General features: G+C 43.3%; 2 protein-coding genes across 2 annotated transcripts in view; one reads left to right on the top strand and one right to left on the bottom strand.

Moving 5' to 3' along the window:
• LOC130488405 (granulocyte-macrophage colony-stimulating factor receptor subunit alpha-like) overlaps positions 1-7,481 on the bottom strand; it is a 16,395-nt gene extending 8,914 nt beyond the window's left edge. Inside the window, exons 1-4 of the mRNA XM_056862067.1 lie at positions 7,397-7,481; positions 6,212-6,271; positions 5,496-5,632; positions 4,157-4,274 (exon numbers count right to left, since the gene is read on the bottom strand). Of these exons, the coding sequence (XP_056718045.1) occupies positions 4,157-4,274; positions 5,496-5,632; positions 6,212-6,271; positions 7,397-7,481 (400 nt within the window). The remainder of the gene's footprint in view (positions 1-4,156; positions 4,275-5,495; positions 5,633-6,211; positions 6,272-7,396) is intronic.
• A 25,334-nt stretch (positions 7,482-32,815) lies between these two features.
• Positions 32,816-50,356, top strand: CRLF2 (cytokine receptor like factor 2). The gene is made up of 8 exons (XM_056862176.1): positions 32,816-32,891; positions 34,742-34,868; positions 37,036-37,199; positions 40,282-40,418; positions 43,175-43,334; positions 44,676-44,784; positions 48,214-48,298; positions 50,207-50,356. Exons 1-8 carry the CDS (start codon positions 32,816-32,818, stop codon positions 50,354-50,356), a joined length of 1,008 nt encoding a protein of 335 aa, XP_056718154.1.
• Positions 50,357-72,089: the final 21,733 nt, after the last annotated feature.

Raw genomic sequence — 72,089 nt, 5'->3', positions numbered from 1 at the left:
AGCTGGAGATCTCCTGCTATTACAACTGATCTCCAGCCGATAGAGATCAGTTCACCTGGAGAAAATGGCTGCTTTTGCAATTGGACTCTATGGCATTGAAGTCCCTCCCCAAACCCCGCCCTCCTCAGGCTCAACCCCAAAAATCTCCCACCAGTGGCAAAGAGGGATCTGGCAACCCTAATGCCTATGTTGATACAAGTTTCCCAAGTGAGGGACAAAATCACCCAGCAAACTTCAGGAACATCTGTTGAGACTGAACATTAAATTGCTACCAAAACAACCTTTTCCAAAGCATGCTTTCCAAATGAGATTTTGAAATCCTGATTGAAATTTTAACAATCCTTTGAGACAAATTGGGAGAAGAAGCAGATGTAAGGAGAAATATCAAATCTGGAAAGCACTGTAATGTAATTTACAAAGCCCCTTTTTCCCTGCCATATACAATCTTTCTCTGTGCTGAATTAATCAGGTTTTAAACTGCAGGAATTGCTGGCACTTAAGCTTGTTAGAAAAAAAAAACATGCCCTTGTTTGGAAGCCTTTCTTCAGTCCTTGATATGTGAAGATTTCTCTTGCAGTTGTTCAGTGCTGGTAAAAATGCACACTGCCCTGCTTTGGGGAGCTTTGATCTTATGTGTTCAAGAGGTTGAGCAGAGCTGGATCTAGGGGAGGGTAAGGGGGCAGGTGCCCCAGATGATGGACAAAGAGTGGGTGGTGGCAGGAGGTGGGAGAGGCTCAGTTGCCCAACAGAGATGGCTCATTCTGCAGCGCACATACCCCTTCCCTCAATTAGGCGGCTGCTGGAAGGGGGGGACAATGGCCTGGAAGAGATGGCTCTTTCTGCAGCATGCACCCCATTCCTTCAATTAGGCAGCCGCTAGGAGGTGGGTGAGGCTTAATTGCCCAGCAGAGATGGCTCATTGTGCAGTGTGCATGCCCCGTTCCCCCGATTAGGCTGCTGCAAGGAGATTGGGGGGGGGGCTCAGAGGGGAGTTGCAGCCCTTGGTAAGGCAGAAGCTGTGGCTGTTAGTCGGGCAAGACTATGGCGAGGCAAAGAGGAGGGAGAGCTAAAGGTTCCGGTGGAGATGTTCAAAGATGTCAAGTTCTATGCAGTGGGAGGCATAGACCTAGGCTTGCCAGGTCCCTCCTCTGCTCCGGTGGGAGGCTATGGGGCTGTAAGTGCAATTGTGCACTTGTGCGCGCGCCAACACGCATGCGCTGCACTTTTGGTTTACAACCGGAAGTGCCGCCTCGCAAAGGGCCTTTTTCTTTTCGTTTGAGTAGTAAAGCGGTCCTTTACCACTCAAACTAAGAGGAAAAGGCCCCTCACGAGGTGGCACTTCCGGTTGTAAACCTAAAGTGCCGAGCGTGCGCATTGGCGCATGCATGCACATTTGCCCACCGACCCTCAGGTGGTTGGTGGGCAGAGGGGCGAATTGCCGGGGGTTTGCCCGCCACCACCAGGCACCTGGCAGCCCTACATAGACCCCTAGGTAATCTTCCTTGGCCTAGCTAATCTCCCTCCTTTCCCCTATGCAAGGCACCCTCCACTCTTCCATCTGCAGGAATTTCCAATTCCTTGTCTTCCAACACCCCCTTTCATGTTAACAGTGCTGTAGTATGCTTTGGGCATGCAAAATTTCTGGGGGTGGGGGTAAGGGTGCGTTCTAAACAGTTACAGGTGGAGAAAGGTTTGGGGGACTAGTGACTGTTAATGGTTTAAAAAGCCTCATGGCTGCTTTGACAATTCAATTCTATGGCATTGAAGTCCCTCCCCTTTCCAAACCCCTCCCTCCTCAGGCTCCTCCCCTAAAATCTCCAGGTATTTCCCAACCTGGAGCTGGCAACCCTATCTTCCTCTCTTTTTTAATTTTTATTGCAAAATTTAAGGGTACAGAAAGAAGAGGAGGGATAGGGGAAAAGGCAAAATAAAACAAATTATATCTTCCGAGCCTTAATAAAACTATACTGGAATTAAAAATTAAAAAATTGTCAAAATTTCAATTCATATTCTATGGCCTAGAATATCTTTAAAATCTTTCTAGTAACTTAAACATACCATATTCTTAATATTTCAGTTAATTTTCTCGTTATAACTACCTTGTAAATTCTGAAATATTTATAAAGTATTTGAATAGCAATTGCTAAAATATGTAGCCGTTCGAAATTCAATTCTTATTTTTTTTTTTATCATGAAACACCTTAAAACTCTTTCAGGTAACTTAAACATAGCATACTCTTAAGACTTCATTACTTATTCTTACTACAAATACCCTCTGCTATCAAAAAGTATTTATGTGTTGTTTGAGTAATAATCCTAGCTTCCTCTTTTTTTTCTTTTTGTTACTGTCTTCAGTGTTTCCTAGAATTACTGTATTTTCCAGTGAGTCAAGCTGCAAAGGAGCTTGAGGTGTATTTGGTATTTCCCATGTAAAAATTATGTCTGCTGTATTTTAAAAAAATGTCCAGGAAAAGGCTAGGCTGAAAAACATTCTCCTTGGGTTGGGTTTTTATGTGTGCAGAGGAGTTGAGGGAGTATTCAACCATTATTGATACATAAAATAATATAAAAGTATAATTATTAATTAGGTCAACATTAGAGGTCAACATAATTTATTCATAGAGGTCAACATAGTTTATTCTATCATTTAAAAGAGTAGTTGATTATATATGTTGGTTATATATGTATACATAAAGAAAAATGTGTATATAATATATGGAGGGTGTCATTTTGTACTTTTGCCCCCCTTCAAAATAAATGGAGATTAGGCCCTAGGCTTGAGGCCTTGCTTTGAAGAGTTATATCAGGACTGAACCATAGTATTAATGAAACCCTTCCAATAAGAAAACTCCTGTTCAGTTACTCTAATTTACTCATCTTGACCAAATAGCTGAGAACGAAATTACTATGTAGTCGTGCAACCATGCTATTGATTTATAATATGTCTGCTCCTCATAGGACCGGGAGGGATGATGGAATTGGGGGTGGGTCACAGAGTGAACATGTAGCTTCTGAGGGGACAGCCTGGGCTAAAACTGGGTCATTTGCTTCTTCCAACCAGATGTCTTTGAATTAAACTAGGTCTTTCTTCCCTTGCATAATTAATGTTGCAACCCTAAACAAATTTCCCAGGGAATATGTCCCACTGAACTCAGTGGGATTTACTTCTGAGTATACATGTTTAGGATGGCACTTACAAGGATGTAACCCTATTTAGGATGGCAGTGTAAATCATGAATCACAGGTGTTTTATACTTTATAGATCTAGCAATAATCAATAGTGGTGAATGGGGATTCCTTGGAGTTGTTGCACCCCCATTTCTTTGTATATGACTGAGTTTTGTTGAGATAAGCATATATCATCTTCTTTTATCAGTACTTTATACTCCACCCACTGCCATTACTTGCCTGTCCAAGAACCCCCTGAATAGCAGTGTCCCAAGCATTAGCAAAGAACATTGTAGGCTCTCCGTTAAGACATTATCACGGAACTCGGTTGTCTATCTAATCTGTCATTAGGAAGAACTACCAGATATATTGAAGTATGTAACCACATCATTATAAATAAGCAAATGGTGTTACTGTTAAAGTTCCCATAGCTATACAGTTTCCTAGTGCTCTATTGTTTGATGTGTGGCAGGCCCTTATGGGAATGTATGAAATATAGGTCTACCCCACATGTGCAAGTTCCTCTGCAAAAAGTATCAGCCACAGACCAAAAATCCAGTCAAGCATGGGGCCCTAAGTTGTAACATGGGACTACCAAAAGTTCCCATTCCCTTCCACGCTCCAAGGAAGGATGCCAGCAAATGAAGACCAGAGGTTCACTCTGCCATTCCTCAAAATCCAAATTAACTGTAGAGTATTCTTTAACCAGTTTAAATATTCCTCTCAACCACTTCACCAACTTTATAAATATAAGACTGGTCCATTAATTCCAGATCCCCAGAACCTTATTTTAACCCAAAATCATTAAACAGAACAACATAATCTGTCATTATCACCCTTTTCAAACTGGCTTTAAAGTGAGGATTAGGACCCCCATGATTTATTGGACTGACCTGAAGGGAAATGTACTCAGTTTTCTCCTTCTTGTGACTATTCGCTATATGGGTTCCTGGAAAATGAATTGTGTGGGGGATATTAACTGAATTACCTTCAGGGGGAAAATAGGTGGTATTTGAAAGAGTCTGATTCAGATACTTTATTTTGGCTATGAATGTTGCCCCCTGATGAAGCTGCACATTGTCAAAAGAGCACATTGTTCCTTTTATCTGCAAAAGAAAGAATTGAATTTAATACTTTTTGTTTGGGTTTTAGAGACATCAGCACATTTCAGTTATGTTCCTTAAGGAGACAATGCTGCAGCTGCTCCATACTCAGTGCTTTCCTTCTGGGGCATTCCAACCCTTAGGTTTTCAGATGTGTATTTCTCTTACAGGGAGCCAGTGTGGTGTAGTGGTTAAGGTGTTGGACTAGGATCTGGGAAACCCAGGTTTGAATCCCCACTCTGCCATGGAAACTTGCTGGGTGACCTTGGGCCAGTCACACACTCTCAGCCTCGACCCAGGATGTATTTGGATGGGAGACCTCCAATTAATACCAGGGGTGTGATGCAGAGGCAGGCAATGGCAACCCACCTTTGAACATCTCTTGCCTTGAAACCCTATGAGATAGCCGTTAATCAGCTGTGCCTTGACAGCAAAAAAATAAATAAAATTATCTTACAAGATTCAGGAACCCTAGGTACCTACTCAGCCAGATGTTATACAAAAGGAAAACATAACTATACAAAAGGCAAAAAGCACTATTAGGAATCATCTCACCACTTTTTCTGAGGCTCTTCCATTAGAAGATCAATTGGACTGGAATTGTAGTATGGTTATGCTCAGTTTTTATTTCTAAGACCATGGTTATGTTATTACAAATTCAGCTGTCAATGAGCACAATTGGCAGCAGACTGAGTTGTCAACAGTTAGGTCATAGAAATCTCTCTCTTCTGCCCTCAAAATGTAATCCACATTTTCAGAAGAGCCAGAAACTAGAAGCAATTGCAATCTGAATTTGAATGCAGACAGAGGAAGAGAAGGGCAGCCATGAAGGAGCTAGAAAAGATTCTTAAGTGTAAGGATGTGTCACTGGCCACCAAGATTAGGTTAATTCATGTCATCGTATTCCCTATTACTATGTATGGGTGTGAGAGCTGGACAATGAAGAAAGCTGACAGGAAGAAAGTGGATTCTTTTGAAATGTGGTGTTGGAGGAGAGTGTTACGGATTCCGTGGACTGCCAAAAAAATCAGTGGGTTCTAGATCAAATCAAGCCTGAACTGACCCTAGAAGCTAAAATGACTAAACTGAGGCTATTGTATTTTGGTCACATTATGAGAAGGCAAGAATCACTAGAAAAGACAGTCATGCTAGGAAAAGTTGGAAAGTGCATTATATGGAGTAAATGGCTGCCTTTCACACAGTATAGAAGTAATTTATACTTACATCATGGTCACCATAGTTACAATTATCGGGAGGAGTGTCAACAGAACATTGAATAATTGTGGCATTAAAGTCCCAAGTCATCTTCATATTTTCCAGATCTACCTTCAAATTTAAAACCACCGAATGTGGCTCCGTCACTAGAAGGGCAAACAGAGCAAAACAATCACATTTAAACAATTTTCTGCTGACCTTCCCTTTTTGTCTGCACCCAAATGCCATTGAAATTAATGGGATACACTTGTGTATAACTAATGGCAAGATTACCACAGAAGCTTTTTTGTGAAGACTCCCACTGAGGTATTTTGTAAGTTATCCACAAGCCATTTAAAAAGTGAAGTGTACTAGAAAATGTTCTTGACAGAGCTTATCGTTTTTTATAATAATTTGCATGTCCCTGTGAACATCCAGAGATCTTTGCTGTTAATATAGATAAGTCAGAGGATGCATTCATTCCAACGCTACTCGGATTCATTTAATCTTCTGAAAGAACTTACTTGATCTTAAGCATCCCATCCCATAAATAACAGAAGAGTTTCCAAGCCCAAGCACATACCCCTAAACGTAGTTGCTCAGAAGAAGCAGGTGAGAGGGTGATTAAGAATATGTCACCATACAGGTGTATTTCATGCCTTATGTCTCAGCTCTGCTACCTGATGACCATTTTTGTGGCTTACCCATTATTGGTAGAGGAATGACTACATTACAATACTCACCACCAGTCCCATCCACGATGCAACGGTAGGGTTTGTTCTTCTTTATATCCCCTGGCTCTGATCCTGCAAGGAACAATGAGTCATTGGGGAGGGGCTGTGGCTCACTTTGTAGAGCATCTGCTTGGCATGCAGAAGGTCTCAGGTTCAATCTCCGGCATCTCCAGTTAAAGGGACTAGGCAAGTAGGTGATGTGAAAGACCCCTGACTGAAACCCTGGAGAGACACTGCCAGTCTGAGTGGACAATACTCACTTTGATGGACCAAGGATCTGATTCAGTATAAGGCAGCTTCATGTGTTCATGTGTGTTCATTTGGCCAGCAATGTTAATAGTTGGAGTAGAATGCCTGGTGCTCAAGGTGATAGTGCTCCTCCATTGCCTTTTCTAGCACATGGGAGAGGCTTATCTGAATCTGGGAGCTTGTGGTTACTAGGCTCATCTCCATCTGCACAGTATATACTTATTTGCAGGTATGGCATTATGCCATTGTTGAGACAGTACTGACCCACTGAATGAGCACAGGATTTCAACTGAGATTCACTGTACAATGTCCTGGTTTCATCCATTTTTGCCCCTTATACTGGCAACAGTGGCGGAATGGCCATTGTGTCAGCTTGCCCCATGGCAAGTGGGCCCCTGATGAAGTGGGCCCCCTTAAACATTAAACAATATGTTAAAAATAAAAATTAATAAAAATTAAATGATAGCCTTATAGTTGTGGATGGGCCCCCTGTGACTCCTGGCAACCAATATTTTCAGACCCAGTCCGCCACTGACTGGCAATGTCACATCAGCATGATAAAGCACCAGTCCAATCTTGAAGCTATGCTGGCTCAAATCCACTCTGCCAAAGCGTCTTTGGGTTGACTGGGGTAATCTTGCTTGGTAATAAGCCCTGACCTGGATGGCCCAGGCTAGCCTGATCTCGTCAGATCTCAGAAGCTAAGCAGGGTCAGCCTTGGTTTGTATTTGAATGGGAGACCACCAAGGAATACTAGGGTTGCTGTGCAGAGGAAGGCACTGGTAAACCACCTCTGGTAGTCTCTTGCCATGGAAACCCCAAAAGGGGTTGCCATAAATCGGCTGCGACTTGACGGCACTTTACACACACAGTGATCCTAAGCTCATCTGTCAGGTTTAACTCAGATTGTGCTGCGAATCTTAGAGTATCTTGAATGCATGAACTTACCCTCTACATCTGGTAAAGCAGCATAAAATATAGAGTACACAAATATACACCAGATCACATCAGCAAATCCTAGAGCAGTTACCATTCTGTTGATCTTTATAAAAAAAAATAAACCCTAAAAAGAAAGAGAGAAACGTTTGTTTAGTTTCACTACTGCCTTTTATCAAGTCAGTCTCTACACTGTTTCTACCATTACATGACATGCTTGATGATCATGACATGATAGTGCTAATAAGCTCAAACAATAGAAAAACACAGAGGCATGCTTTTCTTCTATCCGTAAGAGATCCAGCAACCAGAACTGGGCATAGTATTCTAATTACAGGTGCACCATTGCTCTATACAAAGGATTTACAGTACTGAGGATGAGCACAAGCAACTCCTTGAGTCTGCCAGAAGATATGGAGGTGGGAGGTGGGAAAGCCTGAGCTGAGATGGGGAAGGATTGGGTTCTGAAGTCTAAGAGAAGCTGGTGACGGGGTAAAATAATTTCATAAATATTTTAAATTAATGAATATTTTTTTAAAATTTGACAACAAGCAGAGGAATGATAGGCAACTAGGATTAGGTAGTGAGAATATCGTAGCTACTGAGCCTGCTCCTGCCCCTCTCCCCCATCAAACCGGCACATATTTACCTGGGACTGGCTGCATGAAGAGTTGTCTTTACCTCCTTCTGTTGTCAGGACTAATGAAGAACTACAGAGTTTAAGGGAAGCTGTGGCTGCTGCAGCTGGGGTTTCTCCTGAGAAATCAAGTTTACGTGCATTATTCTGTTGCATCAGTAATTTATAAGCTTCCTCCTGACACTTTCATTTCCATTCCAGTGAAAAAGGAACAAGAAAGAAGTAGAACCCTTCAAGAATGGGAGTCTACTTATTTATAGTTCCTTTTTTTCCTCCTTCTGGCAACTTATTACTACCTGTATTATCAATGTAAGGATGAATAACCAATAACTGTCATGTAACAGACCCATGGCAAACAGAGCAAGATATAGCAGAGATCACAGTGCACAACCTTTTCAGTCAGCTCTCTTTCATGCTTGTCCTCATCATAAGAACTGCCATCATTAGCTGCAGAACGTTTGAAACGAACAGGAGTGCCGACCATCTACTTTTCTAGATAGAAAGGATAGAACCTAAACCATGAAAAACCTACCTTGATAGGTCCCTACAGGATCACAGCTCAAACTCCTTTCCCTCTCTGTCTTACTCTGAAAAATAAAAGAGAATCTGTTATGAGGGGAAAAAAGGTACTTCGATAGGAGCCCTCTCCCTCAAATCCTTCTTGTCTTTCCCATCCGTAAAAGGAGGATGTCATTGAAGGATTTTGTGGAAAGGAGCTAAGGACCCTCTGCCTCTTCTTCAGTTGCATGATACAGCATTGTAGATGGATGGAGATGGGGCACGCAAAGAACATCTAGAAATCTGTAGGGGAAACCCTAGAAGATGTATTGTCTGACATATTTTTACAGAGACGTCTGTCACAATTGCTATATCTACTAGCCAAGGACTGGTTCTGTATGGATAATGCAATATCATGGCTACCCTTTAGGGTTCTAAGAACCTGATGGAACACCCAGCTTTCCAGAGAAATCTAAAAGTGTGTGTAGTGGGGGTATGCCCTGACCTGGATAGCCCTAGGCTAGTTTGATCTCGACAGTTCCCAGAAGCTAAGTAGGGTCGACCCTGGTGAGTATTTGGATGGGCAACCTCCAAAACACCAGGGTTGTGACACAGAGACAAGCAATGGCAAACCACCTCCAAATGTCACTTGACTTGAAAACCCTATGAGGTTGCCATAAGTCAGCTGTGACTTGACGGTAGGGCTGTCGATTTGGTTCGGCCCGAACTGAAAAACAGCCGAACTAAAAAATGGCGGGAACACGGGGGAGCCGAATTCAGCGAGTTCGGGAGTTAACGAATAAATCCAGCAAATTCGGGGCCGTCAGTAAGCAGCATAACCGTCAGTAAGCAGCATTCTCCTCCCCCGGCCCATCGGTGGCCAAGCTGGGTCTTCTTCTGGCCAATCAGTCAGGATTGAGTACTGGAGGAATCAGCTGATGTGCGGCCCGGCCGGGGAGAGAGAGAGAGAGAGAGAAATCCTCCTGTGCGTGTGGGGTGCTTGTGCACATTCGCTCCTTTCCGAGGCTGCAGGGGGTGCATTTTTTGGGGTACAGACCCCAAACTTTCAGCGGAGCTTTAGACAAGAGACCCCCCAAGTTTTGTAAACATTGGGTCAGGGGGTCCCGAGATATGGGCTCCCCCCCTTTTCCCTCCCCCTTTTCCATTTCCGTGGCTGCAGGGGGTGCTTTTTTAGGGGTGCAGCCCCCAGACTTTCAGGATATCTTCAGACAAGCCTTCTTAAGAGACCCCCCAAGTTTTGTAAAGATGGGTTCAGTGGGGGCAGAAATATCGGCTCCCCCCTTTTCTCTTTCCGTGGCTGCAGGGGGCGCATTTTTTGGGGTACAGACCCCAAACTTTCAGTGGAGCTTCAGACAAGCCTTCTTAAGAGACCCCCAAAGTTTTGTAAACATTGGGTCAGGGCCCCTCGAGATATGGGCTTTCCCCTTTTCCCTATTGGGATGAATGGATCACCCGATCCTGTATGCATCTCACAGAGCAAAACGTCCCGTGCTTAAATGGAATCGTGTTGGATTACCCAGTCCTCCCAGGCCAGCCCCTCCTGATGGAACAGAAGACAGTCACAGTAAGACCCCTTTGGGGGCTTTAATCTATAATTTTTCTCCTGTGTGTGTGTGTGTGGGGGGGGGGAAGCAGAGTCTGTGTGTGTGTGGGGAGGGAGCAGTTTCTGTGGGTGGGTGGGGGGAGGCCAAAGGGGGCTTTCACCCATTCTGCCTGGGGTGGGTGTGCCCCCTTGAGTCTCTCTGTCCCTGGTTTGAGGGGGGGCTTCAGTTGTGTGTCCTCAGGCTTTCCCTCATTCATAAGATCGGTTAGGTCTATTTTGATGCTTGCTCAAAACTGATTTTCAAATGGTGACTTAAAGAATGCATTTTCCTGGTCCCCAGTCCAATGCAAAAGGGGAAATTCCACCCCCTCCTGCTCCTTCTGCATAGCTAGCTGCCTCTGTCCCTTTCCATGCTTTGCACAGTTGCAAAGGTGTTGCTTTACTTGTTGGTGTTGCTTTACAGTTGTGTTGCTTTGCAAACTTCTCAGCTGTTTGTCGGGGCTGGGAACTTTGTGCATGGGCGGCAAGCTCTGCTCAGAGATGCACATTAAGGGTGGGGGGGACCCCTTTTGGGGCCCATATCTCAACCCCGACCCAATCTTTACAAAACTTGGGGGGTCTTGCAAGAAGGGTCATTTGAAGCTCCGCTGAAAGTTTGGGACCTCTACCCTCAAAAATGCCCCCCAGAGCCGCGGAAAGGCACGGTTGTGTTTTTAATGGCTTTATTCGGCCGAATTTTTTCCCCGAACTTTGAATTTCCGCCGAATTGCACGGACCCGAAGTGGGGGAGTTTGGACTTCGGCATATCCCAAATCTAAATGGGCCGAATTCAGCCGAATCCGAACTATACCGAATTTTTTTTAATTCAACAGCCCTACTTGACGGCATGAGAGAGAGAGAGAGAGAGAGAGAGATCCCCTCAACAGTCATGATGTTTGTGCATGTGCAAATGCAAAAAAACAAAAATTCCTAGCTGCAGTTTAGTCAGCATCATAGATTGCCATAGCAAGTACAGTGTTTATAGAGGCACTCCCTAGAGATTCTGTTCATGGCCTTGGAGATGGACAGGATAAGGAAGAGGAAGACACCGTGCCAGTGAGCTGGGGGAAGTAACTGTTAGCAGGGGGGGAGGAGAGATGATTACAAGAAAAGACAATGAGATGGTCAAAGAAAGAGGTAAAGAGAATGGTAAGCAGTGAGAAGGCAATGAGCAAAACTGGATTTCCCTTCTTTCACCAATCCTGCCCTTCTCTGGTTTGAATTATTAACATGTGAAGGACTGTAAAATCCACTATTATTGGGTGGGACAAAAAAAAATTAGAAAAAAAGAAAAAAGAAATACTGAACTTTAAAAACATTGTAAGACGCTATCAGAATTATTTGCATAATTATTATTATTTGACCATAACTATTATGCTTTAATTCTTATACATTAAGTAACCAACTCAACTTCTGAAAAAGACAAAAAGATAACCTACTTTTTATAAATCATTTTTTTATGTTCCTACTGTGTTGCAGCAAAAAACTTTGTGGTATCTCAAGCTAAGAGATTTCTCATGGTATAATGTTCTCATGGAATCATCATTATCATCATATAAGGCTTTTAAACAAAATGCGCAGTGTGTTTCAGGATAATTCAATACCACTAAAAACAACTCACTCTTGCTCTTGGGTTACTCCTTTGGTAATTACGTTTAAAGAAATGAAACTTCAATTCATTCTCACCACACAGTGTTGCAAAATTTGTGAAGAAAACCAACCCAACCTCTTCCTCTTTCAAAGAAGGAGAACTGATGGGCTGTGGATGTGACTCAGATAGTGGGGTTGGGTTGATTTAAAACATTATTATCTCATGTGATGAGGTGATCTAATAGTGTGTAACAAGTGTAACAAGTGTGGGAGGAATCATATCTGAAGAACCCCCTCTTTAAGGTATAGTAGCCCCTCTGGTAAAGTACTTTAAAGCCAAAAAAAAAAAAAAAAAACCACCACAAAAAAGTACTTTAAAGCCACTAGGTGAATCATTTAAAATACGGATTCAGTTTCATAAGAATTTTTAAACTCTCCAATTAAGTTCCAGATCCAACATGATTTTTAAATAATGGTTCAGCAGACCACTGAACCACTCAGGTACACTTTGTACAGGTGAGCAGCAAATTTCTATGACTGAAATGGAATTTCTCCAACACTGATTGCAATGATATATCATTTTTCCCAAACAAAATATTTTAAAATGTTATTTTTATGTATTGATACCACATCTTCCAGAATTCTGTCTGGCATATTTCTCAATTGAGATAACAGACTGAATTTTAGTACCCAAACATTCCTTCTGTACTTCCTTGAACAGCCCCAAGGAGACCTTCCTCACAAGTAGGGTTGCCAGCTCTGGGTTAGGAAATACCTGGGGATTCTGGGGGCAGAGCCTGAGGAGGGTGGGGTTTGGGCTATAGTGCCATAGAGTCTACATTCCAAGGTGCCCATTTTCTCCAGGTGAATTGATCTCTGTCGGCTGGAGATCAGTTGTAATCCCAGGCGATCTCCAGCCACCACCTGGAAGTTGGCAACCCTACTCACAAGGTATGCGCTGTGTGCTCTTGCCTTCATAGGTGAGATGAGTGGCAATCAGAGACAGGGCTTCTTCTGTGCTGGCCCCTCAACTATGGAATACCTTTCCCCTTGAGGCTTGCCCAGCACCTAGCAAACTCCCTAGCCAACTTCATTTTAGGTACCATGCCAAAACACTTCCATTCACCCATGCTTTTAATTGGGGATGATTTTTAAAAGTGTTTTTTTTTAGTTTTCTGCTAATCTGCTAACAGCGCAATCATAAGAATGCTGTGCCGGAGGGAAGGCCCACTGAATAGACCTGCTTAGGATTGCTCTTGTACAGAGCTACCCTAAGCAGAGGTACTCCCTTCTAAAACCATTGAAATAAGTGGGCATAGAAGGGTATAACTCTTCTTAGGACAGCATTGTAAATGTTTTATGCTGTGTTTATGCTCTGACTGGGTTTTCTATAGTCTATTCATTTTATCGAAAACACGGGCCATGGATCTCCTGACTTCCTTCAACCAATCACCATGCTGGCTCCAGAGAGTTTTGCAGAAATTGAGCAAACTCCTCCCTCCCATCTACATCCATCTGAAACCACTGTGAGCTAATTAGTAGGCCTAATGGAAGACCTTGGTGGACTAATGGCCAGTAGGGGTGGTTCCAACAACTGTTGTTAGCTGAATAGAACAGAATTCTTCCATTCCAAGGATCATTTCAAGGTCCTCATTTGAACTACCCATACATTTCTGTTCAGCCAGATGAAGTTTATCATTTCAATATAAGTAATTTGAAGCCCATTTTAGGCCACCAATTAACTAGATTAAGGTTTTTGGGTCTTCATGTAAGGAAAGCTATTTGTTCTTGAACTCAAACTAAATATATGAGAGCTAACCACCCCAGAATACTGTCTCATGCTTCCTTATGCATATATACATATGAAGGTGCATTACATTAAAACAGACCATTGGTCAATTAAGGTCAGTACTGGCTACTCAGACTAGCAGCAGCTCTCTTTAGCTGGTGCCAGGGATTAAACCTGCTTGCCAAGACGATGTGCTAACACTGAGCCCCGGGTCCTCCCTTCTCTTTTGTTGTTGCCTAGAAAAAATGCTATTTTTGCCTGTACTTCTAAGGATCAAACTAGTCATGACTTTTTAAGGGCTTCACATCCACCCCTCAATGGAGCAAATAATGCCCCCTGGTGCCATTTTTGGTTCAAAAAATGGTTGGAGGTGACTAAGGCATTCCCTTGACAAGCCCAGGACTATTATGCAACATCTTATAGAAAGTGTATATGTTAACCTGGTGGAGTGTTTGGGGTTTAGAAAGGAACTGGGAGATAATTTTGATACCTCTGTAATTGGGGGCGGGGATTAGTGTATCCCTACCATTGGTCCTTTTCGACCTTACCTCCCAGTTCATCACTTCCAGTGTCAGTAGGTTTGCCAGCTCTGGGTTGAGAACTACCTGGAGATTTTGCAGGCGGAGCCTGGGGAGGGTGGGGTTTGGGGAGAGACGTCAATGTCATAGAGTCCAATTGCCAAAGTGGCCATTTCCTCCAGGTGAACTGATCTCTATCGGCTGGGGATCAGTTGTAATAGCAGGAGATCTCCAGCCACCACCTGGAGGTTGGCAACCCCAAGTGTCAGCATGTGAATGACAAAAGTGCCATGTAGATAATATATGATGTGGAATAGCAACAGCTTTACGCTCAGATCATTATTACAGTTCCTGTTGAAAACCTTCTTGTCAGTGTATAAGAGGAACAGTTGATAGGGCAGGAGAATCATGCCTGACTGTAAACAAATTTCAAGAACCTTCGATTAGAAATGACCTGTTAAAACTAATGGTTTGTGAATGAATAGAATTACTAACAGAGGCTGGGCTGGAATTTGATAGGTGCTTTGTGAAAATTAAGATTTGAGGTTTTAATGAGGTAGCAAGGTGAAAGGATTTATGACCCAATTAAAAACATACATTTCTATGTTGCAAACGAGAGTGAAATACAATGAAGCCCTTTTAAAAAGCATAGCTATGGAATCGGCTGGAGAAATTAAAGGTAAAGGAAAGAAGTGTTCCTTGCTAAAACAACAGACTTCTTAGTTAAATATAGCACATTGCATCAGAAAACCAAGCGGTTGTATTTCTACAAGAGGTGAGACAGAAGAGAGGGGAAGCTGATGTTTACAAGGCAGAAAAGAAACATGCCTTGAACCACAGCTAGTTTGTTTCCCTAAATTAATGACTTTTGCATCCAGGTTCATTTTAAAGAGGGTATTATAATAATGCATATATTATTACACAGTTCAACTAGGACATACACATTTATTTATTTAGTTTACATTGAAGTGGATGAAATGTTTATCTAAAAACACAGTAGTTTTTTCTGATTAAAAGACTTTTGAGAGTCTTATGGACGAAATCTACCATTAAGGAAACCTAGGTTCAAGTTTGCCATTCATTTTCTCACTGACATGATATTGGAAACATATTTATATAAAAATTGCTTATTTCGGTGGCACTTGTTTCAAGTGAGCTTGGGATCATCCTTTACTGGAACCAGAAATGCTGTTTTAAAAGAATATATTTATTTTCAATGTTTATGAACACATGAAGCTGCCTTATACTGAATCAGACCCTTGGTCCATCAAAGTCAGTATTGTCTTCTCAGACCGGCAGCGGCTCTCCAGGGTCTCAGGCAGGGGTCTTGCACATCATCTACTTGCATAGTCCCTTTAACTGGAGATGCTGGGGATTGATCCTGAGACTTTCTGAATGCCGAGCAGATACTCTACCACTGAGCCCCAGCACCAGCTATATATACTACTTCGCTGTCATATACTCAGTGGTTTCCAGATCTACAAATAATACTACAAACATTTAAATCAGTAACAATCGATTCAAACTGTCAATGCAAAGGACCTTTTAAATAACTGAGCCTTAATTTCCCCCTAAGGATCACCAGAGATGAATGACTCTTGCACACTTCTCAAGGAAGCCCCTTCCAAAAAAACTAAAGTCACCACTGTAAAACAAAAACCATCCCAGCCTCCCTTCGACATTGGTGCTATTAGCAGTCCTTATTGTGACAAGCCACGAAAATCCCTAAAGGAATGCTCATCTCATGATGGCTGTTTCTTCAGTCTACACACACATAGAAGGTATTATGAAAAGCTGAAAAAATGTGAGACATCCATACATTTCAAGAAACAAATACAGGCTAAATTAGATATGTGTGAGAGAGAATTGCTTGGAGTTTCCCCATCCTCTTCCTTTCTCATATAGTTCAAATGTAACTTTCCATGTATGTGAGACAGAGAGAGCAAGAGAGATTATTTGCAGTGCACAACGCTGTTGGGTTGAATTGTTGGGTTACCAAATGCAAACTTCTGTGCCACTTCCCACATCAGCTGCGTTTCTTGCATTGCTGAACACATCCCTTTCCCCATTCTGCCTGTCTTTCAGTCGCCAAATGGCTCCTTGCAGCTGCTTTGCAACACACAACTGAACTTTAATGGGCCATAAAACAAGGATTCTTTCACCTAAAACAAAAGCCACATAATACCTTTTGTTAGGATTGACCAAAATGACACTGAACAGTGTGTTAGCTTTTGAGTGCTCCAGAACTCTTCATCAGATCCAGCCTGATTAAGAGTTTTGGAGATCTCAAAAGCTTACATACTGTCCAGTGTCATTTTGGTTCGTTCTAATAAAAGGGTTTACATGGTATGTTTTGAGATTTTCTTTGGACCGTTGTAGCTACCTGGAACTTTTTCCTCCTAATTTCGTGGAAAGACAAAAGGCGAGGGACACAGTCTTTTGGAATGTTATCCCAATTGGACGCAAAACAAGCAAGTTATATCTAGACATATAGTTCCCACTGAAATCAACTAAAATGAAATCAAAAGAAAAACAGTAAAGCCAAGGTATGTAATAACAAAAATGGAATAAATAAAGAAATCTGTGCACAGCCCTAGGACTGTTTTGAATAGTTATAATAAAGCATTTTAAGAAAGTAAAAAAGCAGCTTGTTTTTAAAAAAACTAACATTTTGAAACCACTTTAAAACCATTCTAAAAATGTGCCATTCATAATTTTAAGTGAAAACATTTAATAAGAGTTCTCCCCACCATCCCTTGGGTGGTGTAATGTCCTTTTAAGAGGAGCAGTCTCCCAAAAAAGGTGTAACGTATTTACGACCCTAGTGTTTTCTGGTCAGCCAGCTGTCCGTTGTGGCCTGATTCTCTGTGTAGCCTTCTTCGAGGAGGCTTCTTGAGATTTTAATAAACTAAACGGTTTGCTGTGGGGTTTGCCTGAATGTTTCATGAATATCCTGCACACCCTCATCCCATATAAAGATATCACACCTCGTCTTCAGTTTGAAATAGGAAAACAATCCGACCAAAATGGTCTCCCCTGTTTTTCTGGTCCCTTCCCCCTCTCCATAGCTTTATTGTAGTCTCCAAGATATGCAATTGGATTGGACAGAGATGTGCTATGAACAGCTGCGTGGTCTGCAGTCAACAGATCAAGTGAATCTGCTAGTGCAGCGCAACTTTCAATATGACATGACGACTTTGAACAGCCGCCACAGGAGGGCGCAGATGTCCAGCCGACAAACCTCTCCTCCTCACTGAGTCATTGCTGGCAGCTGTTGAAATGCATGTCGCAGAAGGCAAGAATGTAAAACACACTCACACACAAAATCAATCCTGCTGCTAACGGAGAATCAGACTTAAAGGCATATCTTCTTAACTTGTTTATACTTAACGTCGGTGTTCCATTGTTGCCACCTGCTGGAAATATAACATTTAGGATTTCACTATAGCATCTCCTAGGAGCCCCGTGGTGCAGAGTGGTCAGCTGCAGTACTGCAGTCCAAACTCTGCTCATGACCTGAGTTCGATCCCGATGGACGTCGGTTTCAGGTAGCCGGCTCAAGGTTGACTCAGCCTTCCATCCTCCGAAGTCGGTAAAATGAGGACCCAGCTTACTGGGGGTAAAGGGAAGATGACTGGGGAAGGCACTGGCAAACCACCCTGTAAAACAAAGTCTGCCTAGTAAACGTCGGGATGTGACATCACCCCATGGGTCAGGAATGACCCGGTGCTTGCGCAGGGGAGAATACCTGGAGATTTTGAGAATGGAGCCTAGGGAGGTGGGATTTGAGAAAGGGGAAGGATCTCAGCAGAATATATTGTCATAGAGTCTACCTTCCAAAGCAGCCATTTCCACCAGGGGAACTGATATCTGTCGTCCGGAAATCAATTGTAATTATGGGAGATCTCCAGGCCCCACCTGGGTGTTGTCATCCCTACTCATTCAAGCCCAGCTGCTTGCCACTGTCCAACAGCAGCCACCCAATGAAAGCCTTTTGGTGTAGTGGTTACAGTTTTAGACTAGGATTTGGGCGATCCTGTTCAAATAACCACTCTGCCATGATGTTCACTTAGTAACCTTGGGCCAGTCACACATCTCAGCCTAACCTATGTCACAGGGTTGTTCTGAGGATAAAATGGAGGACAGAAAATGAGCTCCCATTGTGAAGAAAGGCAGGGTATAAATGAAGCCAATAAATATAGCTGAAGATGGAGGGCAGATAAAAGGTTGGTTGTAGGGTTGTCAACCTCCTGAAATTACAACGGATCTCCAGACTACAGATATCAGTTCCCCTGGAGAGAACAGCTGCTTTGGATGGTGGACTCTATGGCATTATACCCTGCTGAGCCCCCCTCCGAAGCCCTGACCTCCCCTGGCTTTCCCTCCTCCAAATATCCAGGAATTTTCCAGCCCAGTGTTGGCAATCTAGTTGGTTGATGTGTGGGTGGGAAGGAGAAAAGGAAGCAGGGAAAGGTGAGTATATGGGGGCTACTAGTAGGAGGAATAGAGGAAGTAATGAGAGGAGAGGGATACAGTGGAAAGTGAGGTGCCTCTGCAAATCCTTGTGGGTTCCCCGCTGCACAACTGGGCCAACCTGGTGGCCAGGACCACACAACTGGGCCTAGCCCAGCTCAGTGACTGGAACCTCACAGTTTCTCTGGGTGACAGGCTGTAGGGGGAGGGAGGGAAGGAAACCTGACAACAAGTGTGCAGGTAAAGGTAGATTGGCTGGTGGGTGAGTAGGAAAGAAGGTAGCAGGAAAGGGGGAAAGGCTATGGGGGATTTCAGGGAAAGGAAAAATAGTGGGAGAGGGGGAAATGAGATGCCTCCTGCAAGTTCTTGCGGGTCTCCATTTGTTCAGCTGATTCCACAAGCCAAAAACATGTATCCACTACTTTAATAAAAGTTGCTGCAATGGATTGCATATTCCCTTAATTTTTCAATGGCATCCAGTTCAGTAGTTTCTTTTTCCAGATACAAATCATAGCAATACCATTAGCAAAGATTCTAAGAGACTTCAGCCAGGAATTTAGAGTATACCAATAACTTAAAGCAGTTATAACTTTTCTAACTGCGGAGTGCAGGCTATTGCTACAAAACAATTGTTTCATTTCTAAAAAGAAAAAAGAAGAAAAAAAGAAGAAGCAGCTTTCTAGACTTTTAATAATAGGGTCTGGGAGTTTTGCCAGATTAAGTGCTGTACATCTGAAAGTATTTTGGCATATTGAAGACCACCCTGAGATATTCCAGTTGAAAGTATCAGCACTTATGTTTATGTGCCTACTGACCTCCATCACCACACTACCATGTGAGTAGGGCAGCCAGAATTTGCTTCTTCTGCCTTCAGATGCCGCCGTGGCATGCAGGATCCTTTTGGGCTGGTCCTTGGTGGTGGCGGTGGCTAGGAATAGCAGCATGCATCACCCAGACCCCTACCTGCTGCTTGAGGATACCAGGAAAGGAAGGAATAGCTCATTGATGTGGTCAACTTATATCTGCCTGTGTCTATTGGGCAAGCAAGAATTGCAATTGCCCCACACTATCTGTCTGAAAGGGAAAAGGAAGGTTTCCTTGGGTAAGGGGAGATTCATGAGAATTTCGTCTCAGTTGAGTGGCTAGGGCGAAATGCAGGCAGAATTATTTCTCTGTTTAAAACAATGGAAATGAATAAAGAAGCAGGACACGTGTAAATATAATACAAATGCAAGAAAAAACACTAAAGGACAAAATGACCTGGATGAAATATCTCTCCTGACCTTAATTTAGATCCCTCTGCTCAGGGGAAACTGGGGACTAATAGTAATTATTTATAACATTGGGGGGTGGGCAATAATTCAGTACTCTCCTCCTGCCCACCGGTGTGGTGTAGTGGTTAAGAGTGGTGGTTTGGAGTGGTGGACTCTAATCTGGAGAACCGGGTTGGTTTCCCCACACCTACACATGAAGCCACCTGGGTGACCTTGGGCTAGTCACAGCTCTCTTAGAGCTCTCTCAGCCCCACCTACCTCACAGGGTGTCTGTTGTGTGTGTGGGGTGGAAAGGTGCTTGTAAGCTGGTTTGATTCTTCCTTAAGTGGTAGAGAAAGTCGGCATATAAAAACTAACTCTTCTTCTCCTTCTTCTCTGCTGCAAACGGTACCATTCCCAAACCAATTTGCAAGGAGTAGAAGTGGATAGGTTTTGATGACACCACAAGGTTAAGACAGAAGAGCTGTAGTTCTGTGGTCTTTGACATTTCCAAGCTCAGGACCTGTTGAGCAGGGGACACCAGAGCTACCAGAGCATGACAGGAAGAGTAAAGCTTGAATTAGGATCTCACCAATGTCAAGGTTAGCACCATGGGCAGCAGACCAACAGTTCAGACCTAAGAAGACCAGTTCTAAATCTATTGGGCTTAGAAGAGTGTAACTCTGCTTAGAACTGCACTATAAGAGAGCCAAGGGTAAGAAAAACAAGGAGTCAGAGGCATGAGGAATCCTTACCAACCACTTAGTAACCTCACAACCATCCTGATGCTCCTCACAATGTGTGTGTAAAGAATAGCAGGAGGCATGGGTTGCTTTCTGTACAGAGGCAATAAAAAATGGAGAATGTATAGATACTGGCAACCCATCAGGTGGGGCTCTGAGAACCATCTGAGTGTCCTGACCCACAGGTTGGAGACCCAAGCTGTAACACATTCTGACTGAATAGACTGCCCCAAGATACAGCATAATGACCACATGAACTTGTCCTGAGTTAAAAAAGGTAACTGAGGAATATGTACAGCTTAGATAAAGCAACTCTAATATAGAAATTGTGGCAAACTCTAGGTTCATAGTTTGCCACAATTTCTGGTCAGCGATAAGAGAACATTATTACAAAGAATTTAAAATATTAAATTTGACAACTGCCTCAAAATTGGGGATTTTTGAATACCATAAAATTTACAAAGAAATTCCATCACACCCAGGAAATTTAAATTTGGTAACACAAGTAACCAAAAGTACTCTGAGAACTTAAAAAGGATTGAAAATGAGACATTTGTACACTTCTCTGTAAAAGTGGAGGACATGAAATATCCTCAGCATTTGCTCAAAAGTGGAAATTTCGACCCACAGAGCCTCAGACTGATTACTAGAAAAGTTTAAAAACAGCCTTTATCTGCAACTATTTACAGAACTCTTGCGGTTTAATTTAAAAATACAATTTGAATCAACAGGTAGAGATGACACATCAGCCCTCCTCTCCTTCAGAAATGTTAATGTTTTAATTCTCTAGAAAGAACCCAGTGTTCCTGAAACCCTCATCACCTGATATGAATTGATAAAAATAGGTGATAAACTGAACCATGAAAAAAAATCTGAACTGCAAGGCTTTTGGATGAAGTGCTGTGCATCTTGGGGAATAGTTCTTTGCTTTGGTTCTAAAACAAAATAAACAGCTCGTGGCTCACAATTCTTATGTAGAAATACTTTGAAATTTTTACTATAGTAAACTAAGGAGATGAAATATAGTTATTACATGCAAAAAACTTACAAGGTGTTGTACAATAAACCCCCTTCAAAACACACACACACACAAAAACCCTACTGTGTCTCCATATATACAAGGATGAAAGAATCCAAATCGTAGCCTCAAAAGGGCCGGTTTTGTGCTAATAAGCAAAGTCTTTCTCCAATAGCCAAAAGTACATGTGACAGGATGAAGGAGGAAAAGACACATGGGTAAGGAAGGGGAATTTTTTTTCTTTCCTTTTCCTTTTTTTTCTTTATGCACACAGTTATATTGGTTTGTTTGTTTGTTTGGTTTTCTTTTTTTCTTTTTTTGCTGTTTTCTGCTGGTTTTTGTTTTTGTTTAAGTGATAGAAGGAATGAATACAAGGGAGGATAAGGAAAATAATGAGAGGTAAAAAGCGTAATTAAGAAATGTGTTATAGAAAATATTTATGTACAATTTGTATGTAGGAATAGTATGTATATATAATACAATATAAATAGTAATTTTTTGTTTTTGTTTTTCTTTTTTTCTCCCTTGACCTTATTCTGATTTGTTTGACTGTTTGTTCTAGTGTCTGTTGTTATTATTCTGTAAACATCTGGAAATAATAATAATAACAAAAATACTATGGGAAAAAAGTACATCTTACTACTCCAATGGCCTAAGTGTGACTTGAGCAAATGACGTATCTTCAATTTTTATATCGCTAGATTCAATTTTTAGCACAGATCATAACTGCTTCCAAGTAGGAGTTATTCATAAAGCTTATAGGAATGTGCTTCCTAGGTATTGGTTCACCTTTCACCTTTAAGGCTTCTTCAGGCAGAAGCTGAGATGGGGTATGCCATTGAAATCTCACCAACAGGATTTAAAGCAACACTGCAGGATTCAACACTTGCCAGGTGGAAGTTTTCAGAACTGACATTCCTCAGCCAAAGGCTGAATCTATAATCTTTGATATAATAAAGTCTGTCTAGCTTTGTATGAAAAAAATGAAGACCAAGAAAGATGAAAAGTTCCACCTGCCCATCCCAAGAGGGTTTCTTCCCCAGTACTAGTGAATCAGTGCATTCCTAAGGCAAGTTAATCCAGTGTAAGCTATTCATTTCAATGGGCTTAGACTGGAGTAACTCTCCTTAGGGATGCACTGAATAATTCCTTAATATTATTTTTATCACTTTGTGTGATTTGGCGAAGTTGAATATAAATAATTGTGAAGAGGTAGAAACATTTGTCCTGATCATCCCTTCTGGACATTTTCCTACATTCCGGCAGGGCTGGGGGGGGGGGAGCTGGAAACCCTCTGCGCTGTCTGCGCAGACAGCGCAGAGGGGCTTGTTTAAAGGGCCCCCCGCGCGCCTTCAGGGAAGCCCCCTGAAGGCGCACGGGGGGGCGCGGGAATTTTCCCCCAAACTCCGGATCCCCTGAATTTCCGGGGATCCGAAGTGGGGGAGTTCGGACTTCGGCACGGCCCAAATAAAAACGGGCTGAATTTTGCCGAAGCCGAACTATACCGAATTTTTTTTCAACAGCCCTAGTTTTTATGGAAACATAGCAGAATGCCTAAAGTGCTGTCAAATCGCAGCCAACTTTGGCAACCCAGTAGGGTTTTTCAGGCAAGGGACTAACAGAGGTGGTTTGCCATTGCCTTCCTATGCTTAGTGACCTAGATATTCCTTGATGGTCTCCCATCCAAGTACTAACCAGGGCTGATCCTACTTAGCTTCTGAGATTTGAAGAGATCAGGCTAGCCTGGGCCATCCCGGTCAGGTCTTATAGCATAATAGTTGTATGAAATTTGCTATAACTAGATGGTTAATCGAACTGTTCTTAGACCTGTGTATGCCATTGTTAGCTGCAGAAAATAAGGACTGTCTTTGATTCTGCTTTGATTCTCCTTTTAAGCTTAAGATAACAATGAGAATGATAAGCGTATGATAGCAATGAGAATGATAAGTGAGAGAATCCCTTATGTTACAATTACCATAAAGACTGATGAAGTAAATGAAGGTAAATAAAGGGTATGTATAATCAATGCTTCTTCAGCTGTGCTTCCTATATCCTAAAGAACCTGGAAAAAGATAGTGGTAGAAGATGGAGCTCAGAGGAAGAAGACTGGCCTGTTCCTGGTGAAGCAATCCTGGTGAACATTTCAAATAATATTCCCGGTGGAGCATTCCAAATAATGGCTGGGCTTGGGTAGCTAACCATTATTTTCTGTTAGCCAGCTGTAAAGATCAATCCCACCACATTCTTATCCATTATTAATGTTCAATCCCACAACATTATTATTATTACAATTCAATATCACTTAAACTTGCTGTCAACAAGGTTTGGAAAAGCTATTACTAGGGCATCAGGAGCAATTTCAGTTCCAGATTTTAAAAGAACTCCTCAGATTGCACAATGCAAGGGTTATATGTGGTGCTTTTTATGGTGATGCTGGATGAGTTTTGTGATCTCTGGGAGATGTCTGGGGCCCAAAGAAATAGTGCACACAATGCAACAATCTAGAGTCATAGAATCATAGAGTTGGAAGGGATCTCAAGGGTCATCTAGTCCAACCCCCTGCACAATGCAGTAAATTCACAACTACTTCCATACCCCCAGTGACCCCTGCTCCATGCCCACAAGATGGCAAAAAACCCTCCAGGATCCCCAACCAAACTGGCCTAGAGGAAAATTGCGATCAGCATTTCCCTGGGCGTATAAGAAAGGGCCACGAGAGGCAAGCATTGATGCAACCCTTCCTGCCCTCCCTCTCATGATCTGCCTAAATTCACAAAATCAGCATTGCTGGCTCTTGGGGTCAATTTGACTTTGTACGGCAACTGGCTGCCATAGTAAGCATACAAAATGTTGCTACTGCACTCACAGGCCTGACCTATGCAGAAAGTGGTGTGCATATGTCATTGAAACCAATGTATTTAAATGTGCATAATTAGCCTCACAATAAAACTTCATGTGATACCTGGCAATTTACACACCAGGACGAAAACTATCCCCATTGTTGAAGAAGAAGGAGAAGAAGGAGTAGGAGTTGGTTTTTATATGACAACTTTCTCTACCACTTAAAGAAGAATCAAACCAGCTTACAATCACTTTCCCTTCCCCTCCTCACACCAGAGACCCTGTGAGGGAGGTGGGGCTGAGAGAGTTTGGAGAGAACTGTGACTAGCCCAAGTTCACTCAGCTGGCTTCATGTGTAGGAGTGGGGAAACAAACCCGGTTCACCAGATTAGCATCCGCCGCTCATATGGAGTGGGGAAACAAACCCGGTTCACCAGATTAGCATCCGCCGCTCATATGGAGTGGCGAATCAAACCCGGTTCTCCAGATTAGAGTCCACCACTCCAAACCACTGCTCTTAACCACTACACAACACTGGCTCTCCACTACACCACACCGGCTCTCCGCCTCACTATACCATGCTGACAGATTGGTGAGTGCTTTTGTGGGAGAACTGGCTGCTCCCCTGGAGGGCTGCAGGTAGCAAGCTGAGCTTCACAGCCCCACAGTGGCTGTTCATGTTGGATCTGGCAAGCAGCTGGGTGGGAAGAGAGGACAGGTGAGCAATTTAAATAAAAAACTACAACTTTGATCAACAGTAAAAAAAAACCACAACATTTTCCCTCCCTCACTGATGTTCAGGAGTCAAAGTCTCTCAGGCATGCTGGCCCCAGCCAATGATGATCTGATTTCTTAGGACATCCTATCTCTTGACTAGCAAGGCTGTGGGCTGTGAGTGCTAAGCTCTAAGCTAAGAGACAATAGCCAGGACCCCTTTGGCTTGTGCCAATGGTTCATGTCTTTGGCAAGCTCAGGCTTTCAAGATAGGCTCAAAAAGTGGTGGGGCAGAGTCTCAGCACAGGTCAATCAGCTGCCTGCGAATTCCAGTCCCAGTTCCCTCCCCTCCTCTGATAAGTCTTCTACAGATCTCCAGTATTGACTTAACCACCATGGATTTTGTAGGCACGGATTCCTTCTTTTCTTTTTCTGATTCTGTCCAGAAATATTGCAAGATTCCCTCAGATCAAAAGGAGGCACTGATCTCAAAAGCCTCTTAATTGACCCCATCGTCATTTTTTTTCATTGCCATGAATGACTCTGAAGTGATGAAAAGGGACTTTTAGGGATTGACATTAGGGATGGCACGGCAGGAGCAGGTTCAGAGACGAAGAGGAATCAAAGCACCCTTCGAAAAGATGAAAAGAGGCAGAAGTTCAGTGAACCTTACTGCAGCTGTGACTTCTCCATCATTTCTTTTCATTCGGGTGGGAAACAGGGGCAAGCTGTTTCATATCTTTAGGGGGTTTGGAGGGGATAGTTGTGAATTGAGATGAGAGAGGCCCCAACTGCTCTTGATCAGCAATTCATCCTCACAGTTTCAACTGATTTCTTGCTTCTTTTTGCTTCCTGTTCTTAACCCACATCATACAGTCATGCCTAATGTTACTCACACATGATCCCTCCCACACATTCTCAGGAAAGTAACAAGCAACCTGCCTAATTCTACACTGCATTAAAGTTGAAATGCTTAGGTTTGGGCTGGTTTAATCACATTGCTTAAAAGTGGGCCTCCTACATCTAATGTAATGTCCCCCCACCCACTGAACCTCACTTTATTTCATGCCTGGGACACACCATCACAAACTCTGTCGTGCAAGATCAGTTCTCTACATATCCAAGGCCTACTCTCCCAGGCCATTTTGGATTAGTGAACAGCTGTTGTGCTATGGCTCCATAAGGGGAATATGCTCGAGAATGGTAACTTGGCTTTAGTGTTAGCAAAATTTAGTTGAAGGAAAAAGGAAGCAAAACCTCTCAGTGAGCAAATCTGGTTTACCAATACTCATGGCAATAGTAATGAAATCTTTTAAAAAATCAGCGCAAAGAAGAAGGGTCCATATTTCTCAGGGTACTTCTTTGTTATACCGATCTTCCTGGCCAAAGGCCATACACATCAAGTTCATTTGGTGTTTTTATTATTTTTTTATTCTCTTGAGAGAACAGCTTGCCTATGTTATATTTCTTTCTAATGTATCAACAAGTGCTATTTTGGTCTTCTGGAGATTTTCTGAATGATTACAACGCACACATGAACTTATCAGAAATCACTGATGTTTTCTTGGTTTCTTTAACTTCCTATGTAAAAAGAACCGCATCAACAACTTACAGCATATCATCACTGTGTTCGGTCTGTGAGTTTTGGACGTGTATTCATAATTCCTGATCGCACTGTGCCTATTTCGCCAATGTACTGATAGCTCCGTCAGCCCTGGTTAGTATTTGGATGGGAGACCACCAAGGAATACCAGGGTTGTTGTGCAGAGGAAGGCACTGGCAAACCACCTGTGTTAGTCTCTTGCCATGAAAACCCCAAAAAGGGGTCGCCATAAGTCGGCTGCGACTTGACGACACTTTACACACACACACTGATAGCTCCTAAGACGTTTTATTTTCAGTTCGCACCTCCCAAGGTAGTACGAACATTTTAGGGAAGGAGCATGGGGGAGACCCTAACCACAATGTCCTTGCAGGCACATTCCTTCCCCCACCCCTACACAAACAGTCACAGAGGCATTCTAATCACAGAGCCACCCTCCTCTCGGGGGTTAGTCACAAGATCCACCATTTGTTTGCTAGTAAAACACAATAAGTAAAAAAATAGCAGAAGGAATGGGAGGGAGATGGGAATCCTGAGTGTGTGACTGTGTGCTGTGAGAGCACAGAATGCTGATCTAGTCATCACCGTAGATAAATGCCCTAAAAGGCAAGGAGACATCAGTGCTGCCCTGCAGGCAGCATTGTGCACAGAATCCATGGCAGCCACTGTCTTGCAGAAGGGGACCCAGTACTCATGCTGCCAATTAAAAGGGCCCTGCAGCCTCCTCCAACTAGGGCTGTCAATTTGGTTCGGCCCGAACTGAAAATCAGCCGAATTCCCCCTGATTCGGTGGTTTTTAGTTCGGGAGGAACCGAACTCAAAACTGGCGGGCAACCGGGGGGGGCGAATTCAGCGAGTTCGGGCATTCGCAAATAAATTCGGCAAATTCAGCTGTCAGTAAGCAGCATAACCGTCAGTAAGCAGCATTCTCCTCCCCCGGCCAATCGGTGGGCAAGCTGGGTCTTCTTCTGGCCAATCAGTCAGGATTGAGTACTGGAGGAATCAGCTGATGTGCGGCCCGGCCAGGGAGAGAGAGCGATGGAGCGAAATCCTCGTGTGTGTGTGTGTGGGGTGCTTGTGCACATTTGCTCCTTTCTGTGGCTGCAGGGGGCGTATTTTTTGGGGTACAGACACAAAACTTTCACTGGAGCTTCAGATGAAGCTTCTTAAGATACCCCCCAAGTTTTGTAAACATTGGGTCAGGGGGTCCCGAGATATGGGCTCCCCCCTTTTTCTTTCCATGGCTGCAGGGGGCGCATTTTTGGGGGTACAGATCCCAAACTTTGAGTGGAGTTTCAGACCAGTGTTCTTAAGATACCCCCCAAGTTTTGTAAACATTGGGTCAGGGGGTCTCGAGATATGGGCTCTCCCCCTTTTCCCTCCCCCCTTTTTCCATTTATGTGGCTGCAGGGGGCGCTTTTTTGGGGATATAGCCCCTAAACCTTTAGCATAGCTTCAGTCAATTATTCTTAAGATACTACCCAAGTTTTGTAAAGATGGGTTCAGTGGGGGCAGAAATATCGCCTCCCCCCTTTTCTCTTTCCATGGCTGCAGGGGGCGCATTTTTTGGGGTGCAGATCCCAAACTTTGAGCGGAGTTTCAGACCAGTGTTGTTAAGATACCCCCCACGTTTTGTGAACATTGGGTCAGGGGGTCCCGAGATATGGGCTTTCCCCTTTCCCCTTTCCCCTATCCCCTTTTGGGATGAATGGATCAGCCGATCCTGTGCATCTTCTCCAGAGAAAACCTCCCGTGCCTAATTGGAATCATCTTGGATTACAAGTCCTCTTCAGCCCCTCTTGATGGAACAGAAGACAGCCACAGTAAGACCCCTTTGGGGGCTTTAATCTATATTTTTTCTCCTGTGTATGTGTGTGTGTGTGGGGGGAAAGCAGAGTCTGTGTGTGTGTGGGGAGGGAGCAGTTTCTGTGGGTGGGTGGGTGGGAAGCCAAAGGGGGCTTTCGTCGGTTCTGCCTGGGGTGTGTGTTCCCCCTCGAGTCTCTCGCTCCCTGGTTTGAGGGGGGAGGTTTCAGTTGTGTGTCTTCTGGGTTTTCCCTGTTGCAAAGGTGTTGTTTTACAAGTTGAGTTGCTTTGCAAACTGTTGTCGGGGCTGGGAGCTTTGTGTGTGGGCGGCAAGCTCTGCTGAGAGATGCACATTAAGGGTGGGGGGGACCCCTTTCAGGGCCCATATCTCAGCCCCCCCTAACCCAAACTTTACAAAACTTGGGGAGTCTTTCAATATACGTCCTTTGAAGCTCTGCTGAAAGTTTGGGACCTCTAAGCCCAAAAATGCCCCCCCCAGAGCCGCGGAAAGGCGCGATTGTGTTTTTAATGGCTTTATTCGGCCGAATTTTTTTTCCGAACTTTGAATTCCCGCCGAATTGAACGGATCCGAAGAGGGGGAGTTCGGACTTCGGCACGTACCGAACCCACAAGGGCCAAATTCGGCCGAATCCGAACTGTACTGAATTTTTTTTGACAGCCCTACCTCCAACTGCTCTCTCTCTCTCTCTCTCTCTCTCTCTCTCTCTCTCTCTCTGTGTGTGTGTGTGTGTGTGTGTCTCTGTCTCTGTCTCTGTCTCTGTCTCTGTCTCTCAATGCCCCCCCTCTCCCTGCTGCTTTCTTTCCAGTTCACACAAGATGTGAACTCTCTTTCCCCTGCTGTCCCCGAAGTCCCATGAACAAGTTACAAAATGCACTTCAAGAAAATAAGATATCAGGGAACAGTTTAATCGGGACCCCGCACAAGTCAACAGGATTAGTCCAATGCTCCAACATTCCTTTGGTAGACCAAATGCTGTTAAGGAAGAAAATTAAACCAAAGAAAATGCTTGGTGGACAGTGAGGGGAGCGAAGAGGGAAGGTGGAATGGGAGGAGAAAGGCTTTGCAGCGGGTGTTGCCAACAGAGGGGCAGAGAAACGAATAGTGTCTCCAACTTGTCCGCACCCCTTGGATTGTCATCTTTGAAACAGGGTAAGAAAATACAATGCCATATAGGTGTTTGTTGAAAGCATGGATATTTAATGCTTTGAAATCAAGACCAAAGGGAAGGTTTTTGGTGCGAACACGCAAAGATAAGACATTTCATTAAATGTTGAAAATAGTCTGGAAACGACCAATGGCCTATATCCAACCAATCCACTAAGAAAATTTTGAAGCCTTCTATCTGCCTAAGTAGCCTTCCTCCAATTTAGTGGCTCTTCCTCCAACAGAAGTTGGAGAAAGCAGAGGAATGTCTTCCAGGCTAAGCTAGGATATCACTCAATGTCATTCAGCCTGAACTGCTTCTCGGGTTTGCTGTGATGATAAGAATATCATTTTAATCATTTGGATTTGTGCATTCAGCAAACAAGCCTTCAGTTAATGAACATGTGGGGGCCAGTTTGAAGTCATGGGCAACAGCTTTTGTTTCCAAAACCAGCCAGTGCTTTCCCCTCTCCTGCTTTATATGGGAGACATATACCTGACAGGACAGGTCCAAGCCTAGCAACCTCTGAAGGTCCACTCAGTTCAGCTTGCTCCTGGACCATTTTAATGGCCCAACCCATCCCTGTTTACAACTCATGTCCCTTTTTTATTTTCTTCCTCATATATAGCACCTTCCTCATCTTTTGATTATTATATCACCCCCCCCTTTAACAGAAAGCTATCTTTCATATCCAGATAATGAAACTTTCTTTTTCCATTTACAATCTTGGATTTCAAATACACATTTCCCATGTCTCAATCATTCAGACAAACATGAACGTGTGTGTGTGAAACACACTGGGTCTTTTAGTCACACCTAGTGTAGACTCTCCACCTCTTCCAGAATGCTTCCCCAAATGTTTTGGGGGATCATCTGAAGTGGAATTCCATTCATTATAAGAGGTTCTCACCAGAATGAAAAATTAACAACCTTCCACCCTGCACACGTGCAGAAGCACTTTGCGCATGCACAGACCTCTCAGTCCCACATAAATATATAATCCATCTTTGCAAATGAAAGGCATGAAGCATTCCTCTGGGTAAAAGCAAGATTGTTCTGCTTTATCTGCTACAAATGTCTAGGCAGTTATGCAAAAATCTAGCACCTATGTTGATGTTTTGAGAGAGCGATTGCAAACCACCTCCGAAAGCCTCTTGCCTTGAAAACCCTATGGGGTCATCTGTGACTTGATGGCACTTTCCACCACTACAAATCCCATGAGCCTGGCCTGCGTATGAATGGACTATTCTTTATAAGGGACTGATTTACAGCTTGGTGAAAAGCTTGTGCTGCTGCTCCTCTATACTGTTTCAGTTCCTCTTCCCTCTTCCTGAACTTAATCTGCTTCCTGACTTCCTTGGATACATGGCATGCCAGAGGATCAGTGGACTGTACACTAGGGCTGTCAATTCGGTTCGGTCCGAACAGAAAATCAACCGAATTCTCCTCGATTCGGCGCTTTTCTGTTCGGACGGATCCGAACTCAAAACTGGCGGGCAACCGGGGGGGGGCCGAATTCAGCGAGTTCGCGAGTTCGCGAATAAATCCGGCAAATTCGGCCATCAGTAAGCAGGCGCGGGGTGCCCTTTAAACTCCCCCCTTCAGGGGAGCCCGCTGAAGAGGCGCGGGGTCCCTTTAAACTGATCTGGCCTCCCAGCTGGGAGGCACAAATCAGCTTAAAGGGCAGCCCCCCCCTTCAGGGGAGCCCGCTGAAGAGGCGCGGGGTCCCTTTAAACTGATGTGGCCTCCCGGCCGGGAGGCCAGATCAGTTTAAAGGGACCCCGCGCCTCTTCAGCGGGCTCCCCTGAAGGGGGGGGCTGCCCTTTAAACTGACCTGTGCCTCCCAGCTGGGAGGCTCAGATCAGTTTAAAGGGCCCCCGCACGCCTTCAGGGAATCCCTCTGAAGGCGTGCGGGGGCCGAATTTTCCCCCGAACTCCGGATCCCCCCGAATTTCTGGGGATCCAAAGTGGGGGAGTTCGGACTTCGGCACGGCCCGAATAAAAACGGGCCAAATTTTGCCGAATCCGAACTGTACCAAAATTTTTTTTTGACAGCCCTACTGTACACCTATGTAGCACTAGGGTATTGGGGAGGGGATTCTTTTAGCCATTTCCCCCCAAATTTATCCTCACAAAAATAGGGCTTTATTTATGGTAATCACAGTCACCTCATATCATGGCTACTGCCTCCTTCCAGCCTAAGGAATCTTCCTCCAACTCAAATAGCAATTCTTTTGGCAGAAGAGGCACTCCAGTTGGAGGCCTTCAAACTTTTCTTCATGGGGTGGTTGGATGTGACCCAACCTTCCATCCAGGGAGTTTGTGATAACATGCTTGGGATTTTTTGTAAACTACAAACCCTTGTTTCCACCACTTCAGTTGTAAGGAACTTCATACAAACCATGTACAGCTTCATGCATCTGCTCAGTACTATCTGATCCCAAATATATCTCATTTTTACCCCACTTTTCCGCCAATAAGCTGAGTATAATGTATAATGGCTTTCCCCATTTTATCCTCACAACCCCCTTGAGAGGTAAATTAGGCTGAGAGAGAGCAATTGGCCCAAGGTTGCTCAGTGAGCATCACAGCAAGTGGAGATTTGAACCTGCATTTCCCCAGCCCAACTGCATCACTTTAATTACTGTCCCATGCTGTCTTTCACCACATTGACATGAGTAGGGAACTGCAGGGGTAGTGGAAAGCAGTGTACAAAATGATAGAATAGCAAGTGGTGGAATTCAAAGCAATATTTCTGGTCCCATATACCTTTTTAAGAAATGTGAGAATATATCACTACTACAGTTGGGATTGGTCCAGGCTAACCCACTCCTGTCGGATCTCGGAAGCTAAGCAAGGTCTGCCCTGGTTAGTATTTAGATGGGAGATCACCAAAGAAGTCCAGGATTGCTATTCAGAGGAAGGCAATGCCAAACCACCTCTGTTAGTCTCTTACCTTGAAAACCCCATAAAGGGTTGCCATAAGTCAGCTACAACTTGACAACACTTTGCACACACGCACACAAAACTGGAAAATTCTGCATGCTACAGGGTTGTTTCCTATAGTCATTTCCTCTAGATTTTTTTGATACAAAGTAAAGATATGCAGTAGTTATAATTGTAGAGAAGTAATGCTGTGGTTTACATAGATGAACATTTGATCACAGATGATACTAGCAGGTATGGCATTGGACATTCAAGCCTATACTGTAACCCTTCTCTGGAGCAACCTGTTGGTTTCTCGATCATCGGCACAATGTAAGTTGAAATCTGGGTTTTTAGCACAAATGCTGAGATGAAGAACTCTGAAAACATTTTATGGATTGCTTGCATAAAGTATAATTAGGTAAATTGATCTCCAGTGTAATGAATTTCAGGCCATTTCTCCAAGTATATTCTTAAACTCTGTCTTAAAAAAAAGTATGTCATAAACTAAATAGAGTTTTTCCACTATTAGATATCATTGGTTATTTTAATAAATTTGAGTATAAGGGAAAAGAATAAGGTATAAACCACTCAAATAATATGGTATATATTACAACGTTCTGGAGAGATCTCACTAGAACAAAGCTTGAAATTTTGACTACAACATAACAGATTTGTAATATGAAACTGAGTTTTTACTCAAATAGCATTGCAGTCCTAGGAGAGTCAAAACTCCTTGGTTTGAATGGGTTTAGAGTGGAGTAATTCTGCACAGGATTGCAATTCAAGTCAAATTTAAACATATCTTTGGGGGGGGGGAGTTCCATTAAAAAAAAGCCCTAATCAACATTGATAATCATCCCTATAAGACACACATAAAATCGCAGGGATTTGTATCCTTGATTTTCTTTAGAAACGTTGAAATGTAATTTAATGTTATGTATATCTAGCTGCTGAACAACTCATCAATTAATAGATTTTTCAAGGAAGGTATTTTAAGAGAAAGAAAGAATGATCTACTTGGCTACATACTACACACATTAGACATTTCCTATGCTATTCACTCTGCAATATGTAGTGTTGCCAACTTTCAGATGGGGCCTGGGAATCTCCTGGAATTACAACTGCTTTCCAAACTACAGATATCAGTTCCCCAGAGAAAATGGCTGCTTTGGAGGTTGGACTGTATGGAATTATACTGAGGGCCCTCCTCAGGCTCTACCTCTGAATATCCAGGAATTTCACAACACAGAATTGACAACCCTAGAAATATGAGATAACTCTTAAAAGTCCAGATACTGCAACCTCTTAATTTTAACAGCTCCTTCACATGCTCATGCTGTAGCTTGATTTTTCATCATTCAGTTGGTGATGACTGGTAGCTGAATGTATGGATCATAAAACACTGAAGTTAAAGGTCTAATTGTAGTATTTGATTTATTTCAGATTTTTTTACTCCGAACACTCAGGTTGCCACTTCAAGCTGACTAGGGTTGCCAACTTCCAGGTGGCGCCTGGGGATCTCGCACTATTACAACCGATCTCCAGGTGATCAAGATCAGCTCCCCTGGAGAAAATGGCTGCTTTGGAGAGTGGACTCTATGGCATTATACCCTGTTGAGGTCCCTCCCCTCCCCAAACCCCACCCTCCCCAAGCTCCAGCCCCAAAATCTTCTTGTTTTCCCAACCCATAGCTGGCAACCCTAATGCTGGCTGATTGTATGAACCAGTCCTCTAATGGAAAAGCCATTGAAGTTGAAGGAAGCCTTCAAACTTTTCTTTGTGGAGTGGTAGGGTAGGGGCAGGAGCCACTCCAATGAAATCCTTAGGTGTATACATGTTGTTTTCTGTATGGTCACTTTTGGGGGAAGTTCCAGTTTATTTTCTAACTGCCACTCATTCTATTGCACTCATCATGCCCTAAATTTCCTTCAGGTTTGGAAGTAGTTTGTTAGATGTTATGGTCACCATGGTTGGAAAGGTTTGATAAATCCATGGATCACCATGAGCAGCCTATGGATCTAATCCTAGGTCCTTTATTTTTTTCCTACTGTGAACTGAATTTTTTGAATTCTGAAAACACTGAAGTGATGAAATAATGTATAGATTTATGAGATGTAAATTAACAGACAGAAAATATTAAACATAATATTAAAATAAAAGCCTTTTTTCATTAAAATCAGGGTTGAATGATGCCAGTGGACATCCTACAATAAAATATTCAATAATAAATTTAAATGGTGAGCAGATGATGGTCTCATGGAATGCTACCCAAAATTTTCCTGACAGGAATGTGACCATGTTTTATCGGTAAGTGCTGACAATTATACACTTGGAGATTCTGACGAAAAAGGAAACAATATTCCAAATAAACCTTTCCACTCTCCTCTCTGGTAACCGTTTCATGAATCAAAATAAGCTTTTCTTTACTTTCTGAACAGTAACTCATCCACTAGTGAGAACATGAGAGCACATATTGTGAAGGAAGGACAGGTGGGGGTGAAGACTTCTCAAGTCACCCCGTAGATGAGACATCCCATTGAGCAATGAGTCAATGGCAAAAAACTGGGAAAGGATAACCATGTGAGTGGGAGAGAGTAAATTGAAAAGATGCTTCACACTGACCATCTATTCCAGTTAAAAAATATAACAATGATTTTTTAAAAAATAAAAGGATTTTCACATTGATATCTCATTTGAATCGATGTGCAGATTATATATTCTCAAAATAAGCAAATCAAAACATTTCCATGTATATTGATGGTATACCTCTGTGTATCAGTTTCTGAAAGCAAATATCGTGGAATGGCTTTGACCTTCATTACCTACTAAGGAATTTCCAGAGGCATTTGACTGGCCACCAATGGAAACAGAATACTGCACATTGCTCTAATCCATCAAGGCTGTACTTATCTTCCTACATCATATTCCTATCTCATTTAGAATATGCATCATTTAGGTATATGTATCATTATTATTTTTTGCCACCAAGTCACAGCTGACTTTCGGTGACCCCATAGGGTTTTCATGGCAAGAGATGTTCATAGGTGGTTTGCCATTGCCTGTCTCCACATCATGCCACTGGTATTCCCTGGAAGTCTCCCATCCAAATACTAGCCAGGGTCAAGCATGAGAGCATGTGACTAGCCCAAGTTCACCCAGCAAGTTTACATGGCAGAGTGGGGATTCGAACCTGGGTTTTCCAGTTCACAGTCTGATACCTTAACCACTACACCATACTGGCTCTCTATATGCATCATTAGGACATTGATTTTAATAGAAAGATGCAGCTCTGCTTAGGATATCACAGTAAGACATATATAAGCTCATTCTGTACCCCTGGATTACTTCAGTAAATTAAGCTAGCTGCTACACTCGGCTACACATCACTCTGAATCTGATCACTAACTAACCTGCCCTTGAACGTGACTCACTAACATGCTACTCTTGACTTTTTCTGTCTACTTTCCCTCCTGACATAAATGCCTACCAAACATATGTTGCGAGTACTAACATACACAATACTATCCAATAATATGTCAATACATCAAACATCAGAAGGCTATATGAACAACAGCAACATCTGGGAATCCAGTAAATCAAAGTATTCACTCAAGGTCCAATATTGTTTAAGATGAGAACCATTCAAATTTCTATGTAACTGTTGCCACTACTAGCACTTGGTAAGCACAAACGTCGTTCTGTTTTTCTTCCATTTTACAGGTTTCCCAGGCAATGGGTGAGAAGGGGAGAGAGGCAGCTCTCCCAGGCAATGGCACCAAGCCTTAGGGGGAACACTAGAACCACCGGTAGGGTTGCCAGGTCCCTCTTCGCCACTGGCAGGAGGTTTTTGGGGTGGAGCCTGAGGAGGGCAGGGATAGGCTCAGAAAACTGAAGAGTATGCATGGCTTTTACTACCATGCCATAAGAGGAAGACAGCTTGGGATGCAGTACAGATACAGCTCTGTATGAAGTAAGGTAACCGATGCTGGATCTTATAAAACGTTCTCTCAAATCAGGTGATATTAAGCCAACTCCAGATCTAGCACGAGTGTTTCCTTAGATTTCTTTAATCCTGGCTATTTCTGTATATTCCTGAATATCCAAAAGCAACAATAATGTAATACCTTTATTGGGACCAATGAAGACATAATGAAGTAAACCATCTCAAGGGTATTATTATCCTACCATTGCTTCCTAAAATTCTTCAATAGAGAACTTTTTCGATGCTCAAATATTTGGGCAATAAGCATTCAAACATATTTTCCTGCTAAATTACAGTGGTGGTGATACAGGCAGACAACAGCATATCATTTTAAAAGTATTATGGTAAAACTAGGTCTGACTTCTCTTTTTGCAGTGATAAAGTCATACTGGGACAAGATCACGCCTTTGAGAACACTGCCAAACATCCTAATTTTAACAGTAGGGATTCCCCCCCCCTTCGCATTATTCAGTGTCACTATTTAAATTCTAGGTTTGATGAACATGAGTACAAGCAATGCCCTCAATATATACTTGATCAAGGATATAATACTGGATGTCGCTTCAGGACTGAAGGGGAAGATTTTCATATTTTCATCAATGATACAGCTGGTACAGAACAGCATTACTCTGATGAACAAGGCGTCCATGCATTCTGTAAGTGATTACGTATCGGTGATAAAAGCTTCTATGACCATCCATCTCATATTCTCTTCGCTTTTCCAATGTCTGACTGTCAGTACCTGACTGAAATTATCAAAAACAATGAACATGGAAACAAATTTGGTCTCCACGATTCTCGTCAACATTTAGCTTTTGATTCTTCTTTTAATTATTTGTAGCAGCCTGATTAGCCCAGTTCGGCCTGAGCTTGTCAGGGCTTGGGAGCTAAGCAAGGTTATCCATGGTCAGTACTTGGATGTGAGACCACGAAGGAAGACTGCAGCTGTTTCGTGGAGGAAGGCAATGGCAAACCACCTCTGCTCATCTGATACCTGGAACACCTCATGGAGGGGTTGCCATGAGTTGATTGGGAATTGACAGCATTATCTTCTTAATTATTTGTATTCAGATTATAAATGTGATTAATGCAGTTTGAGAATAGACTAGAAAAGTACAGTATTAATGCCTTTTATCAATAGAGTTGGATAGCAGAAAAACTTAATAATTCCTATAATGTTAATTTGCAAATTAATGCAATGGGACAAATTCTCTGGAACCACTCTGCAATAGAATATGGCTCTGTCTTTTGCAACAGGCTGGAATTCTCATCTTGACAGTTTTAAGCAAATTCAGGAAAACAGGTTCTATCCATGGTCTGTCTGTTAAAATTAGGGCTGTTGAAAAGAAATTCAGGAAAATTTGGGTTCGGGTTTATTGGCCTTTTGGGGATGGGGGACCCGAATGTCAAATTCCCTATACTGCTAAAGGTAGGAATTTGGCTTTAAAAGTGGGATTCCTGAAAAATTTGGCCATTTAAACCTATTAAACCCATTTCACGGTTTTCACGACTCCTGGGGGGCATTTTTACAGGTAGAGGTCCCAAATTTTCAGGGTTGCTAGAAGGGACTCTCCTTGCAAGAACCCCCAAGTTTGGTAAATATTGGGTCAGAGGGTCGGGAGTTATGGGGTCTGGAAGGGGTCACCCCCATCCTCCTCCATTTAAATGTATTGGCAAAGGGGCTGTGTTCATACTCTTTAATGTGATTTTTGCAATGTATCTCAATGGAGAAGCCGGGCTTTAAATGGTGGGAAAGTTCGCCTGCACCTCCATAGAGATACAATTATACATTTTCCACCGTTTAAAGCCCGGCTTCTCAGAAATTTACCCGAACCAGAAATTTACTGGAATGGCATTTCCCCAGTATTTTTTCGGTTTGGTTTTTACCAAATCAACAGCCCTAGTTAAAATGCTTAAAAGATTCCATAAACAACTTTAGGATTAATAGATACAACAAATCCAGCTCTTCTTTGGTTAGTCCCAGAGGTTCTTTCTAGACATTTCTTATCATGGGGATAGGCTCAGAAAACTGAAGAGTATGCATGGCTTTTACTACCATGCCATAAGAGGAAGACAGCTTGGGATGCAATACAGATCCAGCTCTGTATGAAGTAAGGTAACTGATGCTGGATCTTACAAAACTTTCTTAGATCCACTGATATTAAGCCAGCTCCACATCTAGCATGAATGTTTCCTTAGATTTCTTTAATTAGTATATTCCAAATCCTTTCCCTATTTTTAAACAAACCTTTTGCTAAAACTTTCCTAATTAAGCCTTTAAGCAGGCCTGTATACATATCTGATTAAAGCTCGACATGCCCACAGGGAGTGTGGAAACGAGCATGATGCTGTCCCTACCTCCTATGCATGTTGGCTTAAATGTGGCAGCAGCATCTATACACTAACAAGATGTATGTACATAGTCTCCATTCCAGTGACCAGAAATGTTGCTTGTCAAAGCCCTATAAAAGACTCACTTTTCATTTAAAGACCAGACATGCTTAACTCAGATTTCTCTTGAAAAAGATCTTGATCTCATAATTTTTAATGGCTGTGACATTTCCAGTCATTAGTGGGGAATCCCAGTCATTCATGAAGCCTTTCCCACTCATTGCAGTGGAGAAAGCAAAACCACATGCACAGACCTTTGCAGTCACAAATCAGCTCCCTCTAATGAAATGAAAGAGACAATCCTTTAGAGCAGGGGTGGGGAACCTTTTTTCTGCCAAGGGCCATTTGGATATTTATAACATCATTCGCGGGCAATACAAAATTATCAACTTAAAAATTAGCCGACCAAGCCCCAAGCAGGCAGCTGCCCCAGATGACCCCCCCCCGGTGCGGGCAAGCAGGCAGGCATCCAACCAGTGGTGCACTCACCCACCTGGTGGCACAGGATGGTCTGTTGCATCAGCTGGGCATAGCCGTCCAGCCACACTCCAGAGTTGCTCCTGCTTCGCATGGTTGGGGCTGGATTCTACAACCAGCTCCTGCTACCTCCGCCTGCAGGGATGAAATGAGGACACACTGGCAAAGAACTCCCCCCCGCGCGCATTCTGGCCCTGCCTCCTTTAACCCCTCCACTGTTGCCACTTCCGCCCCCAGCCCTCTTGTAGTACAGAGGGAATACGTTTCTCCACGTCCCAGGTGGGAAAGAATTAACACAGTTTCTTGTGCTGTCCTAGCAGCTCCATAGCTAACGACTCTTCTGCAAGGGGGAAAGAAGGTTCCTTTTCTCGGCAAAACAAACTCACATCTGCCTTGAATAGAGGCTATTCCAGTCTTAGATCCTTCTGAGCTAGAGATCTGCCAGGACCCACAAAAGGCCAGACCAAATGGTTTTGTGGGCCTTAAACGGCCCCCAGGCCTGATGTTCCCCACCCCTGCTTTAGAGAGAGAGTTTCATGTGCTCTCTGCAGCATGCACAAGGCTGACTCTGTCACTGAACTGGGTTGCTTCAAATGGCAGAGCCCACTACAACATAAATGTTCTGTCTCCTGCTGCTACAGGGTAGCTTGGTCCTTTAAACTATGGCTGTTCAGGGACTTAGAACAATGTTATACTGATCTGTAGAAGGGAAATAAAACTTCACGAATAGCTAAATTACCACATGTATTTCTATAAGAAGCCTTTGAGGAAAAGCAATAAGAATGAGCTTTCTTGTAACCCTATCTTTCATATCTTCTAATTGCTTATCTGCACAAAGTGCATCATTTGTATTGATTTTATCTTCTCTAGTTAAGCCCAACTCTCCTGAAAATGTCACCTTCAAATGGGCAGATGGCAACGTAATTGTACAATGCAACCCACCCCAGCATCTACGATGTCTTAAGATGGAATTTCAGTACAAAAACACATTGGACCAAAAATGGAAGGTGGGTAGATTTTCTCTCCTATAGGGGAAAAAAAATCTTTCATTGTCCAGAAGTAAAGGGGCTATTGCTAGGGAATTTCCATCTGGAATCACATTAACAAGCACTTCATGACCCTCACGGGGGAATGGCTGTTCTTATGATGACAACAGCCTGCCCTTCCAATCAGGGGAGTTTCAATAGGTCGTTTCAACAGGGTACCTTATTGTGAAAGAGTATGTCAATGTGGTTCTGGCCAAGTAGACACTCTTCAACCTACCTTGTTTAGCTGCGGCTTGCTCAATGAGGCTAGAGACAGATGGATAAAGCCATTTATCTGGGAATCTGTCTGTAAACTGGATAATCTGAGGGTTCTTTTAGCAGGGGTAGATTTTTATACTATATTGGCAGTTGCCAATCCCCCCCAGGTCAATCAAGATTAAAAATACTAATTTTCTTATGGGCTATTTTTTCCCCCTTTTTCTTTATTTTGATCTCAGTGGGACATTGGTTAGGGCCGAATTGGCCATATGAACAGTATCATTAAAGTAAAGTACAACAGCCTGCAACAAAGGTCTTCTTAATTGCCATCATTCCATTACAAAATGTTCTCCAGCTGTGGCATGGGATGTTCAACTGCCAGCTCTGCCTGATGCAAGTTATGTCAACTGAGCTGCTCTGTAATGAACTGGCAGATTATTTTGAAGGGGGACAGAGTCGCTTGTCTCAGCTTGGCCTCTGATAATATTTTGTTAGCAGGATCTGCGCCTGAGTGTTACAGCCCTCACCTTTGGACTGTTGTTTGATGATCAGGTTCAGTCTGAGAATCTGCATCAGAGACACAGGGCATGGGCAAAGCACAAAGATGTGCAGGGTTTGCTGTGGTCCGGCATCTTGTATATATTTTTTCTCTTATGCACTAGCCCCTTATTGTTCACAGTTAGCAAGCCAGCATAGTTTAGCTTTGGGCTGTAGTTTGCAGGTATGCTAAAAATACCCACAAAGGGGCTGATGCATGAATCAATCATGTGATATTTTCTTATTGCGAGTCAGTAAATTGACCAGACCAGCCCAGAGAGCCAGTGTGGTGTAGTGGTTAAGAGTGGTGGTTAGGAGCGGCAGATTCTAATCTGGAGAACCAGGTTTGATTCCCCACTCCTCCACATGAGCGGCAGATGCTAATCTGGTGAACTGAGTTGGTTTCCGTACTCCTACACATGAAGCCAGCTGGGTGACCTTGGGCTAGTCCCACTCTCTCAGCCCCACCTACCTTACAGGGTGTCTGTTGGGAAGGGAAGGTGATTGTAAGCTGGTTTGATTCTTCCTCAAGTGGTAAGAGAGAGTCGGCATATAAAAGCCAACTCCTCCTCCTCCTCCTCCTCCTCCTCTTCTCTTCTTCTTCTGTCTGCTCTGATGGGCAACAGCCCTCAAGGCTCAAGGCCTTAAATATCTTTCTGAACAGCTGCAATCTGAGTCCTTGGTATTGAAGCTTCAGCCATCTATCACCCTGGATGTAACCTTTTCTTTTTCCAGGAAGGATGGTTGTTGAATGAATGATGCCTCAGTTTTAGGGTTGTGCAAAAAAAAAAAAAATCCAGTAAATTTTGGGTTCGGTAAATTTATTGGGCCCGATTGTTTTCGGTAAACACGTAATAAGCCAAATACCCATACTGGTAAACATCGGCATTTGGCTTATTACCAGGTTTACTGAAAACAATCGGGCCCATTATAGTCTATGGGGATTTTTTTTCAAAGTTGCTGTGGGGGCATTTTTGGAGGTAGAGTCCCCAAATTTGCAGCATGGCTGCAAGGGACTCTCCTTAGATGGTCACCTAAGTTTGATTAACTTTGGGACAGGGGGTACAATTTTATGGTCCTGCAAAAGGGTCACCTTCATCCTCCAGGCATTTGAGAGCCGAGCTGTCCATCAGTTTTAGGTTCAGACGTTCAGCAATGCCAAGGACAGGCGGAAAGAGCCGATTGCCAGGCTAGTGCCTCAAAGTCTGGGGGCTGCCTTTGTATCTGGGGTGCATAGCATGATGTCCATGAAAAATGAGCTTCCAAACGGAGTGGAAAGGGCTGAAATGCAAGATAAATAAGGCACAGAAAACATTTATTTTGGTGGCAAGTGACATCCTGTGAACAGTCCTTTATTGTGGTCATCAAAAATCTGATTTTAAGAGATGGTGATAGTGCAGGTAAACAAAGCCTCTATTCAGGGCAACCTTCAGTTTGAGAGCAGGTTTTCGGGTGTGTGTGTGTGTGTGATGAGATCGGAGCCAGATGAAGTCTCGATCACGGGGGCTGTCTGGAGGAGAGTGCTCATTCATGTGGATGAAGAAATCTCCTTTGGAAGCCTGGTGGTCAGCAGCTGTTGAAGCTGGATCTTTTTAGTTGGAGGGTATATCCCTCCGGATGGGACTTGGTGAGCCCCGTCTTTTAAAAAACCCTTATGTTTGATCCAGATTAATCCGCTGAATGGTTGGTCAGACCAAATTGCCTCCAATTACACAATCCCCATCTCAGAAAGGGCCCAACCAGTCAAAAAAACAACAACAACAGAAAAATGGGAGAAAGCACAGAGCTGTGCCTCTGAGCAAAGGTGAATACCCGAATCCGAAAAAGCCAAATATCAGGTTTATCAACATGCATGACCCTACTCGGTTTATAAACCAAAGTATTTTGCTGTAATTTGTTGTTGCTGTAATTCTATTAGGATAAGCAGAAATGAGAATAATATAAATTGAGCAGAAGTATTAATGATTACACTTGTGATTCAGTCCAGGAAAGGCAAATGCTGCAAGATTGAAGAGCACGGGCTTGATCCAGCTGAGTGTTACTCATTTCGACTCAGGCTGGAACGGTCAGACAATTGTAACAAAGTTGCTTATTTTAGTGAATGGGGAGCTGAAACACTCTGGAAGGACGGCAGTTCCATAGGTAAAAGAAAAATGACAATGATTATGATGATTTAAGTCGTTTTGAAGAGATCTTCTGTCCGGGTAATTCTAAGATGTGCACCTCCTTACTTATATTGCTTGGCATTCGTTTTGCGTTCACAGTGTGCCATGTTCGATCCAGATCTCTGAAATTACTTGCTTGGTCCCCGATTCAGTTCATGTATGGAATGTACTTATAATTTGGGAATTCTCCTCCAGCTATATGAAATTTTGAAGCAGTGAGGATCTCTTCTGCTGCTCTGGGAAGTCTCCCAGAGAAGGAGAAGCTTCAGTGGCTCAGTTTACCATTGCACAACCTTGTGTTCTTGGAAACCAAGTCGCATTTAGACCAGGTAACTGGTGCAGAAGAGGCCTAATAGTATCAGCCGTGCAGGGGTGGGGGACTCCACCAGAGGCTGCAGAGAGGCTTGCTTCTGACAGCTCTGTCCCATTAATAATGCTTTGGGCTAACCCCTTTTCAGGATGATGAATCTGAGCTGTTTCAAACTTAGAGAGCTGACCTTGCATGAGTTTGTTTCTCAGCCCAAGTGCACATTAAAAACCTGCTTTGCCTGTCTTCCTCTAAGGAGACCCTAGGACAGCCCATGGCTCAGCCCCTATGAAGGGAAAACACCCCAAACTCAGATAGCAGAACCTCTCTAACTGCTCCCCCCACATAATGTGTAAACAGAAATTAGGGGAAAGATTAACAGCTGGAGCACACTTTACTGTGCTATGGAGATGCTGCTGAAAACAGCTTTGCACAGTAAACTGATCTCCCTCCCTGCCATAAACACTGTGTAGGAAACAGCACATAGGTCCCACCAGCACCTTGAAGGACTCCGTGCCCTTCCTGTGGCCACCAGGATCATGGAATACCAGGGTAGGAGTCCACAATGGCCCCAACCCATGTGGTATTTCCAAATGCTATAGCAGTCAGGACAATTAGTCATGAAAGGGGAACCTATATCAGCGATATCTCTGCAGCAAATTTAACATGTATTCCAGTTCAGAAGCATTAATATTATTTCAGAAGGAGTTCACAATTGCTGCAATCCTGAAGAAGGTGGCTGAGGTCATGCTGGCATAAGTGCCCATTTAACCTGGGCAAAGGGGCACATATGCCGTCGTGGGTGGCATCCCCGTCAGCACCACACAGTGACATGGGGCTTGGGCATGTGAAATGAATGGTGGTTTAATTTTTTTTCCAGTACAGCTGATCAATGACTCTTCTAAAGAATCAGTTGGTAAAAATGTGTTGAAAAGAAATTTATGTTTCTGTTTTTCAAAATACTTGGAAATAGTTTCAACTTTTTGGTTCTTCTTTTGGTATTACTTCCAGATTCCTGTGCTATAGATCCAGAGTCAAACACTATAATCCTTTTGACTTCAGTATTGGCCGCAGTCTTGGCAGTATTTGCCCTCTTGATGTTTGTTTGCAGACTGCAAAGGCAAGTGCTGCTTTTGACAGCTTTCTTTATAACTAGTAAAATGTCTGTTAATGATGTGCTGCACATATGTTCAGAAATGCATTGCACCTTCCCATGGGGTTCCTGTGGGTGGAGCTTAGGCCACTGTCAGAGGTGATAGGCAGATTTCAGTCTCTCTGCAACACTATAGACCAGTGTGGTGTTTTACTTTTATTATCTATTTTCTGATGTTTGTAATGTTTATATCTACTTTTCTGCAGAATTTGTGCAAGGTGAGAAGGAGTGTGGGGAACTACTATTTATGAGAGAGAGAGGGAGAGAGAGAGAGAGAGTGTCAGACAATGACTGAGGAGATTTGGGTTAAAACTTTGCCAAATCCTTACTAGGTGATCTTGTCTCAGCCTGACACACCTCTCAAGATTGTGTGTGTGTGTGAAGTGCCGTCAAGTCACAGCCGACTTATGGCGACCCCTTTTGGGGTTTTCATGGCAAGAGACTAACAGAGGTGGTTTGCCAGTGCCTTCCTCTGCACAGCAACCCTGGTATTCCTTGGTGGTCTCCCATCCAAATACTAACCAGGGCTGACCCTGCTTAGCTTCTCAGATCTGGCGAGATCAGGCTAGCCTGGGCCATCCAGGTCAGGGTCTTCTCAAGATTACTGAGGCTTAAATAGAGCAAAGGAGGACCATATGGAGATGGGACAATTAGGAATGAAAATCCCTAGCAAGACTTTATAGTGAATCACCTTTGAAAGTGTCATGGACTGCCCCGGGGTGGCATGGGAGGAAAAGGAGGACAACCCATCCCCGAGCCCCACCTTGGCAGATACTTCCTGTGAGGCTGGGGTCTCAAGATCTTTCTAAAGAGACCTTGCACCAGCACCAATACTACTTCCTGAGCCAATAGGACCTTCAGGCCTGGAGGTCTCAGCATTGATAGGGTTGCCAGCTCTGGATTGGGAAATACCTGGAGATTTTTGGGGCGGAGCCTGAGGAGGGTGGGGTTTAAGGAGGGGAGGGACTTCAATGCCACAGAGTCCAATTGCCAAAGCTGCCATTTTCTCCAGGGGATCTGATCTCTATCAGCTGGGGAGCAATTGCAATAGCAGGAGATCTCCAGCTTGTACCTGGAGGTTGGCAACCCTAAGAACCATGTATGTTGTCCTGAGTTCCATGGTAAGATAAAGAAGGGTGAACTCTAGTTCACAGAGTAAAAATAACTGTTGATGTAGGCAAAAGCTGGAGGTGGGGAAAGTGGAATCAGGTAGTGTGGGCAGCTGGGGAAGGTTCAGAGGAAGTCTTGTGGCAAACAAGTCACAGGCAGAATATTTAAATCTTAGGTGATACCCAGAGGTAGGAAGTTTATATAAGCACTTTTAACCAATCAGGACTTGAAGTGGGTGATTGCAGAGGATTATTGAGTATGGGATAAAATGACCATATTTTTAGTTTGTGATCCAGGGATTAATGAGTGGGTGAAGAGTCCAGCTCACTTCACAAGTTGGTTGCCAGGGCTATCAATGCAACCCCAGACTGGCCCGTAGCCAGAAACGTTAAGCTGAGGGAGAACCCAGTACAACTGGCAGTGCTGGGCAGGACAGAGGGAAAAAGGGAGGGGCGGCATGCACCTGCACATGAGACTCTGGAGTGGCACTACCTGGACTGAACTCTCTGCTCTGAAAGTGGTGTGTGCAGCATCTGCCGACCCTCCTCCTTCCAAGCACGGCCAACACTCAGTATGACACAGGTGCAGGCTCCCAACTCAAGAGGGCACTTGCTAGCTCTGGAGAATTGCAAAGGGTACTGTACTGCCTTCACACCACCACTCAGCCCAGAATAGATGACAGTGATGTCAGACATTTCCAGGTACACAAAAGAGCACCTTACAACTAGGAACAGAGGCAGTGGGACATTCCTTGGGATGGCCAAAGGAATGGTTCAGGACCAGGCAGCCTCTGGCCATCCCATAACTATAGGCCTTATCCTGGCATTTCTACGAAGTCTTTCTTGCTTGTCCCCTTATCTCTAAGGAAAGATGAATGGAAATATGGACATGGGAATTTCAAAGTCCTCAGTGAGATTTGGTGCTGGCCACCCGATGGGAGGCAAGTCCCAGTAACCACAGATCTGACCACAGGGGTTCCCAGGTCACAGTCCAGGATCCAATAACACAATCAAAGGCAAAGTCAGAAGACAGGCCAAGGTCTAGGGTTAGTTTACATATCCCAAACGGCAGAGTCAAAAGCAGTCCAAGAAAGGCTACAAAACAGGTCAGGCAACTGGTGAGGCAGTCAACAAAACTACAGACAAGTTTGATCCCACACTGGCTGAAGCCTCTCTGCAACCTTATATAAGGAGTTTCACTAAAGGTACTTCTGGTTCCCACATCAGGCTCTTCCCTACAAGCTGAGTGAGCTTTTCTAGTCATGAGAGTACTGGGGCCCGATCCTGTGGGGACTTTTCAGTATCTTATAGCATTTCTTTAGCAGAGGGGAGGCTCTGGGCTGCTAGGACCTCACTCCTGCACCTGGTCTATGCTTCAGCTCTTGCCCTTCACCTCCTTTGCTCCTGGGGTGCTTCAGGAGACTGTGGCAGATCTGGTCACATGCCAGTCAATGCTAGGGTTGCTAGCCTCCAGATGGTGGCTGGAGATCTCCTGTTATTTCTCCCCTTTGGCCATTGGACTCCAAGGCATTGAAGTCCCTTCCCTCTCCAAACCCCACCCTCCTCAGCCCTGTGACGGAGACCATGGAGGCCAGGCTGGCACAGGAGCTATCGTAAGACCTGGAAGCTTCGTCAGACCAGAGTGTTGGGAGGTTGGGATTTTTGGAGCTGCACTGAGTTGAGAGCCAGCATGGTTAAGTGGTTTGGAGCGGTGGACTCTGATCTGGAGAACCGGGTTTGATTCCCCGCTCCTCCACATGAGCGGCAGAGGCTAATCTGGTGAACTGGATTTATTTCCCCACTCCTACACATTAAGCCAGCTGGGTGACCTTGGGCAAGTCACTCTCTCTCAGCCCCACCTACCTCACAGGGTGTCTGTTGTGGGGAGGGGAAGGGAAAGTGATTGTAAGCCGGTTTGAGTCTCCCTTAAGTGGTAGAGAAAGTCGGCATATAAAAACCAACTCTTCTTCTTCTATTTAAACTCCCTCAACTCCCAGGCTGGCTCTCTGAGAGTACAGAAAGAGAGCAGAAGTGACCCAGAGGGAGAAGGGGGATTGTGCATGTGACTCTGCTCCCTCAAGGGGAGAGCTTCAGAGATGGCCAGGCATTGGGGCCCCTCATACTCAACTGCTGTGCATGTTGTTAATTGCTAGAATAAAATCTGTATCAAAAATAACTGCAAATTGTCTATAAGGTAAAAGTGGAATATTTTTCATTTGAAATCTATTTTTGGAACTTAGGTTTCTTATTTTTCTTTTTTCCTCCTCATTTTAAATTTTTTTTATAGGATTAGAAGGAGCATAATGCCTGTTATACCAGACCCAAAACATATGTATTTGGACTTATTCAGTGATCATGAGGGGAACTTCCAGGTAAGGTATCAAAGGTTTTCTTGACTTTTCTTCCCAAATGTTTTGATATTCCCCAGCCCTCAAAACCCTGATATCTATCTATTTGTCTCTCTGTCTGTCTTTCTGTCTGTCGTAGGGCTGTTGATTCGGTTCGGCCCGAACAGAAAAACAGCCGAATTTCTCTCAATTTGGCGGTTTTTCGGTTCGGACGAACCGAACTCAAAAAGGGGGGGAACCGGGGAGCCGAATTGGCCAAGTTCGGGGTGTTCCTGAATAAATTCGGCCGATTCGGGCCCTTTCCCCCACCCCACGCGCCTTCAGGGAGCTTCCCTGGAGACGCGCGGGGTGCCCTTTAAACAGATCTCCGCCTCCCGGCTGGGGGGCAGGGGGCCCTTTAAAGAGATCGGTGCCTCCCAGCCAGGAGGCGCAGATCTGTTTAAAGGGCACCCCGCGCCTCTCCAGGGGAGCCCCCTGAAGGGGCGCGGGGTGCCCTTTAAACAGATCTGCGCCTCCCCCTGAAGGCGTGCGGGGGCCGAATTTCCCCTCGAACTCTGGATCCCCCCGAATTTCCAGGGATCCGAAGTGGGGGAGTTGGGACTTCGGCACGGCCCGAATAAAAACTGGCCGAATTTTGCCGAAGCCGAACTATACCGATTTTTTTTCAACAGCCCTAGTCTGTTGTGTGCAGTATTCAGATGACAGATTTCTTTATCATTGAATGTCAAACTAAACATGACTGTGTAGAGCTGTGATTGCATTGTTGGGTACGTTTATCCCATGTGTGCACAACAGGCCATCAAGTTGCAGCTGGCTTATGACAACCCAGTAGAGTTTTAAAGGCAAGAAACTAACAAATGTGATTTGCCATTGCCTTCCTCTGCATAATGACCCTGGTATTCCTTGGTGGTATCCCATCCAAGTACTAACCAGCACCTACCCTGCTTAGCTTCTGTGATCTGACAAGATCAGGCTAGCCTGGGCCATCCAGGTCAGGGCCCTTTATCCCATACTATGGCTAATAACAGCTCAGGAAGGGGGTGATTGCTATGAGGAAAGTGGCATGGTGGGTCCATTCTGCTGATGGTGAAACTTTCCCTTGGAATAAGTGGCTATCTATTGTTAGCAACATGAAGTCAATGGACATAATCTGGTAACAGCTCATTCCTGAGCCCTGCAGTGGCCGGAGACAGTGTGGCCGTGGCACTGCCACAGTGCCTCCAAGGAGGTTTTGTGCCTGTAACTAGCATAAAAAAGGGTTTTTTCCAGTGGAAAAACTGAAAATGGATTAAAATGCCCCATAAGAAACAGCGAGGTTGGGCCACCAAAAAGGTGGCACCGCAATGCTGCAACATGAGGGGGCATTCTTGGCCTGAAAGGGGTTAGAAAACTGCCCAATGGCAGCTCTGCCCCCCCCCCCCGGAATGCTCTGGGAATGCCTCCCAGGACGCTGGCAGAAGTGACACCATGCTGGTGTCCGTGCCAGTTTGCACGGTGCAAGTGGCCTGAATGCCGCCATAGGGGTCATGGAGCCTCCTAAGGTGATTTGGGCCCTAAGCTCAGGAATGCACTGTAAATCTAATTTGGCATGTCAGTTATGATATTAGTGATACTATGTTTAGTAATTGTTTTCTACTGTGTTTTAACCTTAAGTATATGTTGGATATTGTAAATTGATTATTTGGTGTTGTATTATGTATTATTGTTATGGTTAAGCTCAAAACCTTTGGTAAAAGGAGCTAGTAAATAAATGGAAAATGGATTGAATTTGGCATGTCCCATTGATTTTAAAGGGACTCAGTGACATCTTGTCCTCTTTTGAATTGCACCTCAAGTTAGAAATGATGTCTTTTTGCTCCCTCAAAATAGGAAGGATTACTGGTTTAAAAGGAGTTCAAACAATGTGATGATATCCACATTTCAATATTTCAGGACTGGATTTGCAAAACTGAAAATGTGTTGGTTCAAGCAAAGGTAGAAGATGAGGAAGAGGAGTGCGTCATTGAAGAGCGAGAAGTCGAGGACACCCGGGCCGAAAAAAGTGGAAGCCCGAAAGATTGTTCCATGAAACATTCAGGATAAATGTCTGTATGCGTGTTTAGAGGGGTAATGACCCATGTTCCTATCAATATGTCTGTTTCTAAGCACTTGTGTTATTGTCATTGGAGATCAGCTCGTAACCATAGAAGGTAAAGACATACTGCTGTAAGACTTCGTGACTGAGTGAAAATCTTCGCAAAAGCACTAAATGGTTACAAGACTAGAACAGTTGTAAAATTAATGCTGTTACATTTGGTTGAAGGATATAAAACAACACATTTCTATAATAATATCGTTTAGTTCACTGTTGGCATTTGTTAGATGATAGCAATTGTTGTTTGTACCCTGATCTTAGAATGTGTTGTTTGAGACACAAAGCCCAATCCATACATTCATTGTTAAAACAGTACAATGGGGAGGCGGTGCAAGGTAAGCCCTTCCCCTCCACCATGCGGATAACCTCCATGTGAACTGGTTCCTCCATATGAGTGCCGAATTTTGTGGAGGCTTGAACAATTTTTCACTTTCAAAAATGTGGGAAGAATCACATGAATCTATGGTTGCTAACTCCAGGTTTGGAAATTCCTGGAGATTTGAGGGTTAATCTTGAGGAAGGCAGGGTTTGGAGAGGGGAGGAACCTCAGCAGAGTATCATGCGAATGAATCCGCCCTCTAAAACAACCATTTTCTTCAGGGGAACTAATCTCTGACATCTGGAGATCAGTTATAATTCTGGGAGATCTCCAGGCCCTATCTGGAGGTTGAATCAGGGCTTTGTGCAATCAGTAGGATTTTGGGGCTGGAGCCTGAGGAGGGAAGGGTTTGGAGAGGGGAGGGACTTCAATGCCATACAGTCCAATTGCCAAAGCCACAATCAAAATTGGTGTGTTAAGTGCTGTATAGCCACTTTGGAGATATGTCTGCACACAAAACGGGACACTTGGTCTAGAGCCTCATCGGGGCCTTGCAATGTTCCATTCCATGTGGTGTTATGGTGTACTGATTCACAGAAAATGATAACACGTTTCTTCTGTAGAACAGTATATCAGTTGTAATTTCTGATGTGGTTAATTTATCACATGCAAACATCAGAGTATATCTGAGGTAGCTGTGTGCATTTCTTAGTATGAAAATATATCTGCAATGTAGCTATCACACAAAATATCTGCATATTTCCACATATCATTAAAGTCTCCCTTCTGCCGTCCATTATGTGACATATGCAATTAGGTATTCCTTCATGAACATGGAACAAGTCTCATCCCTTGCAGTTCAGTATGGGTTAAGATGTCCACACCCATTCATGCAGCTGTCCCACGTTTGTCAGTTTTCGCAGAGAATATTTGCCTAGACAGGCTGTGTATGACATTTATTAGCAGCCGCTAGAAAACTTGCTACAAAGAGAAGAAAGCTGTAAGAACAGCTGAGGAATCCTTCAGTAGTTCCTAGGAAGCCTAGTTGAGTGTCATCCTTTCCACCCCCCATCCCTCAATAGGAGGCCTAGTGAATGTCATCCCTTTTCCCATGTTGGAACTTGCTAATCACTAATAATCTCTCAGCTAACCAAAGATATCCCTTTGAGACAGCAATTGTGCTAGTCAGGAATATTATCTTGGAAGTATCACATTTCCCTAGATATAAACTTTTGCAGTTTGAATGTAATATTCTGAAACAAAGTTTCTGCTGCTTCCCTGGAACGTCACACCATCTCCACTGTAAGCAGAAGCTTGCCCCCAGAGCAAAACGTCTTGCCCCTAGAGCAAAACTATAATATTATTGACATAGGTTCATCACAACATAATAGGTTTATGGCAACATAAATAATCAAGATAAAACAATAAAGTATCTAGGGGTATTTTGGGAAAACAGTATGCACATTCAGTCCTTAACTAGAATCAGAAACTTCATGATCTTTTAGGATCTCGCATTTCAGCTGCATCCAACCATCCATGACACATTTTTAATTTAAACTGGAGGTCCACATTACTTTTTGTGGTATGAAGATTAAATAGATGCCATGCACAAAATGTGCATCCATGTCATGGTCGATGACCATGAATTGCCAGCTGTTCCATGGCTGGAATGAAAGAGAGCCAGCATGTCAGTCATCTCTAGGAATTGCTGGGAACTCTGTTGTTTTACTATACAGTTTCCAGTGACTCCTAGAGAGGTCTGACATCACTTCTGGGTTTTCCCAATGACTGCCCTTCCATGTCCCTGCACCCCCTCCCCCCCATCTCCTACTACCTCAGGCTGTTGTGCCAGTCAGCTTGTAGCTCCTGATTTAGCTAGCCCCAGTATGTACAGATGCTTCAGGGTACTTGATCTAATTAAGCTGAAGCATCTACATTGTGCTAATTCTGCCAATACTTAGCCAGCATGGTGTAATGGTTAGGAGCGGTGGACTCTAATCTGGAGAACCGGCTTTGATTCCCCGCACCTCCACATGAGTTCCAAGTAGGGACCCAGTCTAAATTATCTTTTATATTTGATGTGTAAGTTATCCTTTTGTCTCACTCTTTTCTTCACCATTTAACCTGGCAACCCATGCTAGTGTGGACGTATTTCGTATACATAAAGCCCAACCAAAGTATTGGCAATGGCTTTCATGTGATTGTAGGATCTGCCCAAGGAATATTCTGGAGGAATCAAGCTTTGATGTTCTGAATACATAATCGCAGACTACATGGACAGTTGCCTCTAGAAAACATTATGCACAGTCCTCTTTTAATCTCACAATATAGAAAAATGTTATAATTGCTTAATGCATTTCTGAAAGATTATAGAAATAAAAGTAAATGGAAACATACAACGCATGATCTTGGTTAGATAATTTGTATTGTATTCGGCTTGTGCTTGATTAGTCCTGTAGTCCTGTATGTTTTCTGCCGTTTGGGCTACTCTGCCGTTTGGGCTACTCTGCCGTTTGGGCTACTCTGCCGTTTGGGCTACTCTGCCGTTTGTTCATGTTCTTTATTTTTGTTGCTGGTATTTTCTATGCAGTGTTGTCAGTGCTATACATGTCAAAGTTGTGTTATACTCCTAAACCTTTTATTTGGGAAACAAGTTCAAACTCACTGGGTTTGACTTCCAAATAAGGAGCAGAAGGATATACTCACAGTTTAGATTAGAGTGGTTCATTTCTGTCAATAACCCAATGAGGCATAGAGGCAGGAGCAGTACATACTACAAATGACACACACTTACTGGTCCTCTATCAGGACCTGTATTCAAAACGGAGAATTGTTATCACTCAGCGTCATTTTGCATAGGGAAGGAAGCACAGCTCTTAGACTTTCCCTTGCTACATGCCATAGTCCCAATCCAAGTTGGGGCCTTGCACACTATCTACTTGAAGAGAAGTGTGAGAGAGAGAAATTTATTTGTATGTGGCCATAGACCTTCACAAAACATCGTCCCACTATCTACTTAAAAACAATAAATATTGGTAACTTCATACGCAGATGACTCTGGTTTCACCCTGAGTAACTTTCATAAGCATACTATCATGTATTTTGTGAAATTAAATACATAGATTTGGCTACAAGGTTTAGGAGAGAGAAGGCAGCATGGTATAGTCCAATCTCGGCAGCTAAGCAGGGGCGGCACTTGGAAGGGAGACCACCAAGGTAGACTCTGCAGAAAAAAGCAATGGCAAACCACCTTTGCTTCATGCTTGCTTTGAAAGCCCCTTGCTGGGGTTTTCATAAATTGGCTGTGACTTGATGGCACTTTATACACACACTAGGGTTGTCAGGTCCCTCTTCTCAACCGGTGGGAGATTTTGGGGGTGGAGCCTGAAGAGGGCGGGGTTTAGGGAGGGGAAGGACTTCAATGCCATAGAGTTCAATTGCCAAAGCGGCAATTTTTCTCTGGCTTGGGGTGTTCCTGGAAATTTGGGGATGGAGCCTGGATAGGGTGGGGTTTGGGGTCAGGAGGGACCTCAGAAGGGTATAACGCCATACACCCCACCCTCCAAAGCAGTCATTTTCTCCAGGGGAACTGATTTCTGTAGCATGGAGGTCCATTGTAATTATGGGAGATCTTTAGGCCTGAAAAGAAGGTTTGCAATGCTAATTCCTGGCCAAATAAAACATACACACTTATACTTGGTGTTGTAAATATTGAAATCACCTGTGTATGTGGTTACCCACCAGGTTCACTGACAGTTTCCTGGTTAATCCTGAAAGGCAATTTCTTTGTTCTTGGTATTAGCAACCACATAATGAGCTCTTTCAGCATTCTGGCCGGCTTTCGTTTTTGTCAAAACAGATTCAAGGCTCTACAGCTTGATGAAGACCAGTGCTGGCTGAAATGCAATATGGGGATGCTAGTATGCAAATGGAACATTTTTTTAATGCGTTCTGCATAATATTTACTGAGCTTCTTGATTAAGCAAGTTGGCTTCAGGTCAAGCTGCATGTTAGTATGCTGTGGTTGGGGGGAGGGTTGCAGCAAAGGGACTTCTGTTTTACATGGCGTCTCACCCAGCAAGAAATAAACAATGCCTACTGAACAGTGGTTGAGCAAGCTGTATCTTTGCCTTCACAATCTGGAAGCTGTGATCCCCTCCCACCCGCCCAAGAGGCTAGTGCAGAACGACTGCCAATTATGTTGGGTTGAAAAATGTGCGCTGAACAAATGATAAACATAACAAAACTTCTTTTGTGCGCATGAAGCCGAGTAATTAAATGAACCGGCACAGCAAATGCAATTGAAAATCATAGCAGCAAGCTGCAACAAATGTTTGTGATGGATGATGTGATTAAAAAAAAATACAAAGTAAAGAAGAGGTCTGTGTAGTGGAAGGGCGCTCCAGGGCTACTCGTGTTTATTAGGCTCAGCTCAGTCTCTACCTTTTCAACAGAACAACTCAGAAACATTAAGGAGGAGCCAATGGCTATTACTAACCTGGGGACTGGACTATTTGAAGTAATGGCTATATTGTTAGGTACTCCACATTTCCTCAAGCAATGAAAAATTCCAGGGGCAGCACTACTCAGGGGTGGTTTCCTCTGGACAAAAGAGAAAAGCCCTTTTCAGACTTTATGCCTGCACATAATAAAAAGCCAACGAGCACACTGCTCCTCAATGCATGTGGTCGCCTTTTTGTCTGTACAGAACCTGCATGTATATGCAAAATATGTGTGGTCCCCCTCTGCCCCTGTTCAGACAACGTGACAACCACATGTATTAGGAGCGAAATGTTCCTGATACACATGATTTTGAGACTCTTAGTACATACAGGTTAGGGAAAACAACTGGTGTATCTTTTTCATAGCCCTTTAAAAAGATACAAGCACATGTGGAAGCAAAGAGGCATTCCTACAAGACATCAAGCCTGCTTCCTCAGTAGGCTTACCATATGCCTGTTTATGGCAGGCAATTGCCCACTAATTAACCGGGCTGCCTGCTGCTCCCCAGCTGGCTGGCAGGCAGAAGCAAGCTAGCTAAGGAGGGGCTGCAATCATCATGTGCGTGATGATGTCCCTTCTGGGTTTACCCTGCAAATGCTGGCATTGTAACGGGGACATGCTAGCACTCTCCCCCAAAACTCTATGGTTTCCATAGAGTTTTTGGAGGAACGTGCTAGTGTCCCACATGAGGCCAGAGCTTCTGGGGAAAACCCAGAAGTGATGTCATCACACTGTGCATGGGCAGAACACCCCCTCGCCCCACCCCAATGAAGCTCCCACTGGTGGCATGGGGGGGGGGGCTGACAACCCTACTCCTCATAGTAGAGTCCTTCATAAATAAGCTGTATCCCAGCCATGCTGCAATCAGTATTAAAGTTCTCTTTAAACAAACAATTCAGTAGTTATGCTGAATGCTTATGGAGTAGGGGATGGGGCCAGTGGGTCTAAGTGCTCTCCTCACCATCATGTTCAGTCTTCACAGTCTACTCGACTATGTTGTTCACCTTACAAACATCTCCCAGCACACAAGAAGAGAGAAAATTGCAAGCAGATCACAAGCGTGTACCATATAAGAAATAAAGATGGGGAGTTATTATTCAAGATCCTTTCCTTTCCAAGTCATTATTTAAGGTGTACATTATTCTGTACACGTACATGTATTCATGCATAGATTGTTACATGTTGCTTTGTCTGTAACATATCTTACAAATCACATATTCTTGAACTCACAGAATTTGGTTTGTTGTTCATGTGAATGGTGGACACTACAAATTGCCATTATGTGAAGATATGTCATGGTTACATTATTTCTTCAGTGTTTCAAAGGAACAACCACTAGGTCAGATCATTGGTCCATCTAATGTAATGTTTTCTGACTTGACGGTGACACTCCAAGATATTAGGCTTTGCCATGTCTTTCCCAGATGGGCTAATTGATATCCTTTAAACTGAAACTGAGACCTCTTACATGCAAAGCATGAGACTCTCCAACTGACATATGGCCCCTCTAACTTCCATGAGGGCCAAAAGGAATTTTGGAGAATAAGAAGAGTACACACAAGCGCTTGCTTTTTGCTTTGATCTGCTAAAGGCAAGGACTACTCATGGTTTCCCAAACCTCTGCATCAAAACTGGGATTAAGGTAAAGGTAGTCCCCTGTGCAAGCACCAGGTCATTGCTGACCCATGGGGTGATGTCACATCCCAATGTTTACTATGCAGACTAAGTTTACCGGGGGGGGGGGGATTGCCATTGCCTTCCCCAGTCATGTACACTTTACCCCTAGCAAGCTGGGTTCTCATTTTACTGACCTCGGAAGGATGGAAGGCTGAGTCAATCTTATGCCGGCTACCTGAAACTGACTTCTGGCGGGATCGAACTCAGGTCGTGAGCAGAGCTTTTGACTGCAGTACTGCAGCTTACCACTCTGCGCCAAGGGGCTCTAGACTACTGCAAAAGACCAGTCATATCTAGACCACTGAATTCTGTTAGGGGGCAGTGGTGACCATATCAGGAAATGTGGTATTATGTTGGTTAGAACAGCCATACATTTTCCTGGTTAGGAAGAGATAAGTTGCACTGTGTTGCTAGAGCATGGTTTCCTGTGCTGGTGTGTGCAGGATGGATTGTCACATCACACAGTGCAGACCTTTTGTAAATTAGGCTTTGAGTCATCTGTTAAGTTATGGATAAGAAATATTTGAGTGTTTACTTCTGATACTTTACTTACATATTATTTAGAACATCCATTCTAACGATTTGTATAATTATCCAGTTGCCCTATATCCATTTTCCTAAAACAACACTGATACTGAGTACTGTGAATTATAAGAGCCCATAAATCACTTAATATTATTAGTATTTATTACTTGGTTATTTATAGTCTGCCTTTTTTGCTGAGACTCAAGGCAGATTTCACAACGTAAGTCAAGTACAGTCAACAGGCTGGGACATCCAATGAACAATGCAGTAGGGGGTTGACTACAGAAATCCGAAAACAAACAGAAATCTCAAACAGAGCTGAAATAAAGCCCGAGCTTTTAATATGATACATCAAGTGGTATAGAAACCACCTAGTCTGGAGCATACTTACAGTGATAGTTAGCAATACAGAGGTGTGGGTCACAGTCCCTATCCCTTTACCAATACAACTTTCTGGCCATTTCATTACATAAGTGTTCTACTTACCTGTGCAAAAAGTCCTCTTGAATAATTCCATTTTGCATGGTTAGTGGAAAGCCAAGAAAGTGGGATCCTTCCTAACTCCATCAGGGAGATCTTTCCATAATGTGGGGGCCACAACAGAGAATGGTTCCATATTAACATACCACACCCTCATTAGCACATTATCTTGATACTTACAGGACAATGGTTAGCACATTACCTTTGTTACTTTTTGCAGGTGATTAATGATTCAGCTCAAACCCAACCCCTTTCTGACTATATATTACTCTTCCTACACACTTGACACTGAGAGACACTGTCCTTCAGTGTTACTCCTCTGAAGATGCCTGCCACAGCTGCTGGTGAAACGTCAGGAAAGAAAATACCAAGACCACGGTTACACAGCCCGGATAACCTACAAGAACCAGTGAACTCTGACCGTGAAAGCCTTCGACAATATTAAGATAACCTATATTTAAAGGAGGGAAGCTCGAGCCTTTGGGTTACTGAATTGAGTTACCAAATAAGTTACCTTCTACAACCCTTCTTGTTCAACTTCTCAGAAGTAGAGAATAAAAATGAAGGACATTTGGTGGATGGGCCTGGCTTGGGAGGGGGAGAAGAAAGCCCTCTGTGTAGAGAACAGATTTGCTTGCAGTGCTGAGATAAAGAAAAGACAGAGTGACTAGGCTGAGTGTCTGGTGAGTATAGTAAGGGGGCAGGCAGGCAGGGCTGAAGACAGCCTGAGCTGGTGGGACCCTATCCCATTAGCCTAAGTAATGGACCAGCAGCCACTGGTGGTAGGGACTGTAGTTATGAGACTCGCTCACCCCTCCAAATGTAATGTTGGTGTCCAGATTGATGTCTAGGGTTGCCAACCTACCCATGGTGGCTAGAGATCTCCCGCTATTACAACTGATTTCCAGGCAACAGAGATCAATTTCTCTGGAGAAAATGGCCACTTTAGCAATTGGGCTCTGTGGCACCCCTCCCCAAACCCTGCCCTCCTCAGGCTCCACCCCCAAAATCTCTGGGTATTTCCCAACCCATAGCTGGCAACCCTATTGATGTCTTATGTGGATCCAATATTGACAAGGGCATTGTTCAGATACTTATTTGTAGTATCACATGCAGTAGAGTGAGATTAGGGAAGTTCCTTCCATATGGCATCTAGAAGGAATTTTGATTACCATAATTCCAGGTCTTGATGGGAGCTATAATTGCTATGCCAATAATCTCTACCTGAATTGCAGTAATTTTTTGTAAGGACTACAACTGGCATCTAGCATAGCTGAAGAGACCAATGTCACAATACATAAATCCTTTCCCCATTCTTTCAGAAATAAATGTTACTGATCCCCTAATGGGCTTTCTCATTTAACTGCTCCCTAAGGCAGAGCTTTTCAAACATGGGCCCAAGGACAAAAGTATACTCTAGGGGTTTGCCAATTAAGGGTTGGGGAATTGCTGGATATTTGAGGGTACAGCCTGGGTAGGGTGGGGTTTGGAGAGGGGAGAGACCTTAGCAGGGTATAATGCCATACAGCTATGTTCTCCAGGGAACAGACCTCTGTAGTCTGGAAATTCTGGGAGATCTCCAGGCCCCACTTGGAGACTGGCAACCCTATGACTGTGAGTCTTTTTCAAGGACAGAGGTAATCCCCTCTCAAGCCCAACCAGCTAATATCAAACAACAACAACAAAGCACAATCAGCCTTTCTAGGGACTCTGCCTCAGGGAAGGGGACAGAATAAACTCCCCCTACTGTATTGGAAATATGCGGAAGAATATTGTATGGCGAGGAGTTTAGGTTGACATGTCTCATTTCCCCCATATTCCCTCTGTAAAGAATGCTGGCCTATTAAGCATAGTTGGTTTGCTTCCTTTTCTTACAAGCTGGTATGCACGATCAGGAATGAAGGGTTGTGAGCCAGGTGCACTGAATCAACCTATTAAGGTATCTGGCCTGAGTGATAAAAACCCAAGAGTGAAGACCGGCAGAGCTCTTCAACACAGATCAGGATCTGGATGCTGTGTAACCTGACTGACAACCCGGGGTCTCTCTCGCTGCTGTACATGGAGCTCCCAGCAGCCAAAGTGGAGATAAGCTCTTGTAAAGTATAAATGCTATATTGTGTGCCAGCTGAATGCTTTGTGTTACTTTGTGTTATAAGCTGAATGCTGTGTGTTATAAGTAAAGCATTGCTTTTCCTTCACCTACCTGTGTATTTATTGCCTCCAAATCCAAAAGAACCCCTGCCTTGGCAGAACGCCCTACCTTTGAAGGTCAAGAACTCATAAAGCCACGTGACTTACAGTTCTCCCAAAAAACTGTTCTTAAGATTGCCCTTACTTCCAGGTCACATCAGAGCTACTGAAAAGAAAAAAAAAAGAGTTATGAACTGCAGCTTTTTCAGCACTTGAAAAGGCTTGGTGGGGAAGCACCTCATCCTGCCACCACTGTGGGCCTGATAAGGATCGGGCTCTCACAGCATTTTTAAATCAGTTTAAAATTACATCGGTGTCCACAATTCATACCCGTAGACACCATCACGTCTACTTTGTCTCTATAGGTAGACAAACACTTGAATACTGAGACAAAGGGCTGAAACTGCTTCATAAACTTCGTTTTGATTGCCTTTGATAAAGCCACCAATCAAACCACGCTCCTCTTCAGATCTGCAGAATATTATCAGATGGATCTGCTGCCTTCTGAAGAACGGGGGAAATGAAAGCACCTCACATTTAACGACATATGAGAGAAAAAATACAGCATGTAAATTTCCCAGTGAAAATACACCTAGAGCATAATGGAACTTCCTAACAGCAGGCCTGAATTGAACAATGACTCAAGGTATAAGTTTATAGCAGGACATTTTCCAACACGTGTTGAGAGGAACTGAGTCAGTGAACTCTCCAGCTAATGGCAGTTTTTACCAGCTCTGACTGAGAAGGCCCTGTTTAGGATTGCCAGGTCCCACCTGGCCACCAGTGGGGCCTGGGGGGTAGGGTTGCCAGATCCAGGTTGGCAAACTCTGTAGAGCAGGGAGTGTCCAAACTTTTTTCAAAGAGGGACAGATTTGATGAAGTGAACATGCGTGAGGGCCGACCATTTTGCCTGACATTCTTTGTACCATTAAAATTAAATGCAAATTAACTATTTTATGCAAAGTTTGTTGCAAACGGCATACTTTTCATTTCATCACATGGATGACAAATCTAAACAGGTGTTAAATCACTCTGTCTTTCATATCTGAAGGCCAGATGAAAAATTAAAATCCTGTACCTGTTATCTGGACATATAAAGCGCCCCATTACGTTCAATAGCTTAGGGCCTCATCAAACCTAAATCCGGCCCTGCTTTCTCCAAAAATACTTTTAAATTTATTTTTTGGCTTGCTGCCTACCTGCTCCCCCTTCAGGAATGGGCTGCCCATATAAGGCAGCTTCATGAGTTCACTGGCCTGCTCTTACAATAATTTTTAAACACTGGCCTCCAGGATTTCTTTCTACCATCTTTATTTTCTCAGAAGTTCTCCTAGGATATATTATGTTTAACTTAATCACGTACATACATATATACATTTATTATGTATATACATATACACATACAGAGAGAGAGAGAGAGAGAGACTTATATACAATGCTAAACAATTTAATTACAAACAATTTAGAAGATAGCCCAGTTGGAAATAGTCTTAATTTTTGGCTGATAACACATGGCTTAGCAACTTTGTTTTTTTACAACAGCACTATTAACAACAAAACCAAAAATGGAAACTATACTCCCTAACAGTAGTACTGATGTTATTTTCAACAATGTTCAACAAAATAAAAGATACTGTGCAGCATGCTGCAGAAAATAAAGACTGCATTTAGAGATACTTATGACTTAGTGGCCTTGATCCAGCAGTTTGATACTTATTGCATATATTTTTAAAGTGAAAGAAGAAATAGAAAGCCAAATTCCATTCTCCCTGCCCTCATTTCCCCGAAACAGATGTTATCAGTCAACAAATCTGGAAAAACAAATTGAAATAATACTGGCCCTGATAGACCAATGGGCTGATTCAGTATATAGGAAGGTTCATGAAAAGTAAAGCCTACCACCAGTTCACTTGATCCTTGGCCACCCTGACTTATTAAATTTGCCAGAGAAATACCAGCCCAATGAAATGTCATTTTATTAATACCATATTAAACAGATGGGAAAAAACTTGTGGCACTGAAAAATCCTGTTGTAAGACTTACATGAAAAAAATTGCTTGATTTACTGGACTGTTTGACAGGGGAAGTTCTTCTAGACCTCTTGGGAGTTTCAATACCATTGATGTTGTTATGGGCCACATCCTGCAAGGCACTATCTTAACAATGACTTCTTTACTTGCTTGAGGACAGCTCCCAGAAAGGGATAATGGGATAATAATGTTCATCCCCGTGGCTTTTGGCATTCCATAGGGCTCCATCTTGTCTACCAAAGTATTTAATATCTACGTGAACCTGGTGGGGGAAGTCATCTGAAGACTTGGAGGAAGATGTCACCAGAGAGGGCATGGAAACCCTGAGGCAATGTTTTCAGTCAGTGAAGAGTTAGATGTGGGAAAACAAATTGAAACTTAATCCAAACAAGATGGAAGTGTTGTAGACTGAGGGAAAAACTGACGGGAATACATAAACAACCTGTCTCGGTTGTGGAAGCACTCCTTTTGAAAGACCATGCTCTTTTTGACCTGGGGGTGCTTCTTGACTACTCATTATCCATGGACAAATAGGTTATAGAGGTAGTCTAGAGTACTTTCTAATGGTTTATTTTTCTTCTACCAGTTTATATAGGTTTGCCAGCTGTAGGCATTATTGGGGAAAAAATGGACCTGATCACTGTATAACATATGTATTGGATTACAACAACATGTTCTATGCATGACTGTTCTTGAAGACTGTTTGGAAACTTCAACTGGTACAAAATGCAGGGGGCAGAATATTGATTGGAACCCACTGGACACATAAGGCCAATGCCTTGCCCGGTGCACTGGCTTCTAATCCCCCCCCCCCAAGGCCAATCCAAAGTGCTGGTTTTAACCATTAGATTTCTAAATAGATTTGGTACTAAATACCAGAAAGATTGACTTCACCATAAGAATTGGCCCAAGATCTGAGATCAGCCAGCAGAATCTTGTTAAGTAACCTATGCTGCACATGTAAGATGAGAGAATTTGGGGGAGGGGTGATCCCCTCTTTCCTATAGAGTTATGATCACTAACCTCCTTCTGGCTTTTCTGAAGAACGGTAAAAAACTGATTTATTTAGGAAACGCTTAAATGGATTGATTTTTTTATATTGATGTCACTCATACCTACTTTTAAGATGCTGTTGTTCGGAGACTCTGGGATTGTTAGATTATGATTTTTTATTCCTTTGAAGGTTCAATCTTCTGCTGTTCTTTTATCTTTATATTGTTCTAAATGTATATTTATGTTTATTTTTAGACTGTTGGTTGGATCAATCCAACTCTTCTCCTGGTGAAAAACAGAGGCAAGTGAAGGAGCTCAATTACTGTTATCAGGGATTAAATCGATAGGATTCATACCTCACTAAAAGGTATGTTACCTTGTTAGAATTAGTTACCCAAAGTAACGAGGCAATGTTATTGAATCAGTTAGATTCTTTTTATTAATAGCTTCAGAAATATTAGTATCAAGTCAGTATAAATACAACAAAGTATCAAAGTAAGAGAAGAGTATAACAGAATATAAGCAGTGACAACAAGCTAGTTTACAGGATTTCACAGATCATAATACAGTCACAGAACAGAGTTTCTATACATACCACTTCCCGTTCAGGAAGTCAGATAAAGACCTCCAACGTCTTACAATTTTTCAACCCCTTATATACCTTTCTTCATGGGAACCCTTTTCTGTGGTTATCTATTACAATCTTCACACTACATCTTTTTTAAGGATTTAAAACTATCTCAAATATTAAACAAAATTTCTCCTTCAATATATCAGCAAGGTTCTAGTGAAAGGTTATATAAGTAACTGATATAGAGACATATGAATAATCAGATTTTCAGTGTCAAGCAAGATAACTACAAATGGCTAAATATAATATGGTGAGAAAGTCACATAAAGGATGCGAAAAATTATGCTTATAATGAATCCCCATTACCCCCACTGTCAGGTTTAAAGAGAAAGGAAAATTATCTTTGTTTGTTTTAATGAAGGTCGTGTTGACTGAGCGCCTAGGATCAATCTACTTCTATCTAACTTCCAACTCCAGTGAAATCAAAACGTTGCCCCGTTATACATGCCATGTTCCCGGCAGGAGATTACCTTTAATTAACATACATTGAAAGCATCTGATATATTTTTAGGCTATATACGCTTAACCGCCGCTACAAGAGGGTCCCTTTTTGATCACCAAAACGGCTATGTTAGGAATCATGGGACCCGAATGCATGTGCAATGGAGGCTGGAGGGATGAGGGGAATGAAATGAGACAGAGTGAGAAAACTTGCTGGATCCCACCCCTTATTCATGCTTCTGCTTTCATTTTTGATGGTGTAGTTTTTATTCATTGCAAACTGCTTTGTGTATTCTTGACCAGAAAACAAGACACCAATATCCCAAATAAATATATGTTCTTCACAATAAATAACTGCTGTAGCTCCCTCTCCAGAGTTATTGGAATATACCTGTCCAAAGGAAACCTGCTGGATTTCAAGACACAAGGGGTAGGTGGGTAGACTATGAGCTGATGTTTGGGTGTGCCAAGGAGAGAGCTGAGCAGACTGATGCTGGAGTCCCAACCAAGACCCAGCATCTGAGGGAAGACCCTGGATAAACCTCAAAGTTACAGCTACAAAGAAAAACAACGTGTGAAGTCCAGCATTATGCATTATCAGAGGATACATGTCTATGGGTGTGCATCCTCTGTGATTAATTTCTTCCCCACTTTGGCACCGATACAGAAGGGGTCCAAGTAGCTAATTGGATGAGGCTGAACTTACTCTAAAGGAGCAGCCTGGGGGTGATTTTGGACCTGGGCCTCCTCTTGGTTAAGGAGTCCCTTCCATCAGGTTTGTGGTGAGACAGCTGTAACTTTCCTGGAGGGAAAGATCTTGTCATGTTGGTGCATGCCCTAATAGCATCTAGATAGGAATACTACAATGAGCTCCACGTGGGGCTACCCAAAAAAAGTGTCTGGAAGCTACAATTGGTACAAAATACTGTGGGCAGAATGCTGACTGAAGTGGGTCCAAGGGGCCGTATCATTAGGGTTGCCAGCTCCAGGCTGGAAAATGCCTGGAGATTTTGGGGGTGAAGCCCGAGGAGGGCGGGGTTTGGGGAGAGGAGAGACGTCACTGGGGTATAATGCCACAGGGTCCACCTTCCAAAGCAGTCATTTTCTCCAGGTGAACTGATCTCTGTTGCCTGGAGATCAGTTGCAAGAACGGGAGATCTCCAGCTACCATCCAGAGGTTTGCAATCCTACCTTTTATTCAAGTCTTGTTCTACCGACACTGGCTCCCAGTTTGCTTCCAGACCCAATTCAAGGTGCTGGTGTATATCTTTAAAACGCTGTGTGTTTTGGCACTAGCAAATTTTTTGGATTGCCTCCTCCCTTAGGAACCTTCTGGCCACTAAGGTAATCTTTAGGGGTCTTGCTTTCAGTCTCCCCCACATCTGAAACTAGATGGGTGGGAACCTGAGAAAGGCCTTCTCAGTCATGGCTCCAAAATTATGGAATTCTCTTCCCAGAGAGATTCATCTGTCCCTCTCTGTCATTTGTCTTCTGTCAAGAGCTGAAGATTTTTCTGTTTTGTTTGGCAATCCCTCACTAATCCTCCTTCCTATTTATGTGTGTCATTAATTGTTGTTTTTAATTGCTTGCTTGTGTGTGTAACACTATCCACAACTGATGGTGGAATGCACTACCTCGGAGGGTGGTGGAGTCCCTGTCTTTGGAGGTCTTTAAGCAGAGGCTGGATGGCCATCTGTCGGGAGTGCTTTGATTGTGGGATCCTGCATGGTGGGGGGTGGGTTGGAGTCACTGGGGATGTGGGGGGGGAGTAGTTGTTAATTTCCTGCATTGGGCAGGGGGTTGGACTAGATGACCCTGGTGGTCCCTTCCAACTCTATGATTCTATGATTCTAACTTGAGAAACAATTCTGACATTGTAGTAACACAAAACAAAACAAAAATCTGAGAAAAGGGATGCTGTGCTGATCAAGGACAAATCATATTACATATGGAAGACTGCAGTATAACTCTCCCACAACACTTTCCATAGTGTACTCCAGTCAAAAATACCAAAAAGAATGAGGAAACCAGTGGAAGAAGTTTCTTGTAGATGTTCTTTGTAGAAATACTTGAAGAACACCATTCATTCATAAATTCCCCTTTTTCCTAACATGAAGAGGCCACTGCTTGCCCATAACCAGAAGGTGGCAGCAGAACTCTTTCCTTGTGAAATACCTTTGGTGGTAATGGTACAAGGAAAAAAAAACCCCGGAGGAGGCACTTGATGATAGTCTCAGCTGAATTTGATACTAATTGGAAGGAGATCAAAACATTATACTTGCTCCCCAGAGACTATTTTTAATTACAATTTTCATCGTCCCCAGGATTATTTTGTTCCACATTCATATGTTTGGGGTTCTGAGGGGTTGCTTGGAGCAACCTTATGACAGTCCCTAATGGGGCTTCATCCGCATCAGTCTCTTTCCTTTCCTTACCGTAAGATGGCTAGCTTCCAAGCCCACCACCCTTCACCTTCAAGACCTAGAACCTTAAAGAGGATTCTTTCCAGACCTCTGGGGCACTGCAACAGCTTTCCCTGCCAGACAATCTGAGATGTTCAAAGACCTGCTGGTTTGGCTCACGTTCTGCCTGCCAGCTGCAAGTGGGGTGCTGATTTTTCAATGGACTGTTCGTGAGCAGCTTGAGCCTTTTTCAGATAACTTATCTTGCATTCAGACAGTTCAGTACAGTGCAAACAGTAGTATTTGTATGGTACAAGAAGAAGAGTTGGTTTTTATATGCTGACTTTTTCTACCACTTAAAGGAGAATCAAACCGGCTTTCAATTGCCTTCCCTTGCCCTCCCCACAACAGACACCCTGTAAGGTAGGTGGGGCTGAGAGAGCTCTAAGAGAGTTGTGACTAGCCCAAGCTCACCCAGCTGGCTTTGTGTGTAGGAGTGGGGAAACAAATCCAGTTCACCAGATTAGCATCCACCACTCATGTGTAGGAGTGGGGAATCATGTTGAGAACTAAATATATTGACAAGCAGGAACTCCTCAAGAACTTGCAGGGGGCATCTCAACCCCCCCACACACTGTTTTCTTTTTCTCTTCCCTGAAAGCTCCCTAGCTTCTCCTCTTTTCCTGCTTCCTTCTTTCCTTCCCACCAGTCACCCTACCTTAATCTCCTCCTCCATCTTCAGTTTTCCCTCCTACCCTCCCCTGGCACCCTCTACCTGGGAAAACTAAGTCCCAGTTGCGTTGTGCCAGTCTCAAGGCAGGGCCCGGTTTCACAGGTGGAACCAACCATCCTGCTTAGGAACTGATTGACTGTTCTGCCATCTGCAAGGCAATAATCAGCCTAAACACATTAGTGCCACTGAGTGCATCAGCTACAGTGATTTTTGTCGGTTTCATCAATTAAAATTAAGTGCATCCTTTAAAATATTTTGCAGAAAAAGGGCTACAGTGTTATATAGCTAGTAAGATCAAACCCTTACACCCAAAAGAGCTTGCATGATTAATCCCCATTGAGCTCTACGTAGATCTCCACAGCCCCTTATAATTCCTACCATTAGCAGTGAAAAGAGGAAGTGGAGTTAAGAACAAGGCTGTTCATTTTCTCACTCTGTTCCCTACTTTGTCTGTCGCCCACCCTAATGAATTCTTTTCCCTTCTCCTTTTGATCTGCACATGCTAAAAGTAATGGCTACTCCAGCAATGGAGTCAATAGCATAGAAGGTGTACTGTTAGAAGGGGGGTGGGGAATTAGAAGGCATTGGTGATGGAGGAAGCTTAACAGCACTAAAAAAGATTATGCTTAATTATTTGGCTGTCAGGCTAAGAAGTCAAGGAAACACATATGCTAAATAGTTTGTTGTTCAAAAAATGGAATCATAGTCTGCGGTCAATTATGTGTTTTTCTTTGAAAACCTGTCAAGGTAAAGGCTCTTTGTGAAAAGGAAGCTTTCTTTCTGCAAGTTGTGAAATAATGTTAAAACCAGGTATTCAGTGTTACCTTTAAACCAAGTTCAAAATCAATGTATTCCTGCAATAGATGGTGAGAGGGGAGGTGCTTTGATTTGTTTCTCAAACTGCCTGCTGCAGCTAGTTGCAGGGTTTTTGTTTTTTAAAAAGGAAGACTGCAGTTACAGCCCATTCCTGAAATGATGGTGTGTAGAGTCAGCGGGGAAGAGGCGCAGTGGCGCCTCCTCCTAAGCCGATTCACGCACACCGTAAAACAAAAAAAGCCGTTTGTTAGCACCCTGGATCACTTATTAAGCTAATTGTGCTGCAGAACAAAACCACCCAATGCTGAAGTTACCTGGCTGGTTTCCTCTCAAATACTCATTCAAACCCCTCTAAAGTATAACACAGGGGTGGGGAACCTTTTTTCTGCCAAGGGCCATTTGGACATTTATCACATCATTCGCAGACCGCACATTCTGCCCCTGCCCCTTTTAACCCCTCCATTGTTGCCTCTTCTGCACCCAGCCCTCTTGTAATACAGAGGAAATACGTTTCTCCACAGCCCAGGTGGGAAAGGGTTAATATAGTTTCTTGGGCGGTCCTAGCAGCTCCATAGCTAACGACTCTTCTGCAAGGAAAGAGGGTTCCTTTTCTCGCCAAAACAAACTCACATCCGCCTTAAATAGAGGCTATTTCTGGCCGTGGGAGGGGGCGGATCGCCAGTCTTAGATCCTTGTGAGCTAGAGATCTGCCAGGACCCACAAAGGGCCAGACCAAATGATTTTGCGGGCCTTATACAGCCCCCGGGCCTGACGTTCCCCACCCCTGGTATAACTTATAGAGATTATCTTGCTTGTCATTGATATGTTGAGTTGCACCAATGATGATCAAGACATTCTGCCTATGTAGATACACCATTGAATAAACATAGGATTTCCCTACATCAGTGTGGTGCCTCCAGACATTTAGGACAACCACAAATGTGTTTCCTGTTGCCCACTTGCTTACTCCCCAAAGCAAAGAGCCAACCCAGTTGTCCTTGACTTCAGGACTGGGGACTATGCCTTGTGTCAGAAACCCTGGCCTTTAATCAATTTCTCTTATTGTTTTGTTTTTATTATTTGTATTTTGTAAGCTACCTTGGGCAGATTCCTGGAGAGGAAGCATGATGTTTTTCTAAATAAAAAAGTAAATAAACCCTTCAAAAGGCACATACAACATATACACATAAGATGTGCAAATTTGGTTCTGTAGAATGTTCAGGAGATGGGTTGGGGCTAGCAGACACAGGCCCTGGGTGAACCATCTTATCTGGCAAATGGGAGTTAAGAACATAAGAAGAACTCTTCTGGATTAGATCGATGGTCTCTTTAGTCCAGCATAGGGTTGTGCGGAAACCCCCCCCCCCCCGGTAAATTTCAGGTTTGAGGTTATTGGGCCTGATTTTATTCTGGTAAACCTGAAATAAACCGAATACTCATACCGATATAGGGGTATTTCAGCTTTATTCCTGAGTTTACCCAAAAAAATCGAGTCCATTATAGTCTATGAAGATTTTTTTTCAAAGCTCCTGTGGGGGCATTTTTGAAGGTAGCATTCCCCAATTTTCAGGATAGCTTAAAGGGACTCTCCTTGCACAAAACCTGAAGTTTGGTTAAGATTGGGTCAGAGGGTCTGATTTTATGGGGTCTGGAATGGGTCACCGCCTCCTCCATAGAGAAGGAAATGCTTTTTTATGCAGGAGGGGGAATGAACCCTTCAGGAACCCATAAAATTGGACCCCCTGACCCAAACTTTACAGAACTTTGGGGTTCATGCAAGGAGAGTCCCTTGAAGCTTCACTGTGTATTTGGTGACTCTACCTCGAAAAGTCCCCCCCCCTGGAGAATTTTAAAAGTAGTCAGTTTTCACAGTTTGTAACAATTGTGCATGCCCATTGCAAGCATTCATGGGAAACTGAGTTTCCCCATGACTCTTGGGACAGACGCGGCAATTACAGACAGTGAAAAGTAAGTACTTTTAAAATTATCTCAGGGGGGCATTTTTGGAGGCAGAGTCACAAAATTCACAGTGTAGCTTCAAGGGACTCATCTTGCATGAACTGCAAAGTTTGGTAAAGTTTAGGACAGGGGGTTCAATTTTATGGGGTCCTGAAGGGGTTGACCCCCTCTTACATAAATAAGTATGGTAAAGTTTACAATGCTTCTCTATGGAGGAGGGTGTTGACCCCTTCTGGACCCCATAAAATTGGACCCCTGATCCAATCCAAACTTTGAGGTTCATGCAAGGAGAGTCCCTTGAAACTACCCCGAAAATTTGGGAACTCTACCTCCAAAAATGCCTTCCCCAGAGCTCATTAAAAATATCCCATAGGGAAAAGCCTGGAGAAAGCCGAAGCCAAAAAGCGAAATACCTATTCGGCTGATTTGGTGATCGCCTATTCAGCTTTGGCTTTATTGCTGAAATGGCTAATTTCAGGTTTATTTTCAGTACGGGTTTATCGATATGCGCAACCCTAGTCCAGCATCCTATTTCCAACAGCACCCAACTTGATCGCCCTGAAGGGACCACAAGCCAGGTCTTCCTTCTCTTTTGTTCCCTAGCAACTGATATTTGGAGGTACATTGCCTCTGAACCTGGGGATTTCATATTTAGTTTTACTGAGAAACAGTCTTATGGGAATTGATAAGGAATTACAATAATTTCTTGGTCAAAAGACTGCTGAATGATACTGAGTCTAATAAATTAAAGATCTCTCTCATTCACTATTTGAAAATGCAACCTACTAGCTAAGAAAAGGTCTATTGACTTCGACAAGAATCATATAGGTACTATACTACAAACCAGGATGATTAACAAAGAACAAATTAAGGGCACCATGAACAGCTATGGCAAGGTCTACATAGGAATCTAGTCACAATCACCCAAACAAGCTAAAGTAAAATCAAGCCTGTTTCCCCCTTCCTGACCCCAGTTTCCTTTATAGCTTGTGTTTTAAGAGGCCAGCTACACAAATACTTTGCAATACAATATGTATTGCAAATATAAATACAGAACTCTAACTAGGAGTCACAGTCATTGATTGCAAAATTGCCGCCAAACTATTTTGTCCCATTAGGCTGCACAATTTCCCTAAAGGGGACTCGGATATTTCATACTATTGCCCTCTAAGGAAATACAGGAATGATGCCAGAATCCTTTCAGTTTCCATTCTTATCGTGTTGTGCTTTGTTACTAGAATTTATAGGGCCATTTTGGTTCTTTTACATTTCATATGCTGTAATTGTCATGGCTTTGGGTTCGCCTCATTTCTGTTGCCATTTTTATGCCATAGACACAAAAATATATTGTACAATGTGTTGGCTTTAATGGGGAAAAATTCAACACAAGGAAAGAAAAAATGATGTGAAAATACAGTCACAGGTTTCTTTCTCAAAAGAAAGAAACACATTCAAAATGTTCTAATTGAAACAGACAGCTTTTAAAAATTTGTCCCATTCCTATTTATTTCTAGACTTGAGTCCAGCAGCATGTTAGAGACCAACAAGATTTTCAAGGTATCAGCTTTTGAGAGTGAAAACTTCCCCAAAATCTTGTTGGTTTCAAGGTGCTACTGGAGTCAAATCTAGCTGTTCTACTGTAGACCAACATGGCTTCCCCCTGAAACTATTTGTTACTCTTTCCATTGAATTGCTCGACTCAAGAAAACAAACTAATCTACACAATGGATATGAGGTTCTATGCAGTGATGCTTTTACATGCTTTGGTTTCAGTCAAATTTTGGGATTTGCACAGAAAAGCTAGTTGTGATTTTCCAGTTCACAGACAAGCAAACATTTTGAGGATTTACAGTGTAATCCTAAACAGAATTGTACTCTTTTAAACTTATCAACTTCAATGGATTTAAAGGGGTATAACTCTGCTTAGAATAACAGGGCTATTTGAAATTATGCTATTTCTATGTCAACTGGTTGCATGAAAC

This window comes from Euleptes europaea, chromosome 16 (assembly GCF_029931775.1).
Source record: "Euleptes europaea isolate rEulEur1 chromosome 16, rEulEur1.hap1, whole genome shotgun sequence".
NCBI classification, from domain to species: domain Eukaryota; kingdom Metazoa; phylum Chordata; class Lepidosauria; order Squamata; family Sphaerodactylidae; genus Euleptes; species Euleptes europaea.
Note: the sequence above shows the minus strand (reverse complement) of the source record. Positions and strands in the feature narration are given on the sequence as shown.

Coding starts and splice junctions, on each gene's coding strand:
- CRLF2 (XM_056862176.1), top strand. CDS start 32,816: ATGGCATTGGACATTCAAGCCTATACTGTAACCCTTCTCTGGAGCAAC. Junction 34,869..37,035: donor AATGTGACCATGTTTTATCG/GTAAGTGCTGAC, acceptor TTTAAATTCTAG/GTTTGATGAACATGAGTACA. Junction 40,419..43,174: donor CATTGGACCAAAAATGGAAG/GTGGGTAGATTT, acceptor CTTGTGATTCAG/TCCAGGAAAGGCAAATGCTG.